Below are 72089 nucleotides of genomic sequence, written 5' to 3'. Positions count from 1 at the left end.
GGGGGTGGGAGGGCTGCGCTCCCAAGCCCCTGGTGCCTCCCTCTCCCTCCGTAACACCTCTCCCTCTCGTTGAGCTTGGCGAAGCCCTGCCGAGATCCCCGCTGCTTCCACCACCACGCCGTCGTGCTGCTGGATCTCCATCAACCTCTCCTTCCCCCTTGCTGGATCAAGAAGGAGGAGACATCTCTCCCAACCGTACGTGTGTTGAACGCGGAGGTGTCGTCCATTTGGCGCTAGGATCATCGATGATTTGGATTATGACGAGTACGACTCCATCAACCCCGTTCTCTTGAACGCTTCCGCTCGCGATCTACAAGGGTATGTAGATGCACTCCTCTCTCTCGTTGCTAGATGACTCCATAGATTGATCTTGGTGATGCGTAGAATTTTTTTATTTTCTGTAATGTTCCCCAATAGGAGTTGTGAAATTGTCCCTAAGCAATTGACCACTTTACTAGACCGATAGCAAGTTTTATGTGGGAGAGGCATAAGATAACATACTTTATCTTCTTGGATCATATGCACTTATGATTGGAACTCTAACAAGCATCCGCAACTACTAAAGATCATTAAGGTAAAACTCAACCATAGCATTAAAGTATCAAGTCCTCTTTATTCCCATACGCCATGTCCCACTTATCCGTGTTTGTGTTTCAGTCACTCACGCAACACAGACAATAAGCGAACCATGAACATATTGCAAACCCTACAGCGGGGATCCCTCACGCTTGCGCGACATGGAGAGCACCATAGGACAGCAACATAACCACAAGCAAATTAAACCAATCATAGCAATTCACCAATTATCAAAAGGACAACGAAAATCTACTCAGACATCATAGGATGGGAACACATCATTGGATAATAATATGAAGCTTAAAGCACCATGTTCAAGTAGAGGGTACAGCGGGTTGCGGGAGAGTGTACCGCTGAATATAGATGGGGGAAGGTGATGGAGATGTTGGTGAAGATGGCAGAGGTGTTGGTGTAGATCACGGTGATCATGATGGCCCCGGCGGCGTTCCAGCGCCACCGGAAGCGAGGGGGAGATAGCCCCCTTCATCTTCTTCTTCCTTGACCTTCTCCCTAGATGGGAGAAGGGTTCCCCCTCTGGTCCATGGTCTCCATGGTGTGGGAGGGGTGAGAGCCCCTCCGAGATTGGATCTGTCTCTCTGTCTCTCTCTGTTTCTGTGTTCCCTGATTCTGCCCTTTGACCGTTTCTTATATATCCGGAGATCCGTAACTCCGATTGGATTGAAACCTTCGCCACGATTTTTTCCGAAAATTAGCTTTCTTGCGGCAAAAGAAGAGCAGCAACCGCCTTATGGGGTGCCCATGAGGGTTAGGGGTGTGCCCAGCCCCCTGGGGCGCGCCCCCTGCCTCGTGGCCCCCTCGGGCACCGTCTCGCGTTGATTCTTCTTCCGAAATATCATAAATATTCCAAAAAATATTCTCCGTCCATTTTTATCCTGTTTGGACTCCGTTTGATATGGGTTTTCTGTGAAACATAAAACATGCAACAAACAAGAACTGGCACTGGGCACTCGATCAATATGTTAGTCCCAAAAATAGTATAAAAAGTTGCCATAAGTACATGACAGTTGAATAATATTGGCATGGAACAATAAAAAATTATAGATACGACTGAGACGTATCAGCCATATTCACCATAACATTTAGGTCTCACATTTACTCATATCAATGGCATAATCAACTAGCAAGTAATAATAATAAATCTCAGATGACAACACTTTCTCAAAACAATCATGATATGATATAACAAGATGGTATCTCGCTAGCCCTTTCTGAGACCGCAAAACATAAATGCAGAGCACCCCTGAAGATCAAGGACTGACTAGAAATTGTAATTCATGACAAAAGAGATCCAGTCACAGTCATACTAAATATCAATTAAAAACAACGCATACAAATGATAGTGGTGCTCTCTAACTAGTGCTTTTTATAAGAGGATGATGACTCAACATAAAAGTAAATAGATAGGCCCTTCACAGAGGGAAGCAGGGATTTGCAAAGGTGCTAGAGCTCGAGTTTTTGAAACAGAGATAAATAATATTTTGACTGGTATGCTTTCATTGTTAACATAACAAATAATAGATCTCGGTATCTTCCATGCTACATACATGATAGGCGGTTCCCAAACAGAATGGTAAAGTTTATACTCCCCCACCACCAACAAGCACATTCCACGGCTGGTCCGAAACAACGGGTGTCGGTGTCAAAACCGGCAAATCTCGGGTAGGGGGGCCCAAGTTGTGCGTCTAAGGATCAATGGTAATAGTAGACAATGGGACACAATGTTTACCCAGGTTTGGGCCCTCTTAAAGGAGGTAAAACCCTACATCCTGCTTGATTGTATTTGATGAGTATAGGGGTTACAAGAGTTGATCTACCTCGAGATCGTAATGGCTAACCCTACCTGTCTAGCCTATGAATATTATGATAATGATAATGATCACCTCTACGGACTAACCCCTCCGGTTGATATACACACCGAAGGGGCGGGTTACACCAAGGCGGTTTACAGGAGAAGGAAAGAGCATATACACCAATCTTGCTACCCGTGCACACAGGAGTCCTACCCGGACACGAGGGATGGTTTTCAACTTTATCTTCACAGCCCACCAGTGCAGCCCATATTGGATAGGCCGGACACCTGAGGACCCTTGAATCCAGGATTCCCTCAATAGCCGCCGAACTTGTCTTCAATGATGATGTAGTATCCGGCTTCATGTCTTCGGCTTTGCAAGGCAGGTTCTTCAACATACTTCAGATCAACGGTAGTCCGGCTTTGGCCTCCACGTTCCTCCTTTATGATCTCTTCCTATCGTTGCCTCGATTTCGACGCATTTAGGTGAATGGGAATGGTCTATTATTTTATTACCAATAAGCTCCCTGTCTTGCACGAGCGGCATCTATATAAAGAGGTCAAATCCCCAAACGCCATCCCACATCGCGCAAAGAGCATTGGAGCAAGAACCACAAAAAAATTCCACAACATGACGAGCGCCCCTGGTTCTTCCTCGCGCCACCATGGCCCTCAAAAGGGTGATTGGCGAAGCTGTTTTGTATCTCATCTCCAACTAAGTCGACTTCAAACTCAGGGATATCTCCCTACCATAGATCTAGTCTCTGTACGAGAGGGTTTGGCTTCAATGCGTAATGACGTGCTAGCAGAGAATTTCCCCAACCCTAGCGGGGAGGAGAGGGTGTGCTTTGTCTCGTATCTCCTAAGGGCCTTAGGATTCCCGATTCATCCCTTTCTTAGGGGTCTATTGGAATTCTATGGGATCCAGCTGCACAATCTCATGCCAGGTTCAATCCTGCATATGGTTTTGTTGCTCTCTGCGAGCTGTTCTTAGGCTGCGAGGCTCATTTAGAACTATGGAGAAAGTTCTTTTGCCTCGTACCCCGCCACCAAGGCGGTTCTATATTTGATGTGGGCGGTGCCGAAGTGTGGCGCATAGCCGGATCAGGCTACCCCATCAGAACTCCTAAGAAGGGGTCCGAAGATGGTCTTTAGAATGGTTCTATATTGAAGATGTTCCCCTTCTAGACCCAGTTCAGCGCGGGCTTCCCGAATTCTCCAGAGCTCCCCCGCAGAAGCTACTAAACTAGCATCCCCGGAGCCCCAAGGAAGAAGACAATGCGGAGTTAATGAGGTTTGTCAACAACATTAGAGTACTTGCCCACTCTGGACTATCAATAGTTTAACTCATGGCTATCACGATAAAGCGATGTACCCAACCCCTTAAGTCCAGAGTGACCCTTTATGGTGTTACAACGGGGAAGACGACTCATCTCGTTATAAGCGCGAGGGTCGGATACCTCAGCTGCTCTGGCCGCTATTCTGGCAGACCTTTACAAGGGGGAGGAAGAAGAATTTCCCTGCTTAAATTGTCGGGAAGGCTTTTCCATGTATAACCCTATTCACTAGGTAAGTTTATTGTTTTATCATCATTGTTCTACCTCGTTATCGAGGGGTGCTAACCATTTTGACTGTCTTTTTAAAGCGGTAATGGAGGAAGGTAGTCGAAAACATTCACTGCCCCTCCCCTCAGCCAGAGGATCATGCTCGTAATGAATACCCCAGCTTCTGCGAGGATCCGGATATATTTGTGGAGTTTGATGATGGAATCTATTATCAAGCGAGTTTTGACGGCTTAGAAGTGGCCATTACGGCCGACTACGCTGGCCTTTACCCTTTCATTAAGGAAAGTGTTCACAAATCATCTTCAAAAATAGGATCCCTTGTTTGCACCTCACCCATTACACTTAACCACGTTTCATAGGATCGGCGCTCAGGTAGCCGAACCCAGTCGAGGGCTACCCCAAGGAAGGCAGCATCTTCGCGGGGTGAGCGTTCAAAATGAAAGGAGACCGGGAGCGCCGTTGATCCTCCTCCATCGTCAAAGAGGTATTTCTCTTAATATATGCCTAGGCATAAGATTAAATTGTCACATTTCTCCCCCTTCCATTATCCCAGGAGGAGTACACGACGAACCGTATCCAAGATCCCAGCTAGCTGAGCAGCAGCCAATCCGGCGCCGTACTCGTCGACCAGGACGAGGTCCCAAATGGAAGCGGTGCCGACTCATCCACCTCATGAAGATTCAGATGACGTATCCGTCACTAATTACTAAGTGGAAAGCGTGATGAATCATTGACGCCTGAAAGAGATCCTGCGTGATCCATCCTTCACTGAGCAGGAATCTTCCGCTCTTAGCACCGCAGACGCATATATCTGGGCCGCCCGGGATGGACTCACTAGAGTTGCTCACCTGTTTTCGAAAGATATGCAGCTGATAGTTTGTGCAAATTTAATAGATATGTGCCAGTAGCCCCCGAGACTTGAAGCGGTATAGACTAACCGGTTTAAGGATCGTTATGACCGGAGGTTCTCAAGGAAAAGAACGACACGCTGTCCCAGGAGCTTGAAGCAAGCCGAACACAGCTTATAATGTCACCACCTCAGAACTAGAGGAAATGAAGAAAAACCCAAGGACCACTGGCAAACGGAAAAAAATGGAGGAGGAAATGAACAAGCAAACTTAAGAGATAAGGATCTTAAAGGCTCAATTATCGGCCGCGCAAGAAGAGAACAAAAGGTTGAAAGGCGGCATATTCGATATGTCCTTTGATCTATCCAGGGGACTCATATGTTCTAATACTACGGCATCTTATAATGTTGTCCTTGCAGGTCTGTTAACCGGGCGTCCCGAAGAAGAAGTGTCCGGATTCCAAGGTGGCGTTCTAAAAGAACTGTCTAGAGTGCACGAACGGGCCCGGAAAGCTATGAAGTGCATGATCAAAGCCTCATGGCCATATGATGCCCCTCCCGATTGTATGGAGGGGTTGGCAAACCTGTTCAAAGGTGCCTGACGCCATTTCGAGCTATGGAAGTCGTCGGCATGCTGGGAAGGTGCACGAGAGGCATGGGCGATGGTGAAGACGCGCTACACCAGACTCAATCCGAATCGTATGGCCCGAGTTGGACCTCAAGGACCAGACAAAAAAGAAATTCTTGTAAGCTTGGTATATGACCAGGTATTGATAGCTACGAAATATTCGCAAGAAGACTGTAGGTTAGATAGTCTTATAGATGGCATAGAGAAATAGTAGGCGTTCGATTCTATGTAACAATGTACTTTATCATCGAACTTTATCTCCGGTCGAACTTGTCAAAATTGTCATCGCAGGCCTTCGGCTTCAACCACTGAACCAAGAAGTTGGAGTGTTTCCGGATACTATGTTAAATGAGAAACATTCAGTATGTCCAGAAACTAGGAAATCCAGTCATATTGCTCAAACAGACAAAATTTATTCGGGGAGTTATGTTTTATTACTGTTTAACGTAAGAAACATCTTCCAGGGAAAATAGTTCTGTTAGGGGTTCCTTTCCTTGGGTCGACATGCTGAACTATGCATGCCTAGGCTTGTATCCGAATTACGGGCAACCTATCCCGTAATTTTTTGTAAAACAGTCCATCATTGCTTGCTGACCAATTATTCCCTTAAGAACGCTAGCTTTCGGCTTCACCCGTCAGAGGTACAGATCTGGATAAGCCGGTTGTAACAATCGTAGAGGTACTCCCTTTACACCCTAGCCGAACAATTGGGAACATAGGGTATAAGCACAGGAGCGAGGCAACCCAGCTTGGCAAAAAAACTTATTGTCATAGAGGTGCATATAATGGTAAAAGATGTATAAAACAAATGACACAATGTAAGCTATAAGCTTTTAATAATAAGCTTCGTTAAAGAAGCCCCCAGTTATAGTGGGGTGTATACATTTAAAGATGTGTACCCCTCACAATTTGGCAGATCCGAACATACCGTGGGAAAAAAGGGAAAAACAAGAAGGAGAGAAGGAGAAACCTAATCAAAGTAAAAAAATAAAGAGACCAAACTATGCGTAAAATCTTCGGAACCGAGCAGCGTTCCATGGGTTTGGCTCAAGGTGATTATCCAATGCATTACGAAGGCGATAGGTTCCTCCTGTAAGGACTTCATCTATGATGAAGGCCCCCCTCCCATTTTGGTTTGAGCTTATCCTTTTTCTTCTCCGGGAGGCGCAAAACAAGGTCACCGACATTATATGTCTTAGCCCGCACTTCTTTGCTTTGGTATCACCTGGCCTGTTGTTGATAAAATGCGGAACATGCCTTTGCAACATCACACTCCTCTTTGAGTCCGTCTAGGTCATCTTGCCGATCGAGCTCGGCTTCTCGCTCTTCATACATGCGCACTCGAGGTGAGTCATGAATAATGTCGCTCGGCTTCTCGAGGCGTCGTACAACATAAAGAAAGGTGTGTATCCGGTCATTCGATTGGGCGTGGTCCGCAGCCCCCAAAGTACGGAATCAAGTTCTTCAATCCAGTGCTTATCTGATTCTCGTAAGTTGTGCACCAGTCTGAGCTTAATGCCACTCATTATCAGGCCATTGGCCCGTTCAACTTGACTGTTTGTTTGAGGGTGGTATGCGGATGCATAGTTGAGTTTAATGCCCAACTTAGAACACCAGTTTTTTTATCTCATCAGCTGTGAAATTGGAGCCATTATCCGTGATGATACTGCGGGACACCATAGCGGTGTACCACACCGGATATAAAGTCAATCACTGGACCTGCTTCAGCTGTTTTTACTGGTTTGGCCTATATCCATTTATTGAATTTATCTACTATCACCAGCAAATATTTCTTTTTGCGGCTTCCCCCTTTAAGGGGTCTGACCATGTCAAGCCCCTAGACAGCGAAGGGCCAGGTGATGGGGATTGTTCTTAATGCGGTGGGAGGAATATGACTTTGGTTGGCAAAAAGCTCAGCCCACACAGCGTTGGACAAGGGCTTGTGCGTCTGCTTGGGCCGTTGGCCAGAAAAATCCTGCCCTGAAAGCTTTTCTTACAAGGGCGCGAGCTGCGGCATGATGACCGCCCGAACCAACATGTATTTCTGCCAAGAGCCGCCATCCCTCTTCTTCGGAGATGCACCTTTGGAGGACTCCGGTAGTTCTCTTCTTGTACAGTTCACCCTCATGCACTTTGTAGGCTTTAGAGCGCCGAACTATGCGACGGGCTTCATTTTGATCGTCGGGAAGCTCCTGCCTATTAAGGTAGGCTAGGAAAGGTTTGGTCCATGGAGCAATAACAACCATGATCTCATGAGCAGAGGGTGTTATTTCGGCATCCGAACCCCCCATGGTATCTGCATTGTGTTCGGCTGCTTGGGGTGTGACCAGGCCCATACTAGCTTCTCTGCTCTCGCCCTGCCACACTACGGATGGCTTAAAGAGCCTTTCCATAAAGGTGTTAGGTGGGACGGGGTCGCGCTTGGCACCCAATGCGAGCGAGGATGTCGGCTTCCTGGTTACTATCTCGAGCGACATGATGGAATTCCATTCCCTCGAACCAAGCTGATATTTTTAATACGACATTTTGATATGCTGCCATTTTTGGATCTTTTCCATCAAACTCTCCATTGACCTGGGATATTGCGAGGTTAGAATCTCCGTGCACCTCGAGGTGTTGTACACCCATGGAGACAGCCATGCGAAAACCGTGTAGAAGCGCCTCATATTCGGCTGCATTATTGGAGTCCGTATACATGATTTGTAACAAAAAACGGATTGTGTCCCCGGTGGGGGATGTCAATATGATGCCAGCCCCCAGTCCGGCTAGCATTTTAGAGCCGTCAAAGTACATAATCCAGTTGGAGTATGAACTATACTCTTTAGGGAGTTCGACTTCCGTCCATTCGGTGACGAAGTCGGCCAGCACCTGAGATTTAATAGCCCGACATGGCTTGTATATTATTTCAAACGGTAGGAGTTTGATGGCCCATTTGGCTATGCGTCCCGTGGCGTCCTGTTGTTGATAATGTCATTAAATGGTACTTCAGATGCCACTATAATCGAACACTCTTGAAAATAGTGTTGTAGTTTGCGGGATGCCATAAAGACTGTATATGCTATCTTTTGGTAGTGAGGGTATCGAGATTTGCATGGTGTGAGGACCTCTGATATGTAATAAACTGGCTTTTGGATGGGAAATTTGTGTCCCTCTTCCCCTCGCTTGACGACTAGTACATCACTTACTACATGGCGAGTTGCGGAGATATAGAGCAACATAGGCTCGCCAACACCTGGGGCAGCTAGGATTGGGTTGCCTGCTAGTAAGGCCTTGATTTCTTCCAATCCGGCTATGGCAGCGTCTGTCCATTCAAAGCTATCAGTGCGTCTAAGTAGCATGTAAAGTGGAAATTCTTTCTCTCCTAATCTGGAGCTAAAGCGGCTCAAATCCGCCACGCACCCTGCTAGTTTCTGGACCTGCTTTAGGTCTGTTGGTAAAGCCAATTGTGACAAGGCTCGAATCTTATCAAGGTTTGCTTCAATTCCTCTACGAAAACAATGAACCCTAGCAGCTTTCCGGCTGGAACTCCGAAGACACATTTTCTGGATTGAGCCGTATTTCGTATGTTCGGAGGTTGTCGAAGGTGAGGCAAATGTCGTCCACCAGTGTATCGACGTGTTTGGTTTTGATGACCACATTGTCCACATATGCTTCAACTGTTTTGCCGATTTGTTTTTCCAGGCGTGTTTGAATCATACATTGGTAAGTGGCACCAGCATTTTTAAGCCCAAAGGGCATAGTGTTGAAGCAAAAAGGGCATACGGGGTGATGAACACTATTGCGGCCTGGTCGGATTCCTTCATTTTAATCTGATGTTATCCGGAATAAGCGTCGAGGAAACACAATGAGTCGTGTCCTGCGGTTGCATCGATGATCTAGTCAATGCGGGGCAACGGGAAAGGATCTTTAGGGCATGATTTATTAAGGTCTTTGAAATCGACACAAAGGCGCCAAGATTTGTCCTTCTTTGGCACCATAATCAAGTTGGCTAGCCAATCCGGGTGTTTGATTTCCCTGATGAACCCGTCTTCTAGCAGTTTGGCTAGCTCTTCCCCGATGGCTTGACGCTTGGGTTCGGAAAATCGTCGTAGTGTCTGCTTAATGGGTTTAAACCCCTTAATGCTGTTTAGGCTGTGTTCGGCCAGCCTGCATGGGATCCCGGGCATTTCCGATCGGTGCCAGGTGAAGATATCCCATTTTTCGCGTAAAAATGTGCATAAGGCGGTGTCTACTACTGGATCCAGCTGCGCTCCGATGGACGCTGTTTTATTGGGGTCCGTCATGTGCACTTGAAATTTAACTATTCCATCTGCTAGGTTGAAACAGGTCGAGTTAGGTCTCTTATCGAGAATCACATCGTCTCAGTCCACCATTGATCGTAGGGTGGTTAGTTCTTTGGCCGCTAGGGCTTCAAATAGTGCCTCGAGGGCCAAGGATGCGGTTTTGTTTTCGGCACGGAGTGCTTTATACGGGTCACTCGAGATTGTGATGATTCCATTGGGTCCTGGAATTTTGAGCTTCATATACCCGTAATGGGGTATAGCCTAGAAGCTTGAGAAGGCATCTTGTCCAAGGATGGCGTGATATCTGCTATTGAAGGGGATCACATGGAAGAGCAACTCTTCGGACCTGTAATTTGCGGGCGTGCTGAATACCACATCCAATTTAATTCTCCTAGAGCATCATGCTTCTCGACTGGGGATGATTCCACGAAAGGTGATCCTGCTTTGCTCGATGTGTGTTATGTCAATCTGCATTTTGTCGAGCATGTCCTCATAGATGAGGTTAAGCCCACTGCCGCCATCCATGAGCACTTTGGTAAGTCTAAAGTCGTCCACAATGAGGTTTAGTACTAGGGCGATGGGTGCTCGGACTGACTGGGCCTTTCATTTGCCTTCGACAGTGAAGGTTATTTCCGCATCATTCCATGCGCTCAGTGCGGTTACTTGGTGGACTTCGGCGAGGTCATGAAGTGCCCTTTTATGGTGATTATTTGAAGAAAAGGTCTCGAAGACCATGAGGACATCAAAATCGTCCCTCTCCGGAGAGTATTTCTCTGGAGTGATGGTGGCGAGGATGGACTCCCCACTTTTTGCTACCTGCCTGAGTACCCAGCATGCGCGAAGACTATGGGTTGAGTCTATACTTGGAGTCGCATGTATGACACAGAGCTTGTCAAGGGGTTCGTCAAGAACGGACCTGTATCCCATCAAGGGTTAGTTTTTTCTGCCAATGGACTAATAATCAGATGTCTCTCTAGGGTCTATCCGTTTAGCCCGGGCTACGCACTGCTTAAAGACAACAGGCTCCACTTGAGTTTTCTGGGCCTTCCATGTGCTTTCCATTGCGCAGTACTTTTGTACCACCTGTGATAGTTCCGTGAAGCTCTGTATCTGACGATGGTCGAGGGCATTCCGGATTCCCTCATTGGTACAATTGCAATGGAAGACTGAGACTACATCATCGTCGTAGCAAGCTTTGATCTTGTTTTTAACAAGTAGGAATCTGGCCCAAAAGTGATGGACCATTTCCTGAGGTTGCTGTTGTACATACATCAGGTCATATATGCCTGGAGGGCCTGAATTTCTTGGAGAGTATTGATTGTGGTGGGTGGGTGGGCTAAAATTTGAATCCCAACCCACACATGTGTCCGGAGCTTGCAAAATCTCCGAGGTGGCCAGTTTGGGTCCGGAGAGATCCAAGTGCTCCCTCGATCCTACGTTCGATCCAGAGTTCGGGGGACGCGTCCCATCCAAAGGGAGGGTACCCGGCTCGAGTGGTTCGGAGACCCAAACATATCTGGTTCTTAATGTGGGGAGAGAGGTGTCATCGGCTCATTCCTTGACGACCACTACCAGGTGGGTGATCGTCGGGTGATTAATTTCCCTCTGGTCGGGTTTAAGCCCGATCCAACCATAATATGTTGAAACCCCAAGGGCGGCGATGTGATCTAGCAGCTCACTTAAGGACGAGATGTTTGCCTGATCCATCTTTTCGGAGTATCCAAGACCGATGCGGGGAAGGTGTTTGGCGATTATAGGGGGCGTTGTTGGCTTAGTGGTCTTACGGGCACCCATGATGAAACCACCGAGCTTTTGGATCTGCCCCGGAGTTAGGCTCCTTCCACAGGTTATGTTGTCCTTGATGACAAGGCGTGTCATAGATCACTTTTTCGGGACTACACAACAAAGCTCTCAATGAAAGCACCAATGTCGGTAACTGGCAGATCTCGGGTAGGGGGGGCCAAGTTGTGCGTCTAAGGATCAATGGTAATAGTGGACAATGGGACACAATGTTTACCCAGGTTTGGGCCCTCTTAAAGGAGGTAAAACCCTATGTCCTGCTTGATTGTATTCGATGAGTATAGGGGTTACAAGAGTTGATCAACCTTGAGATCGTAATGGCTAACCCTAGCTCTCTAGCCTATGAATATTATGATAATGATGATGATCGCCTCTATGGACTAACCCCTGTTTATACACACACCGGAGGGGCCTAGGGTTACACCAAGGCGGTTTACAGGAGAAGGAAAAAGCATATACGGACACCAATCTTGCTACCCATGCACAAAGGAATCCTACCCAGACACGGGGGATGGTTTTCTACTTTATCTTCACAACCCACCATTCCGGCCCATATTGGATAGGCCGGACACCTGAGGACCCACGAATCCAGGACTCCCTCAACGGGTACCGTCCAACTAAAAACATCCTGGGGGAGTTTTGTTTGCAATTATTTTGATTTGGTTTAAGCATGGGACTAGGCATCCCGATTACCTGCCATTTTCTCGTGAATGATGAGCAGAGTCCACTCATCATGAGAATAACCCACCAAGCATGGAAGATATAGACATCCCTAGTTGCTACATGAGCGATTCGAGCATACAAAATAGAATTCCATTTAATGGTTTAGAGTTTGACACATGCAAATTTACTTGGAACGGCAGGTAAATACCGCATATAGGTAGGTATGGTGGACTCATATGGAACAACTTTGGTGTTTGTGGAATTGGATGCACAAGCAGTATTCCCTCTTAGTACAAGTGAAGGCTAGGAAGCGACTAGGAAGCGACAAACTGGAGAGCGACAATAGTCATAAACATGCATTAAGATTAACCAACACTGAGTGCAAGCATGAGTAGGATATAAATCACCATGAACATAAATATCGTAGAGGCTATGTTGATTTTGTTTCAACTACATGCATGAACATGTGCCAAGTCAAGTCACTTGAATCATTCAAAGGAGGATACCATCCTATCATATTACATCACAACCATTTTGATAGCATGCTTGCACGCAAGGTAAACCATTATAAACTCCTAGCTAATTAAGCATGGCATGAGTAACTATAATCTCTAATTGTATTGGAAACATGTTTCTTTCAGAATAGGCTGAATGAATGATGAACTAATCATATTTACAAAAACAAGATAGGTCGAGTTCATACCAGCTTTTCCTCATCTCAATCATTTCATCATATATCGTCATTATTAGCTTTCACTTGCACGACAAAATGGTGTAAATAATAATAATAGTGCACTTGCATGGGACTAAGCTGGAATCTGCAAACATTTATTCAAAGGAGAAGACATGGTAATATGGGCTCTTTGTTAGATCAACAATAATGCATATGAGAGCCACTCATCATTTTCATCGTGGTCTTCTCCTCTCGACCCCCAAAGGAAAGAAAAGAATTTCAAAGAAACACACTGAATGTTTTTGGAGTTTTTGTTTTTCTGAAGGAAGCAAAACAAGAACGAGAAAAACTATTTACACGGGAAAGCTCCCAAAAAGCAAAACAAAAACGAGAAATCTTTTTGGGTTTTTCCTTTTAATACTAATACTAAGTAAACATGGAAAGTAAACTAGATAGAAGCTATGACTAAATTTTTTGGTTTTTCTCAAAGTTTTTCAAACACACAAGAAGAAAGCAGGAAAAAGAGAATTAACTAGCATGGATAATACAATGAAAAACTATGAACACCGAAAACTAGAATGAGCGCGTAAACATGAATTTAATGTCGGTGAGAAATACGTACTCCCCCAAGCTTAGGCTTTTGGCCTAAGTTGGTCTAGGGCCACCACTGGCCCAGATGATATCCGAAATCATAGTTGGGGTCGTACTGTGTTGCGGCAGCTACCGCCTAGCGAGCTGCCTCCTGGTGGCAAGCGGCTTCCGTTGTTCTCTCATACTCATTTGCCTCCTCTCTAGTTATAAAATATTCCCCATTTACCTGAAAGTTAAAGAAGGAAGGAGCAGGAAGGGTAATATGGACAACACGCCGTATGTCAAAGATTAGTCGGTACTTGAGGGAATGTTCGTTCCTCTCAAGAAGCTGGTAGCATACCATAGCATTATAATCTAGGAAAGCAGAGGGCAACTCAATGTCATTTCCCCTTATGGGTACACCAAGATAATTAGCTAAACGAGTTGCATAAATCCCACCAAATAAATCTCCATCTTTAGCATTAAGATGTAACCTCCTCGTAGTAATGGCCCCCAAGTTATATTGCTTATCACCCAACACCGCACAATTGAGGACACAAAGATCTAGGACACAAAGGTGGCTATGATCATGCTTACCGTTAATGCATCTACCTATAAAGAACGCAAAATAATGTATGACAGGAAAGTGAATGCTCCCTATGGTAGCTTGTGTGATATTTCTAGTTTCTCCCACAGTGATACTAGCAAGGAAATCATTGTATTCAGATTTGTGAGGCTCACTATGAATGCCCCACTATGGGATTTTGTAAGAAGTATTAAAATCTTCAAGGTATATGGTATATGATTCATCGTAAAGATCAAATAAAATAGTATGGGTATTGCGCTTAGATGAAAATTCAAACCTCCACACAAAGGAATCAGTGAGATAATAGTATTGTTGGCACTTATCTGATACGAAGTCCTCAAGATCAACATCACGTACATATGCATCAAATTCATCCTTTAAGCCTGCATGAACCATATATTCATCCGACGGCCATTCACAAGGCCACACTTGAGCTTCCCTTGGTGGTTCAAGGTCCGTCTCACGTATCGCGCCACCTTGGTACATTTTCCTAGACATTTTTCTTCCTTTGAAAATTTTCTGAAATTTTTAGTGACTCAAAATAAAAGTGAACCAAACTCAACAAAATTGAACGCAAATACTCCTACAAGTATCTAGAGACTATATCATGCATCAAAACTACTTTGGACCATATAAATTTGACATGCAAGCTCAAGAACAGGGTCACCATAGCAGCAAAAATTTGCAATAAATAAAGCAGTAGAAGAAAAACTAATTGGACCATTGGAGGAGTCACATACCGAAGAACAATCCCCCAAAGCAGTTTTGTGAATGCAGCTTTCAGCAAGTAGATCAAAAATGGCAGCAAAATGAGAAAGAACACGGGTTCGAGCTACGGGATGATTTTTTCTTGAGGAAGACGAAGTGGATGGGTGCTGGAATAAGTGGAGCAGACCCACGTGGGGCCCACAAGACAGGGGGCGCGCCCTTCGTCCTTGTGGCTCACTACTACATCCCCCTGGTGTGTTCTTAGTGCTAGAAATTCTCAAATATTCTATAAAAAATCATATTAAATTTTTAGGGCATTTGGAGAACTTTTATTTTCGGGGTATTGTTTATTGCATGGATAATTCAGAAAACAGAAAGAAAATACTATTTTTTGCTTTATTTAATCCAAATAACAAAAAGTAAAAGGTGGGTACAAAAAGTTGTGCTTTCTAAATTCATCCATATCATGCTCATTAAAAGGAATCCATTAACAAGGTTGATCAAGTCTTATTAACAAACTTCTTCCGAATGACATGAAACCGGAGAATTTTCGAATAACACTAGGTTACCTCAACAGGGACATGCATGTCCCCTACAATAAGAATATCATATTTCTTTTTGACAGTAGGAAGAGGGAATTCAAAACCTCCAATAGTAATAGTTGAAAATTTTCCAATAGAATTGATACTATGAACTTTAGGTTGTTTCTTCGGAAAGTGTACCATATGCTCAGTACCATTAACATGAAAAGTGACATTGCCTTTGTTGCAACCAATAACAGCCCCTAGAGTATTCAAAAAGGGTCTACCCAGGATGATCGACATACTGTCATCCTCGGGAATATCAAGAATAACAAAGTCCGTCAAGATAGTTACGTTTGCAACCACAACAGGCACATCCTCACAAATACTGATGGGGTATAGCAGTTTATTTATCATGCATTTGCAAAGAGATTTCAGTAGGTGTCAGCTTATTCAATTCAAGTCTATGATATAAAGAGAAAGGCATAACACTAACACCGGCTCCAAGATCATTGTCGGTGTCAAAACCGGCAGATCTCGGGTAGGGGGGGCCCAAGTTGTGCGTCTAAGGATCAATGGTAATAGTGAACAAGTGGACACAATGTTTACCCAGGTTCGACCCTCTTAAAGGAGGTAAAACCCTACGTCCTGCTTGATTGTATTCGATGAGTATAGGGGTTACAAGAGTTGATCAACCTCGAGATCGTAATGGCTAACCCTAGCTGTCTAGCCTATGAATATTATGATAATGATGATGATCACCTCTACGGAGTAACCCCTCCGATTTATATACACACCAGAGGGGCCTAGGGTTACACCAAGGCGGTTTACAGGAGAAGGAAAGAGCATAGTCGTACACCAATCTCGCTACCCACGCACACAGGAGTCCTACCCGGACACGGGGGATGGTTTTCTACTTTATCTTCACAGCCCACCAGTCCGACCCATATTGGTAGGCCAGACACCTGAGGACCCCCGAATCCAGGACTCCCTCAATGGGTACCGTCCAACTAACAAAAACCTATAATTTTTGTTTGCAATTATTTTGATTTGATTTGAGCATGGGAGTGGGCATCCTGATTACCAGCCATTTTCTCGTGAATGATGAGCAGAGTCCACTCATCATGAGAATAACCCACCTAGCATGGAAGATATAGACAACCCTAGTTGCTACATGAGCGATTCGGGCATACAAAATAGAATTCCATTTGAAGATTTAGAGTTTGGCACATGCAAATTTACTTGGAACGGCAGGTAAATACCGCATATAGGTAGGTATGGTGGACTCATATGGAACAACTTTGGGGTTTATGGAAGTGGATGCACAAGCAGTATTCCCGCTTAGTACAAGTGAAGGCTAGAAAGAGACTGGGAAGCGACCAATTAGAGAGCGACTACAGTCATAAACATGCATTAAGATTAACCAACACTAAGTGTAAGCATGAGTAGGATATAAATCAGCATGAACATAAATATCATAGAGGCTATGTTGATTTTGTTTCAACTACATGAGTGAACATGTGCCAAGTCAAGACACTCGAATCATTCAAAGGAGGATACCATCCTATTATACTACATCACAACCATTTTGATAGCATGTTGCCACACAAGGTAAACCATTATAAACTCCTACCTAATTAAGCATGGCATGAGTAACTATAATCTCTAATTGTCATTGCAAACATGTTTCTTTCATAATAGGCTGAATCGGGAAAGATGAACTAATCATATTTACAAAAACAAGATAGGTTAAGTTTATACCAGCTTTTCCTCATCTCAATCATTTCATCATATATCGCCATTATTGCCTTTCACTTGCACGACTGAACGGTGTGAATAGTAATAATAGTGCACTACGTTGGACTAAGCCGGAATCTGCAAACATTTATTCAAAGGAGAAGACATGGTAATATGGGCTCTTTGTTAGATCAACAATAATGCATATGAGAGCCAGTCATCATTTTCATCCTGGTCTTCTCCTCTTGAACCCCAAACAAAAGAAAAGAATTTCAAAGAAACATACTGAAATGTTTTTGGAGTATTTGTTTTTCTGAAGGAAGCAAAACAAGAATGAGAAAAACTATTTACACGGGAAAGCTCTCAACAAGCAAAAGAAGAACGAGAAATCTTTTTGGGTTTTCTTTTTAATACTAATACTAAGTAAACATGGAAAGTAAACTAGCTAGAAGCTACGAGTAAATTTTTTGGCTTTTCTCAAAGTTCTTCAAATACACAAGAAGGAAGCAAGAAGAGGAAAATTAACTAGCATCAATAATACAATGAAAAAGTATGAACACCGACAACTAGAATGAGCGTGTAAACACGAATGTAATGTCGGTGAGAAATACGTACTCCCCCAAGCTTAGGATTTTGGCCTAAGTTGGTCTAGGGCCACCACTGGCCCGGATGATATCTGAAATCATAGTTGGGGTCGTACTGTGCAGCGGCAGCTACCGCCTGGCGAGCTGCTTCCTGGTGGCAAGCGGCCTCCGCTGTTCTCTCATACTCATTTGCCTCCTCTCTAGTTAGAAAATATCCCCCATTTACCTGAAAGGGTAATATGGACAGCACGCCGTATATCAAAGATTAGTCGGTACTAGAGGGACTGTTTGTTCCTCACAAGAAGCTGGTAGCGTACCATAGCATTATAATCTAGGAAAGTAGGGGGCAACTCAATGTCATTTCCCCTTATGGGTACACCAAGATAATTAGCTAAACGAGTTGCATAAATCCCACCAAATAAATCTCCATCTTTAGCATTAAGATGTAACCTCCTCGCAGTAATGGCCCCCAAGTTATATCGCTTATCACCCAACACCGCACTCTTGAGGACACTAAGATCTAGGACGCAAAGGTGGCTATGCTCATGCTTACCATTAATGCATCTACCTATAAAGAACGCAAAATAATGTATGACAGGAAAGTGAATGCTCCCTATGGTAGCTTGTGTGATACTTCTAGTTTCTCCCACAGTGATGCTAGCAAGGAAATCATTGTATTCAGATTTGTGAGGCTCACTATGAATGCCCCACTATGGGATTTTGTAAGAAGTATTAAAATCTTCAAGGTCCATGGTATATGATTCATCGTAAAGATCAAATAAAACAGTATGGGTATTGCGCTTAGATGAAAATTCAAACCTCCACACAAAGGAATCAGTGAGATAATAGTATTGTTGGCACTTATCTGATACGAAGTCCTCAAGATCAACATTACGTATGTATGCATCAAATTCATCCTTTAAGGCTGCATGAACCATAAATTCATACGACAGCCATTCACAAGGCCGCACTTAAGCTTCCCTTGGTGGTTCAAGGTTCGGCTCACGTATCGCGCCACCTTGGTACATTTTCCTAGACATTTTTCTTCCTTTGAAAATTTTCTGAAATTTTTAGTGACTCAAAATAAAAGTGAACAACACTCAACATAATTGAAGGCAAATACTCCTACAAGTATCTAGAGACTATGTCATGCATCAAAACTACTTTGGACCATATAAATTTGACATGCAAGCTCAAGAACAGGGTCACCATAGCAGCAAAAATTTGCAATAAATAAAGCACTAGAACAAAAACTAATTGGACCATTGGAGGAGTCACATACCAAAGAACAATCCCCCAAAGCAATTTTGTGAATGGAGCTTTCAGCAAGGAGATCGAAAATGGCAGCAAATGAGAAAGAACAGGGTTCGAGCTACGAGATGATTTTTTCTCGAGGAAGACGAAGTGGATGGGTTCTGGAATAAGTGGAGGGGACCCACGTACGTGGGGCCCATAAGATAGGGGGCGCGCACATCCCCCTGATCTGTTCTTAGTGCCAGAAATTCTCAAATATTCTATAAAAAATCATACTAAATTTTCAGGGCATTTGGAGAAATTTTTTGGGGGTATTTTTTTATTGCATGGATAATTCAAAAAACAGAAAGAAAATACCATTTTTCCTTTATTTAATCCAAATAACAAAAAGTAAAAGGTGGGTACAAAAAGTTGTGCCTCCTAAATTCATCCATCTCATGCTCATTAAAAGGAATCCATCAACAAGGTTGATCAAGTCTTATTAACAAACTTCTTCTGAATGACATGAAACCGGAGAATTTTTGAATAACACTAGGTTACCTCAATGGGGACATGCATGTCCCCAACAATAAGAATATCATATTTCTTTTTGACAGTAGGAAGAGGGAATTCAAAACCTCCAATAGTAATAGTTGAAAATTTTCCAATAGAATTGATACTATGAACTTGAGGTTGTTTCTTTGGAAAGTGTAGCATATGCTCAGTACCATTAACATGAAAAGTGACATTGCCTTTGTTGCAACCAATAATAGCCCCTGGAGTATTCAAAAAGGGTCTACCCAGGATGATCGACATACTATCATCCTCGGGAATATCAAGAATAACAAAGTCCGTCAAGATAGTTACGTTTGCAACCACAACACGCACATCCTCGCAAATACCGATGGGGTATAGAAGTTGATTTATCATCCATTTCCAAAGAGATTTTAGTAGGTGTCAGCTTATTCAATTCAAGTCTATGATATAAAGAGAAAGGCATAACACTAACACCGGCTCCAAGATCATTGTCAATGTCAAAACCGGTAGATCTCGGGTAGGGGGGCCCAAGTTGTGCGTCTAAGGATCAATGGTAACAGTGGACAATGGGATACAATGTTTACCCAGATTCGGCCCTCTTAAAGGAGGTAAAACCCTATGTCCTGCTTGATTGTATTCGATGAGTATAGGGGTTACAAGAGTTGATCAACCTCGAGATCGTAATGGCTAACCCTAGCTGTCTAGCCTATGAATATTATGATAATGATGATGATCGCCTCTACAGAGTAACCCCTCCGGTTTATATACACACCGGAGGGGCCTAGGGTTACACCAAGGCTGTTTACAGGAGAAGGAAAGAACATATACGGACACCAATCTTGCTACCCACGCACACAGGAGTCCTACCCGGACACGAGGGATGGTTTTCTACTTTATCTTCACAGCCCACCAGTCCGGCCCATATTGGTAGGCCGGACACCTAAGGACCCCTGAATCCAAGACTCCCTCAATGGGTACCGTCCAACTAACAAGACGTGTGCTGACATTGCCTATTGCGGCGCACCAAACGCCACGTACGTGGCCGAAAAAGCGTTCCCACGTTACGCCGTCTGGGAATAGTGCCGTACTTTGAAATTATAGAAACATTAATAAATTTTGAGCCTGCATTCTGTCACCTTCCAAATTGCAAACCTGTTCACACCGATCAAAACCTAAACGGTTTCCCACTTAGGAACTTATTAATACTTGGTTATAAATACTACTACTCCAAGATGACTGCACATTCCTCCTCAACTCCTCATCCACAAAAAACAAACTAGTCATTCATCATCGTTCCCTTCCGTCTGCCATGGCCAGCGTGAGTTCTGGGTCGAGAGATCACCACCAGGGAGAGATGAGCATGGAAGCGGAAGCACGAGAGATGTCCCGCCTCGCCGCGAAAGCAGCCGACATGTCTGCTACCTCTTGAGCTTGCGTTGGCTTTCCCTTGAAGAGGAGAGGCTGACGCTGCAAAGTAGCGTAATTATTTCCCTCAGTTTTGAGAACCAAGGTATCAATCCAGTAGGAGACGATGCACAAGTCACCGAATACCTGCACAAACAATCAAGAACCTTGCAACCAACATGATAAAGGGGTTGTCAATCCTCTTCACGGTCACACGCAAAAGTGAGATCTGATAAACATAATAAAGTAAATATTTTTGGTATTTTTGTTGTATAGATTGGAAAGTAAAGATTGCAAAATCGTAAACAAGATTTAAAGAGATGCAATATAATGGAAAAGAGAGCCGGGGGGCCATAGGTTTTACTAGTGGCTTCTCTCGAGATAGCATATATTACGGTGGGTGAACAAATTACTGTCGAGCAATTGATAGAAAAGCGCATAATTATGAAGACATCTAACGCAATGATAATGAACATAGGCATCTCGTCCGTGTCAAGTAGACCGAAACGATTCTGCATCTACTACTATTACTCCACACATCGACCGCTATCCAGCAGGCATCTAGAGTATTAAGTTCCTAAGAACGGAGTAACGCATTAATCAAGATGACATGATGTATAGGGATAAACTCAAGAAATATGATATAAACCCCATCCTTTTATCCTAGATGGCAACAATACAATATGTGCCTTGCTGCCCCTACTGTCACTGAGAAAGGACACCGCAAGATTGAACCCAAAGCTAAGCACTTCTCCCATGGCAAGAAAGATAAATCTAGTAGGCCAAACTAAACCAATAATTCGAAGAGACTTGCAAAGATATAAAATCATGCATATAAGAATTCAGAGAAGAACCAAATAATATTCATAGATAATCTTGTTCATAAATCCACAATTCGTCCAATCTCGGCAAACACACAGCAAAAGAATATTACATCGAATAGATCTCCAAGAACATCGAGGAGAACTTTGTATTGAGAATCAAGGAGAGAGAGAAGAAGCCATCTAGCTAATAACTATGGACCCGAAGGTCTGTGGCAAACTACTCACGCTTCATCGGAGAGGCAATGGTGTTGATGTAGAAGCCCTCCATGATCGATTCCCCCTCCGGCAGATTGCAGGAAAAGGCCCCAAGATGGGATCTCACGGGTATAGAAGGTTGCATCGGTGGAAAGTGTTTCGTGGCTCCCCTGATGTTTCTAGGGTATAAGAGTATATATAGGCAAAAGAAGTATGTCGGTGGAGCTACGAGGGGCCTACAAGGGTGGGGCTGCACCTACCCCCCTGGGCGCGCCCTCCTGCCTCGTGGACGCCTCGTGGCATTCCTGACATCAAATCCAAGTCTTCTGGTTTGCTTTCGGTCAAATAAATATCATCACAAAGGTTTCATTCCATTTGGACTCCGTTTGGTATTCCTTTTCTGCAAAACTCTAAAATAGGCAAAAAACAGAAACTGGCATTGGGCCTCCGATTAATAGGTTAGTCCCAAAAATAATATAAAAGAGCATATTAAAGCCCATTAAACATCCAAAACAGATAATATAATAGCATGGAACAATAAAAAATTATAGATACGTTGGAGACGTATCAAGCATCCCCAAGCCTAATTCCTGCTCTTCCTCAAGTAGGTAAATGATAAAAACAGAATTTTTGATGTGGAATGCTACCTAACATATTTATCAATGTAATTTCTTTATTGTGGCATGAATGTTCAGATCCGAAAGATTGAAGAAAAAAGTTTAATATTAACATAAAAATAATAATACTTCAAGCATACTAACAAAGCAATCATGTCTTCTCGAAATAACATGGCCAAAGAAAGCTATCCCTACAAAATCATATAGTCTGGTTATGCTCTATCTTCATCACACAAAGTATTTAATCATGCACAACCCCGTTGACAAGCCAAACAATTGTTTCATACTTTTGATGTTCTCAAACTTTTTCAATCTTCACGCAATACATGAGCGTGAGCCATGGACATAGTACTATAGGTGGAATAGAATGGTGGTTGTGGAGAAGACAAAAAAGGAGAAGATAGTCTCACATCAACTAGGCTTATCAACGGGCTATCGAGATGCCCATCAATAGATATCAATGTGAGTGAGTAGGGATTATCATGCAACCAACAAAAAAATAGCGCGCTACAAAATATAGCGTGGTCCTTCTTCAAATGCTACACATGTTATAACGCGCAAACAACATGCTATATTTCAAAATAGCATTTGCAAAAGAAATGCCAAATATATCCAGAAATAAAGTATTTCAGTACCTTATGGCACCATCATAGAGAGACATAATCTAGCTATAGATAGGGAGCATAAAATAAACTGAATTTCAAACTTTAGTCAATCTATTTAACATATAAACTCTGAACATTGAGCACCAAGCCTACATCTACCATTTACAAACCACAAAGTGAACTTGTGTTGGCCTACATCTACTTTGAACATTGACAACCTAAGTTAACATATAAAGAGCACCGAGCCTACCTGTATTGACCCAATTTTTCTAAACTTTTTCATCATTTGAATGCTATAACACTACACGCTACAATTTTATAGCGGCATGTAGCGCACTAATTACGTGAATAGAGCTATAGCGGCTGAATTTGCTAAAATATAGCGTTTCTATTCCAAATACGCTATAACGACTCTATAGCACAGTTAATGCACTAGATCTATAAGTGTATGAAAGCTCAACAAAAGAAACTAAGTGGGTGTGCATCCAACTTTCTTGCTCACGAAGACCTAGGGCACTTTTGAGGAAGCCCATCATTGGAACATACAAGCCAAGTTCTATAATGAAAAATTCCCACTAGTATATGAAGGTGACAACATAGGAGACTCTCTATCATGAAGATCATGGTGCTACTTTGAAGCACAAGTGTGGTAAAAGGATAATAGCATTGCCCCTTCTCTCTTTTTCTCTCATTTTTTATTTGGGCCTTTTCTCTTTTTTATGGCCTCTTTTTTTAGTCTGGAGTCTCATCCCGACTTGTGGGGAATCATAGTCTCCATCATCCTTTCCTCACTAGGGCAATGCTCTAATAATGAAGATCATCACACTTTTATTTACTTACAACTCAAAAATTACAACTCAATACTTAGAAAAAAATATGACTCTATGTGAATGCCTCCAGCAGTGTACCGGGATGTGCAATGATTCAAGAGTGACATATGTGAAAAAATTATGAACGGTGGCTTTGCCACAAATACGATGTCAACTAAATGATCATGCAATGCCATATGACAATGATGGAGCGTGTCATAATAAATGGAATAGTGGAAAGTTGCATGGCAATATATCTCGGAATGGCTATGGAAATGCCATAATAGGTAGGTATGGTGGTTGTTTTGAGGAAGGTATATGGTAGGTGTATGGTACCGGCGAAAGTTGCGCGGTACTAGAGAGGCTAGCAATGGTGGAAGGATGAGAGTGCGTCCAATCCATGGACTCAACATTAGTCATAAAAAACTCACATACTTATTGCAAAAATCTATTAGTTATCGAAACGAAGTACTATGACAAGCTCCTAGGGGGATAGATTGGTAGCAAAAGACCATCGCTCGCCCCCAACCGCCACTCATAAGGAAGACAATCAATAAATAAATCATGCTCCAACTTCATCACATAACGGTTCACCATACGTGCATGCTACGAGAATCACAAACTTTAACACAAGTATATCTCAAATTCACAACTACTCTACTAGCATGACTCTAATATCACCATCTTCATATCTCAAAACAATCATAAAGAATCAAACTTCTCATAGTATTCAATGCACTTTATATGAAAGTTTTTGTTATACCCATCTTGGATGCCCATCATATTAGGACTAATTTTATAACCAAAGCAAATTACCATGCTGTTCTAAAAGACTCTCAAAATAATATAAGAGAAGCATGGAAGATGAATAATTTCTATAAAATAAAACCACCACCGTGCTCTAAAAAGATATAAGTGAAGCACTAGAGCAATATTGTCTACCTTAAAAGATATAAGTGAAGCACTAGAGCAATATTGTCTAGCTCAAAAGATATAAGTGAAGCACATAGAGTATTCTAATAAATTCCAATTCATGTGTGTCTCTCGCAAAATGTGTGTACATCAAGGATGATTGTGGTAAACTAAAAATCAAAGACTCAAATCATACAAAACGCTCCAAGCAAAACACATATCATGTGGTGAATAAAAATATAGCCTCAAGTAAAGTTACCGATAGATGAAGACAAAAGAGGGGATGCCTTCCGGGGCATCTCCGAGCTTAGGCTTTTGGTTTTCCTTGAATTTTACCTTGGGGTGCCTTGTGCATCCCCAATCTTAGTCTCTTTCCACAACTTATTCCAAAATCCATCAAATCTTTACCCAAAAACTTGAAAACTTCACAACACAAAACTTCAACAGAAAATCTCATGAGCTCTGTTAGTATAAGAAAATAAACCACCACTTTAAGGTACTGTAATGAAATCATTCTTTATTAATTTTGGTGTTAAACCTATTGTATTCCAACTTCTCTATGGTTTATACCCCCTGATAGTACTCATAGATTCATCAAAATAAGCAAACAACACACGAAAAAGATAATTTGTCAAAAACAGAACAGTCTGTAGTAATATGTAACTTTCGAATACTTCTGTAACTCTAAAAATTCTGAAATAAATTGGTGGACTTGACGAATTTTTCTATTAATTATGTTAAAAAAGAATCAACATAAAATCACTCTTCTGTAAAAATGACAGCTATTCTCGTGAGCACAAAAGTTTCTGTTTTTTACAGCAAGATTGCAAAGACCTCACCTAAGTCTTCCCAAAGGTTCTACTTGGCACAAACACTAATTAAAACATAAAACCAAATCTAAACAGAATCGATATGAATTATTTATTACCAAACAGGAGCAAAAAGCAAAGAACAAAAAAAAATTGGGTTGCCTCCCAACAAGCGCTATCGTTTAACGCCCCTAGCTGGGCATAAAAACACGAGTATATCTAGGTATTGCCATCTTTGGTATGCAATCCATAAGTGGCTCTCATAATAGATTCATAAGGCAGTTTAATTTTCTTCCTAGAAAAGTGTTTCATGCCCTTCCTTAACGGAAATTGGAATCTAATATTTCCTTCTTTCATATCAATAATTGCATCAATCGTTCTAAGGAAAAGTCTACCAAGAATAATAGGACATGTAGGATTGCAATCTATATCAAGAACAATGAAATCAATAGACACATAATTCCTATTTGCAACAATAATAACATCATTAATCCTTCCCATAGGTTTCTTAATGGTGGAATCCGCCAGATGCAAATTTAAAGGACAATCATCAAATTCACGGAAACCTAGCACATCACATAAAGTTTTTGGAATCGTGGAAACACTAGCACCCAAATCACACAAAGCATAACACTCATAATATTTAATATTAATTTTAATAGTAGGTTCCCACTCATCATAAACTTTTCTAGGGATAGAAACTTCTAGTTCAAGCTTTTCTTCATAAGATTGCATTAAAGCATCAACGATATGTTTAGTAAAAGCTTTATTTTGATTATAAGCATCAGGAGAATTTAGCACAGATTGCAACAAGGAAATACAATCTATTAAATAAAAATTATCATATTTAAATCCATTGAAATCCAAAATAGTGGGTTCATTGCTATTTAAAGTTTTGACCTCTTCAATCCCACTTTTATCAATTTTTGCATCTAGATCTAAAAACTCCGAATCATTGGGAGGCCTTTTAACTAAAGTTGACTCATCTCCAGCCTCATCTTTATCAAGATTCATATTGGAAAACAAAGATTTCATAGGAGTCACATTAATCACTTTTAGATCTTCATCATTATTATCATATAAACTAGAAGCACATGCTTTCACAAAGCAATTGCACGCATCCTAGCGGTTCTTTCTTTGCACTCAACAATGGAAATTATCATGGCTTTGAGAGACTCATTGATATCATGCTTAGGTGGAATAGATCTATGTTTCAAAGAATCAACATCAAGAGAAATTATATCGACGTTCCTCACCAACTCATCAATCTTAAGCAATTTTTCTTCAATCAAAGCATTGAAATTATTTTGCAAACTCATAAATTCTTTAACACTATTCCCAAAATCAGAGGGCATTTTATTAAAATTTCCATAAGAGTTGTTGTAGGAATTACCATAATTATTAGAGGAATTACTAGGAAACGACCTAGAATTAAAATTGCCTCTGTATGTGTTGTTACCAAAATTGTTCCTACCAACAAAATTTACATCCATAAATTCATTATTATTCTCAATCAAAGTGGACAAAGGCATATCATTTGGATCAGAAGAAACACTTTTATTAGCAAATAATTTCATAAGTTCACCCATCTTTCCACTCAAAACATTAATCTCTTCAATCGCATGAACTTTTTTACTAGTGGATCTTTCGGTGTGCCATTGAGTATAATTAACCATAATATTCTCTAGGAGTTTAGTAGCTTCTCCTAAAGTGGTTTCCATAAAAGTGCCTTCCGCAGCTGAATCTAAAAGATTTCTAGAAGCAAAATTCAATCCAGCATAAATTTTTTGTATAATCATCCAGAAATTCAAACCATGTGCAGGGCAATTGCGTATCATTAATTTCATCCTCTCCCAAGCTTGTGCAACATGTTCATGATCAAGTTGCTTAAAATTCATAATATCGTTCCTAAAGGAGATGATCTTAGTGGGAGAAAAATACTTAGAGATAAAAGCATCTTTGCACTTATTCCATGAATCAATACTATTTTTAGGCAAAGAAGAGAACCAAGTTTTAGCACAATCTCTAAGCAAAAATGGAAATAGCTTCAATTTAACAATATCATTATCCACATCTTTCTTCTTTTGCATATCACACAAATCAATGAAGTTGTTTAGATGGGTTGCAGCATCTTCACTAGGAAGGCCAGAAAATTGATCTTTCATAACAAGATTCAACAAAGCGGTATTAATTTCACAAGATTCAGCATCAATAGTAAAAGCTAAAATCATTGTTGTTGGTATTGGAGAAGTCACACAATTTGGTATTATCTTGAGCCATCATGACAAGCAATCAATCCAACACACAAGCACACAAGAAGCAAGCAAAAAGAGATGAACAGAAGAGGGGCGAAGAAAAGGCAAAGGTTTTCAAAAATCGTTTTAGAAGTGGGGGAGAGGAAAACAAGAGGCGAATGGCAAATAATGTAATGCAAGGGAGAAGAGTTTATGATATGTACTTGGAATGGCTTGACTTGGCATAGATCTCCCCGACAACAGCGCCAAAAATCCTTCTTGCTACCTCTTGAGCTTGCTTTGATTTTCCCTTGAAGAGGAAAGGGTGATGCAACAAAGTAGCGTAAGTATTTCCCTCAGTTTTGACAACCAAGGTATCAATCCAGTAGGAGACGACGCACAAGTCACCAAATACCTGCACAAACAATCAAGAACCTTGCAACCAACGCGATAAAGGGGTTGTCAATCCCTTCACGGTCACTCCCAAAAGGGAGATCTGATAGAGATCATAAAGTAAATATTTTTGGTATTTTTGTTGTATAGATTGGAAAGTAAAGGTTGCAAAATAGTAAACGAGATTTAAAGAGATGCAATAGAATGGAAAAGAGACCCGGGGGCCATAGGTTTCACTAGTGGCTTCTCTCGAGATAGCATATATTACGGTGGGTGAACAAATCACTATCGAGCAATTGATAAAAAAACGCATAATTATTAAGACATCTAAGGCAATGATCATGAACAAAAGCATCACGTCCGTGTCAAGTAGACCAAAACGATTCTGCATCTACTACTATTACTCCACACATCGACCACTATCCACCATGCATCTAGAATATTAACTTCATAAGAACGGAGTAACGCATTAAGCAAGATGACATGATGTAGGATAAACTCAAGCAATATTATATAAACCCCATCTTTTTATCCTCGATGGCAACAATACAATACGTGCCTTGCTGCCCCTACTATCACTGGGAAATAACACGGAATATTGAATCCAAAGCTAAGCACTTCTCCCATGGCAAGAAAGATCAATCTAGTAGGCCAAACTAAACCGATAATTCGAAGAGACTTGCAAAGATATCAAATCATGCATATAAGAATTCAGAGAAGAACCAAATAATATTCATAGATAATCTTGTTCATAAATCCACAATTCATCGGATCTCGGCAAACACACCGCAAAATAATATTACATCGAATAGATCTCCAAGAACATCGAGGAGAACATTGTATTGAGAATCAAAGAGAGAGAAGAAGCCATCTAGCTAATAACTATGGGCCCAAAGGTCTGTGGTAAACTACCCACGCTTCATCGGAGAGGCAATGGTGTTGATGTATAAGCCCTCTATGATCGATTCCCCCTCTGGCAGATCGCCGAAAAAGGCCCCAAGATGGGATCTCACGGATACAGAAGGTTGCGGCGATGGAAAAGTTGTTTTGTGGCTCCTGATACGTCTCCAACGTATCTATAATTTTTTATTATTCCATGCTATTATATTACCCCTTTTGGATGTTTATGGGCTTTATTTTACACATTTATATCATTTTTGGGACTAACCTACTAACCGGAGGCCCAGCCCGTATTGCTGTTTTTTTGCCTATTTCAGTATTTCGAAGAAAAGGAACATCAAAAGCAGTCCAAAGGGAATGAAACCTTCGGGAGCGTGATTTTTGGAACGAACGTGATCCAGAGGACTTGGAGTGTAAGACAAGAAGCAGCCGAGGCGGCCACGAGGGTGGAGGGTGCGCCCACCCCTACAGGGCGCGCCCCCTATCTCGTGGGCCCCTCGGGCGGCCACCGACCTACTTCTTCCACCTATATATACCCACGTACCCCAAAAACATCCAGGGAGCTAACGAAAAACAATTTCCATCGCCATAACCTTCTGTATCCGCGAGTTCCCATCTTGGAGCCTTCGCCAGCGCTCCGCCGGAGGGGGAATCGACCATGGAGGGCTTCTACATCAACACCATAGCCCCTCTGATGAGTTGTGAGTAGTTTACCATAGACCTTCGGGTCCATAGTTATTAGCTAGATGGCTTCTTCTCTCTTTTTGCATCTCAATACCATGTTCTCCCCCTCTCTTGTGGAGATCTATTTGATGTAACTCTTTTTGCGGTGTGTTTGTCGAGATCCGATGAATTGTGGGTTTATGATCAAGTTTATCTATGAGAAATATTTGAATCTCCTCTGAATTCTTTTATGTATGATTGAGTTATCTTTGCAAGTCTCTTTGAATTATCAGTTTGGTTTGGCCTACTAGATTGATCTTTCTTGCAATGGGAGAAGTGCTTAGCTTTGGGTTCAATCTTGCGGTGTCCTTACCCAGTGACAATAGGGGTTGCAAGGCACGTATTGTATTGTTGCCATTGAGGATAAAAAGGTGGGGTTTATATCATATTGCATGAGTTTATCCCTCTACATCATGTCATCTTTCTTAATGCATTACTCTGTTCTTATGAACTTAATACTCTAGATGCATGCTGGATAGCGGTCGATGTGTGGAGTAATAGTAGTAGATGCAGGCAGGAGTCGGTCTACTTGTCACGGACGTGATGCCTATATACATGATCATGCCTAGTTAATCTCATAATTATTCGCTTTTCTATCAATTGCTCGACAATAATTTGTTCACCCACCGTAATACTTATGCTATTTTGAGAGAAGCCACTAGTGAAACCCATGGCCCCCGGGTCTATCATTTATCATATAAGCTTTCAATCTACTTTTATTTGCATCTTTACTTTTCCAATCTATATTATAAAATACCAAAAATATATTTATCTTATCATACTATCTCTATCAGATCTCACTTTCGCAACTGGCCGTGAAGGGATTGACAACCCCTTTATTGTGTTGGTTGCGAGTTCTTTGTTTGTTTGTGTAGGTGCATGGGACTTTTGAGGAGCCTCCTACTGGATTGATACCTTGGTTCTCAAAAACTGAGGGAAATACTTACGCTACTATTGCTGCATCACCCTTTCCTCTTCAAGGAAAACCAACACAAGCTCAAGATGTAGCAAGAAGGATTTCTGGCACCGTTGCCGGGGAGGTCTTCGCTCAAGTCAAGACATACCAAGTACCCATCACAAACTCATCTCCCTCGCATTTACATTATTTGCCATTTGCCTCTCGTTTTCCTCTCCCCCACTTCACCCTTGCCGCTTTATTTGCCCTCTCTTTCCCAATCTTCTCCTCTCTCTTTTGCTTGTCATTTTTCTGTTTGCTTGTGTGCGGATTACTTGTTGCCATGGCGCAAGATAATACCAAATTGTGTGATTGCTCCAATACCAATAATAATGATTTCCTTAGTACTCCGATTGCTCCTCTTAATGATGTTGAGTCTTGTGAAATCAATACTGCTTTGCTGAATCTTGTTATGAAAGATCAATTCACCGGCCTTCCTAGTGAAGATGCCGCTACTCATCTAAACAACTTTGTTGATTTGTGTGATATGCAAAAGAAGAAATATACGAATAATGATATTGTTAAATTGAAGTTATTTCCATTTTCCCTTAGAGATCGTGCTAAAGTTTGGTTTTCGTATTTGCCTAAAAACAGTATTGACTCTTGGAACAAGTGCAAAGATGCTTTTATCTCTAAATATTTTCCTCCCGCTAAGATCATCACTCTTAGGAACGATATTATGAAATTTAAACAGCTTGATCATGAGCATGTTGCCCAATCTTGGGAAAGTATGAAATTGATGATTCACAATTGCCCTACTCATGGTTTGAATTTATGGATGATCATACAAAAATTTTGTGCCGGTTTGAACTTTGCTTCTAGAAATCTCTTAGATTCGGCCGCGGGAGGCACATTTATGGAAATCACTTTAGGAGATGCTACAAAACTTCTTGATAATATTATGGCTAATTATTCTCAATGGCACACCAAAAGATCTTCTAGTTAAAAAGTGCATTCTATTGAAGAAATCAATGTTTTGAGTGGAAAGATGGATGAACTTATGAAATTACTTGCACCTTGCGAATTCCACCATTAAAAAGCCAATGGGAAGGATCAATGATGTTCTCATTGTTACAAATATAAATTTGGTGCCCGTAGATTTTATCCTTCTTGATATAGATTGCAATCTTTCTTTGCCCTATTATTCTTGTTGACCTTTCCTTAGAACGATTGGCGCGATTATTGATATGAAGGAAGGGAATATTAGATTCCAATTTCCATTAAGGAAAGGCATGGAGAACTTTCCAAGAAAGAAAGTTAAATTACCTGATGAATCTATCATGCGAGCTACTTATGAATTGAGTGCCAAATATGACACTACTTAGATCTATCTTCGCTTTTATGCCAAGCTAGGGGCGTTAAACGATAACGCTAGTTGGGAGGCAACCCAATTTTATTTGTGTTTTTTGTTTTTGTTTCTGTTTAGTAATAAATTTTGCATCTACCTTCTGTTCAGATGTGTTTTTATGTTTTAATTAGTGTTTGTGCCAAGTAGAACCTATAGGATAACCTATGGTGAAAGTTAATTTGATTGTGCTGAAAAACAGAAACTTTGCACGCACGAAATTAGTTTTGTTAAATCACAGAAACGTGCCTTTGCGTTGATTCTTTTTGCTGTAGGTCAATACACAAATTGTACAGGACTTCCTATTTTGGTAGGAGTTTTAGAGTTCCAGAAGTTTGCATTAGTTACAGATTGCTACAGACTGTTCTGTTTTTGACATATTCTGTTTTTCGTGTGTTGTTTGCTTGTTTTGATGAATCTATGGCTAGTATTAAGTGGTATGAACCATAGAGAACTTGAAATACAGTAGGTTTCACACCAATATAAATAAAGAATGAGTTCATTACAGTACCTTATGTGGTGGTTTTGCTTTCTTTCACTAACGGAGCTTATGAGATTTCCTGTTGAGTTTTGCGTTGTGAAGTTTTCAAGTTTTGGGTAAAGATTTGATGGACTATGGAAGAAGGAGTGGCAAAAGCCTAATCTTGGGGATGCCCATGGCACCCCAAGATATTCAAGAATAGCCAAAAGCCTAAGCTTGGGGATGCCCCCGGAAGGCATCCCCTCTTTCGGCTTTGTTTATTGGTAACTTTACTTGGAGCTATATTTTTATTCACCACATGATATGTGTTTTGCTTGGAGCATCGTGTATGATATTAGTATTTGATTTTTAGTTTTCCAAAACCATCCTTGCTGTACACACCTTTTTGGAGAAGCCCACTTGATTGAAATTTATTAGAATATGTTATATGCTTCACTTATATCTTTTGAGCTTGATAGTTTTCGCTCTAGTGCTTCACTTATATCTTTTAGAGCACGGCGGTGGCTTAATTTTGTAGAAATTGCTAGTCTCTCATGCTTCACTTATATTATTTTGAGAGTCTTTTAGAACAACATGGTATTTTGCTATGGTTATAAAATTGGTCCTACAATGGTAGGCATCCAAGTTGGGTATAATAAAAACTATCATAGAAAGTGAATTGGATGCTATGATCAATTTGATACTTGATAATTGTTTTGAGATATGGAGGTAGTGATATTAAAGTCATGCTAGTTGGGTGATTATGAATTTAAATAATTCTTGTGTTGAAGTTTGTGATTCCCGTACCATGCACGTATGGTGAACCGCTTTGTGATGAAGTTGGAGCACAACTTTATTTATTGATTGTCTTCCTTATGAGTGGCGGTCGGGGACGAGCGATGGTCTTTTCCTACCAATCTATCCCCCTAGGAGCATGCGCGTAATACTTTGTTTTTGATGACTTGTAGATTTTTGCAATAAGTATATGAGTTCTTTTTACTAATGTTGAGTGATGGATTATACGCACTCTCACCCTCCCACCATTGCTAGCCTCTCTTGTCCCGCGCAACTTTCGTCGGTACCATACACCCACCATATACCTTCCTCAAAACAGCCACCATACCTACCTATTATGCATTTCCATAGCCATTCCGAGATATATTTCCATGCAACTTTCCACCGTTCCGTTTATATGACACGCATTATCATTGTCATATTGCTCTTTGCATGATCATGTAGTTGACATCGTATTTGTGGCAAGGCCACCTTCATAATTTTCATACATTTCACTCTTGATTCATTGCATATCCCGGTACACCGCCGGAGGCATTTATGTAGAGTCATATCTTATTCTAAGTATTGAGTTGTAATCTTGAGTTGTAAGTAAATAAAAGTGTGATGATCTTCATTATTAGAGCATTGTCCCAGTGAGGAAAGGATGATGGAGACTATGATTCCCCCATTAATCACCTGTTATTCCATTGGGCCGTTTCCAGTCCATCTTATCTTTCGGCCTTCTCAGAGCCCATTTATTCTTGGGCTCATTTCCAGCATTCGTTTACTTACGGCCCATTACTGTCATTTTCTGCTTGTGGGCTAAATTCAGCCTGAGGTTACAGTCGGCCCGTTTGTGGCCCGTTAATATGTTGGGCCATTTTCATAGCATCATCAAATATGGCCGATTAACGACGTCCCGTTATGGTTGGCTCATGAACACATGATTCCAACTCTAGCCCGTTTATGGCCATAATGCGGTCTATTATTGGCCCATGTTTGGCCAACCGATCATACGGCCCGTAGAGGGCCCATTGATGATACGACCCATAGAAGGCCCATTGTGTCTACGACCCGTATAAGGCCCATTGTTTCTACGACCCGTAGAAGGCCCATTGTTTCTACGGCCCGTAAGCGGGAAATGGTAACTACAGTAAATATGTAACCCATGGTTATTGTGGCCTAGTTTTAAAAAATAGGTTATTGCGGCCACTAGCAAACCGCGAAAAAAGAACTGCACTCACTACAAGCAAAGAAATAAACAAGACAATAAGGAAATAAATAAGCAAGCAACTTACGCTAGGCTATCACGGCTACTACACATATTACATCCGCTGGGCATCAAAGTTCGCCACCAGTACAAATATAGGGAACACAGCAGCATATAAACGCTGCAGCAAAACAAGTCCAGAACTGAAACCACTTTAGAAGAGCTCAAGAAACAATATCCTGGGTACCCATAATGCTGGCAAGATTCTTAGCAAGCTTATTAACTTTCTCTTGTTTGGCGCTTAAGTCCTCCAATGATTGCTGTTGCACCAGAAAGTTTGCATCTGAATTCTGCAGGGACTTCCTCAGTCCTTCGGCTTCCTGTCGCATAACATCTGATCGATGTCTTTCAACTTGAAGTTGAGACTCAAGAAGCGGAACTGATTCAGGCAACGAGTTCAAAGAGCTGGTGCCAGCAGTAGTAGCCAGTAACTCGAACACTACATCAAGACATGACTTCGGGGTAGTCTCAGTGTCTTCAATATAGTTTTTATCAGCTTTCTTGGAGACCAACAGGGATGTCTCACTATCTTGAACCTTATCTGTGTTACTTCCTTTACCATTGCATAACGGGGTACTCTTCTCCAATATTTTATCCGCATTCTAAAAGAGAAACAAACAAACACATCACAGGTTTACAATGTAGTACACTACAAAAAAATACACTTCCATGATGATACGTGTTTGTCACAGTAGGTTGCATTTTTTGTCATGCATGTACATCCATGACAAATTTATGACAGAATCAAGATAGTCATACCTGTGCTATCATAGAAGTGTTCCATGACATTACCAAAATTATCATCACGGAAGTGTCCACTTCCATGACGATAAATCGCGCGTCACAGAAGTGCTTTCGTCAAGGGTGACCGACACGTGGCATCCACCGTAACGGAACGCCGTTAAGCTATCGGGTCGGGTTTTGGATCCGATAACCCGTTAACAGCCCCGACCAATGGGGATTTTCCACGTGTAAAATCATCATTGGCTGGAGGAAACACGTGTTGGCTCACCGTTGGGACATATGTCATCCACTCATTGGACAGAAGGCGTCTATGATACGTCGACATGTGGCACGGGCCAACAGAGGCCCATTCCTATGAAAAGCCCGGCCCGTTTGACTTGGTCAAAAGGTGGCGGGCCGCGTAAAGCTTGTTAACGGCCTGTTCGCATATAGCCCATTTACAGCCCGCAAACCCAAGGCCTGTTACGCCCTATCCGAATTAGGCCCAGTAGCATTATCTGGGCCACCCAATATGATTCCAGCCCGTTTTCACTTCTGGCCCATGTATGGCCCATGACGTCTTTCGGCCCATATGAGGCCCTATGTAACTCTTGGCCTATTAACGGCCCGTGGTGAAACTGGCCCGTAATGAACAGTGTGTCACTTTATACCCATTAAGGGCCCGTTATTCCGTTGGGCCGTTTCTAGCCCATGTTATCTTCCGGCCTTCTCAGAGCCCATTTATTCTTGGGCTCATTTCGAGCATTCGTTTACTTACGGCCTGTTACTGTCATTTTCTACTTATGGGCCAAATTCAGCTCGTGGTTATAGTCGGCCCGGTTTGTGGTCCGTTAACACGTTGGGCCGTTTTCATAGCATCATGAAATACGGCCTATTAATGATGGCCCGTTATGGTCGGCCCATGAACAAATGATTCCAACTCTAGCCCGTTTACGGCCATAATGCGACCTGTTATTGGCCCATGTTTGGCCAATCGATCATACTGCCCGTATAAGGCCCATTGATGATACGACCTGTAGAAGGCCCATTGTTTCTGCAGCCCGTAGAAGGCCCATTGTTTCTACGGCCCGTAGAAGGCCCACTGTTTATACGGCCCGTAGAAGGCCCACTATTTCTACGGCCCATAGGTCCAGTGTCACTACAGTAAATATTAGCCCATGGTTATTGTGGCCTAGTTTTAAAAAATAGGTTATTCCAACCACTAGCAAACCGTAGAAAAAGAATTGCACTGACTACAAACAAACAAATAAACAAGACAACAAGGAAATAAACAAGCAAGCAACTTACACTAGGCTATCACGGCTATTACACATATTACATCCACTCGGCATCAAAGTTCGCCACCAGTGCAAATATAGGGAACACAGCAGCATATAAACGCCGCAGCAAAACAAGTCCAGAACTGAAACCACTTCAGAAGAGCTCAAGAAACAATATCCTGGGTACCCATAATGCTGGCAAGATGCTTAGCAAGCTTATTAACTTTCTCTTGTTTGGCGCTTAAGTCCTCCAGCGCTTGCTGTTGCACCAGAAAGTATGCATCTGAATTCTGCAGGGACTTCCTCAGTCCTTCGGCTTCCTGTCGCATAACATCTGATCGATGTCTTTCAACTTGAAGTTGAGACTCAAGAAGCCGAACTGATTCAGGCAATGAGTTCGAAGAGCTGGTGCCAGCAGTGGTAGCCAGTAACTCGAACACTACATCAAGACAGGACTTTGAGGTTGTCTCAGTGTCCTCACTATAGTTTTTATCAGCTTTCTTGGAGACCAACAGGGATGTCTCACTATCTTGAACCTTATCTGCATTACCTCCTTTACCATTTCATAACAGGGTACTCTTCTCCAATATTTTATCCGTGTTCTAAAAGAGAAACAAACAAACACATCTTAGGTTTACAATGTAGTATATGAAAATCATTTTGGTAAACCAGTTCAGTAGTAAGGTGGACAGGATAACAACATGAAACAAACATATATCTATGTAGTATGGTCACTGTATGGTCTATATCATTCTAGTTTATGTTGCCAAATCAAGATAGATACAGTTCAAATCATATCTATTTAAGACAAAGCAGCATAGACAGAATATAAGTGTGGGAAACTACACAGCAATAACAACACTTGTAATGTGCATGGCATGAGAACATAACTATTTATTCAATTGAAACTGAAATCAACATAGAGCAAGTTACAACAGCAAACAGCCAAACACGTTGAAGAAATAGGTTTAAAACATACCTGTTGCGCCATTGGAGTTTCAATTGCATCCTTCAAATTTGAAATTGGTTGGTATCAGTAAATACAGTGATGAAAGAACAAAGTAGTATGAACCATAGCTACGGAACCTGACCTGAGAACAGTTCTTCTTCTTCTTTAAGCGTTGACTTCGGGTTCGGAGTGGTGGTCCTCGTGATTTGGGCACTGCAGTTGCCTTACTAACTGCTCGTGTTTGGGTGCTCTGTGGTGGAGACGGTGTTGTGTCAACGGGAACTGGGTGTCTATCTGCTGGGGTTGGGGTTAGAAGGGGTGTAGCTCATTCTCTGTCCAACTAGGTAGGGGTACAATCTGCATGAGTGTGGGTTATGTGTGGTGGGGCTTATTCTTGGGCAAGTACAACCGTGGTTCTATCTGCATCGACAGGTAGCACGATCTTTTCTGAAGATCGTGTTTTTACTCCCACAGATACTGCCATCACTCCCTCCAATTGAAATGGATGATAAAAAAGAAAAGTAATTGAATGTATAGATATTGTAAGATAGACAGGTGCAATGGATAGTAGGGCAGAAAACAGGGCATGAAATAATTCACATTTATGTTGTCTAAGCAAACAGAATAGCAGGACATAATTTCACATATATGATGGCTAATTAAACAGGATAGCATTACACAATTTCACATGTATGATGGATAACTAAACAAGATAGAATGACATACTTCAAAATATGATGACTATGTAAACAGGATGACATGATATAACTATACGATGTGTCTATTAAAGTGGTTGGCATGCCATAAATCACAAACATGCCATCGATGGAAACATGATGGCATGATATAATTCACAGATAGAATGACATAATTTAAAATATGATGACTATGTAAACAGGATGAGATGATATAACTATAATATGTCTTTAGAAAATGGGTTGGTATGCCATAATTCAGATACATGTTGTCTATGTAAACATCATGGCATGACATATTTCAAATATATGATTTATATACTAAGTGAGCAGAGGGCAATTGCATATATGATGTGTCAACTAAGGAGATGGCATTCAATATTGTGTATATGATGTAAAAACTAAGCATTGCAATACAACATATGCATTATATGAGTAATATAACCCTGCCAAGTTTGAGCATACACCTCAGGGGGATAATAGGACTGGTCATCTGCCTCTGAATCCTCCTCTGAAGAGCTATCTGTAACCAGCAAGATATCTGCTTCAGCAGGTAGCATTGTCTGCTCTGAAGACCTTGTTTTCACTACAGATTTCTCCATCACCAATTCAAATGGCTGATGCACAGGAAGAGCAGTTGAATATACAAACATTGTCGACAAAAGCAATGAGAAATACAAAAAAAGGACGGCATGATATAATTCACATATATGACGCTTGCCTAAACAGCATGGCATTGCATAATTCACATACATAATGCCTTGCAACAAGATAACATTGCATAATTCACATATATAATGTCTTCAACAAGATGGCATTGCGTAATTCACGTATATGGTAATTAGACACTAAACAGGTGGCATTCACACAAAGCATGTCTAAACTAAGCAAATGACATAGCAATGCAAGATACCATACGCATGATATGAGTAACATAACCCTGCCAAGTTAGGGTATGCACCTCAGAGGGGTAATATGACTGGTCAACTGTCTCTGAATCCTCCTTTGAGGAGCTATCGGTAACCAGCAAGACATGCGCTTCGTCAAATAGCATTGTCTGCTCTAAAGACCTTGTTTCCACTCCAGATTTTTCCATGACCGTGCCGAATGGCTGATGCACACGAAGAGTAATTGAATGTACTAAAATTGTTGACAAATTTAACACATAATAAAAAATGATGGCATAATATAATTCACATATAAGATGACTGGCTAACCAGGGTGGCATTGCGAAATTCACATATATGATGCCTGGCTAGACAAGATGGCATTGCATGATTCACATATATGATAAAGAAACTAAACAGATGACATTGACACAAAGCATGTCTAAACTAAGCAGATGACATCCTTAATGTATACAGTAATAAGCAATGCAAGGTACCATATGCATGATATTACCAACATCAGCATGCCAAGTTAGAGCGAAGACCTCATGGGGTAAATATGAGTGGTCTTCTCCTTCTGAATCCCCCTCAGAACAGTTATCTTCCTCTTGATTACGATCCGAAATGGGTGGAGGGGGGGGTACCTTTGCGCCCACCATGGAACAACGTCTGCATGAAATTTTATTGCCACGCAAGGCTCGTCTCTTTTACTCTACATGATCAGTTCCATTGTGTACAATAACTGGCATGCATAGGAATAAAACTGTGGATGGTAGCAAACTGGTATGCACAAATCCAGAGTGATCGTAGCAAACTGTGGATAGACCCAAAACCAATGATAGCAGGCAGATAATAGCTTTAGTTAAAAAATACAGATTATGGCTCCTTTAATGTTTGTTTGCACCCAACATGAAACTCATAGTAGACACCGGAGATTAACCAGATAGTAGACAGATAGTACTGATTGCTGCCCCAATATGTACCCCACAACCATTTAAAAACTCAAGTTTCAGCATTACTTTGGACCTGACTCGGAGTCTAATAGGTGAACACGACGATAATGTAGAATGTCATCATATTAAGCGACGCATAACATAAGCAGACATGGAAGAGTGCGACCTCCCTTGCGGACCCGTGTAGTCCTCAAGGTCATCTGCTCAGTTGATGATGGTAATGCAGTTGTCGTGGCTGCCAGCGGCGGGGAAGAATATCTGAGGCGGCGAAAGACAGTCTGGAGAGCGGATCCCTGCTGTGGTGAACCCTTCCGTCGTTGGAGCAGCTGAGCTGGGGTGGAACATAGCACCGCAGGAGCAGGACAAACCACACACGGTTTTCTTTTACACATATCTGTAACAGAAGTAATTGAGTAAGGGCTTGTTTGAATTTGAGGATTCTAACAATGCAGGGATAGGAAATAGATAGGAATAGGATAGGAATGCACGTGCAAAACAGAGAATTTAAAAACACAGGATTTCTGCCAATCTGGGTGTTTGATTCACAACAATTGGAAGATCACATGATGCAAAAAAGCATGGTGAGATTAAGTCAAACCACAAGAAAATGTACGGTTATAATGCTATTATGCTACCATCTCTTAGTCTTGTGCTTGATGAATAGGAATATGAAAAGGAGGAGAAGTGGAAATTAGAATTCCTACGGTTTTTCTTTCAAGGAGACAGTAAAGGAACAAATCCTATAGTGGAAATTAGAATTCCTACAATTAGAATTCATGAAAAGTAGTACCATAGGAAAATTTCCAATTCCTATGTTTTTCATTTACTTTTCCTTTCAAGCACTGGTGATTCTAGTAGGCAGGCTTGAGCAAGGAAAATCCTACACTAAAAAAATGTTTTTGTGCTACTTCTATTACTTTGGACCCAAGCCACTGCAATACTAGCTCAACTCCCAGGCCCATCGACAAATGCACAGCTCAAACGCGCAGAGATAAATAATGATGGCGTTCAAGAGAGTCCATCACGGATAGCTAAGTTGCCTGGTACCTCACTTCTTGTCATATAGTAGGATAAAATAATCGTATTTCCCGTTACTATGAGTGCTCAGTGGACAATATATATAACATGTAGAGTAAAAAGAGATGCAACAAGTGTACAACCTCTTTGGCGAAGCCATGTCGATCTCAGCGTGATTGGGTTGGCCGGTGAGGATGCTCCGGCTGACTTTGCTGTCGGAGGAGGGGAAGAAGATCTTAGGCGTCTGGAGATTGAACCCGAGGTACTGCTCCGCTGTGATGGAGGGTTTCGTCGTTGGAGCAGCTCCGGTGAGTTGTACGACGCTGAGGCTGAAGCAGGACAAGAGAGACAACGAACAACGTTAACCTGAGTGGAATTCTAATAGCATCTCCAATACATGACGTAAAATACATAACCACAAAGTGCTAGATGTAAAATACATCAGCCGCTCATCTGTGAACTTAACTGTCGAAACTGAACTTAACTGTCGAAACTGAACCTAACTGTCGAAACTGAATTTTGCTGTCGAAACTGAATTTTGCTGTCGAAACTGAACGCACTAGCAAGGTGAGGCTACACGTCGGTCGACTGACTTTTTCATCTCTAGTCAGTCGATTTTGCAGCCGTTGGATACGAAATCAAGGGCCTGCGGTTCATCTTCAACCTCCACCCCCCTGAGCCGCCAGCTACCACCGGTCAAACAGCAGCCCCCCGCCGCCCGCAGCCGGCGGTGCGCCGCCCCTCCCGCCCTGAAAACACTCCCCACCGCCGGTCCGCCGCCGCCCCGGCCATCCCTGTAGGCCCCCCCGTGCCGAGCATTTTCTCCGGTGATCCCCACGCCACCGCCCCGCCAACGCCCCGCCACCACCGGTGACCACCGCCCCCATCCTGAACCCCAAGATAGATAGTGGGGTACCTCTCCGGCGAGCCCCCCTCCCCGCTACGGCTGGTTCTTCCTTCACCCAGGCGAGCCCACCCCTTGAAAATCGACTGACCCAAAAGTCGATTCGATCGACTGAAGTGTAGCCAAATCGGAGCAGCATTGCAAGCAAGTGCAAGAGCGAGAGCAGCAACGCGAGCAAGAGCAATAGCAAGAGAAGACCAGGCAGGGGATCGAGAGCAAGAGCAGAGCAGCAGCGCGAGTGAGAGCTAAAGCAGCAGCAACTCCTACTGATGTGGACGTCGCCGCCGAGGGAGCGACGTCGTGGAGGAAGTGGCCAGCGACGCCGCTGTCGGTGTCAAAACCGGCGGATCTTGGGTAGGGGGTCCCGATCTGTGCGTCAAGGCTGATGGTAACAAGAAGTAAGGGACACAGATGTTTTCCCAGGTTCGGGCCCTCTCGATGGAGGTAAAACTCTACTTCCTACCTGATTAATATTGATGATATGGGTAGTACAAGAGTAGATCTACCACGAGATCATAGAGGCTAAACCCTAAGAGCTAGCCTATGATGGTATGAATGTAATTGTGATCGGCCTTCTAAGGACCAACCTCTCCGGTTTATATAGACACCAGAGAGGGCTATGGTTTACATGGAGTCGGTTTACAAGGAAGGAAATATAATATCCAGATCGCCAAGCTTGCCTTCCACGCCAAGGAAAGTCCCATCCGGACACGGGTCGAAGTCTTGAGTCCTTGTATCTTCACGCTTCAATAGTCCGGATGTTGTACACAGTCCGGCTGTTCGGATACCCCCTAATCCAGGACTCCCGCAGTAGCCCCTAAACCAGGCTTCAATGACGATGAGTCCGTCGTGCAGTATTGTCTTCGGCATTGCAAGGCGGGTTCCTCCTCCGAATACTCCAACATGGTTATCGAACACGCAGACCCTGTCAGGATCCGCAGGATGATCTTTGTATGGTATAGATTTGATTTGCTGGCAATCTTCGTGCATCTTGCCCTCGGATCGCGGCTTGGTCCAATGTGAACCGACGTCTCCTATCCCACAATGACTCTCACTACGAGGCAATTTTATTGGCACGTCCCATCGAGGCAGAGATCGTGTTCCTTTCATTACGAGATTTTCCATCAATATGAGCGTGCGCGATCCCACGACGGCCGTTGGTATTACCCCGTGTGCTTTTAGATAAACCTCAAACGGTCACACTGGGGACTCTTGATATTCACCCTCTTTATAAAGGGGTTGAGACCTACGCCTCTTTCTTCACCTCCATCGCGCCTTCTTGCACCTCGAGTTCTAACACCCAAAACCCAAGCTCCACCCCTCCGGAATCCGCCAGTATGTCCGGATCTAATCCTCAAGGCTAGTGGGTCGCCTCCTCGATCGAGGAGAAGGACATTGTGAAGCTTAGGGAGGTTGGATACCTAACTGCAGATATCCGGCACAGGCTTCCTGCTCCGGGGCAAGTTATCCCCACGCCGGAGCCCAACGAGTGTGTCGTTTTTGTCCCACACTTCCTCTGTGGTTTGGGTTTCACCCTCCATCCTTTCGTGAGGGGGCTCATGTTCTATTATGGGCTGGATTTTCATGATCTGGCTCCGGATGCTGTCCTCCATATCTCGTCGTTCATTATCATGTGCGAGGCTTTTCTTCACATCGCCCCGCACTTTGGCTTATGGCTCAAGACCTTCAGTGTGAAGCCAAAGATGATCGGGGGGCGACATGTGGAGTGCGGAGGTTCTGTGATAAACAGGGACGCCGATGCCCCATGGCCGGAGGGTTCTTTCCCAGAAGTATCTCACATATGGCAGCGGAGGTGGTTTTATGCTACGGCCCCGAGGGGCAGAAACTGGGTAGCCGCCCCTAAGTTCCGCTCGGGCCCTCCGTCGCAGTTGGTGTCCTGGACCGACATAGGATGTAATTGGGGTCCCGAGGGTGATGTACCAATACTGCAGAACCGCATCCGGGATCTTCTCGAGGGGGATATCAACCTCGTTAGCATAATGCGAGTGATGTTAATCCGGCGGATGTTGCCGTGCCAACGCCGGGCTCTATGGATGTGGGAGTTCAAGCCGGAGGGTCCGTGGACTGTGAAGCACTTCTTCAGCTTAAAGCTCGAAGAGATGTGCAAACTATTCTTCGGACGGAAAGTAACGTGTCCGTATACCATCGAGGATGCGGGCCTAAGCTACAATCACCTAGATACTCAAGTAAGTAGCCTTGATGCCGGACACCCTGTTTTGTGTTTGTCATACTTGTTTATTCTGAACATCATCCGCGTCCAGGAATGGCTCAGCAAGGCAGAGAGAATCAAGTGTCCGGCCCCACTTCCCGAAGGCTCGTCCGCCCCTACCGTGGCCAAGATGCTCGACCGGGTACTCAGCAGAATGCCCTCGGGGAAAGACAAGGGGAAGGATGAAAAATCCGAACCCCACACACTACGCATCCGAACCGGGGATAATCGGAGAGGAGAGGTCGAGGCCGCCTCCCCACGCGGGAAGAAGAGGGCCGCCTCCGAAGATTTGGAGGCAGAGATGCCCAAACTGGGGAAAAGGGGATCCCCAGGGGCCCTTGCCCTGACAAGCACCCTCACCGCATCATGCCCTCCAACGGGCCAACCCTCCAACGAGTCGTAAGTCAGTCATTAACTTGAAGGTACTGTATTTCTCCTGGATCAGTGACCAGGACTCACCTTTTTGCAGTCCGGCTGGCAGCTCTTCCCAACAGGGATCGTCTTCGGGCGACCTTCCTACGGAGATGATGGAGAGCGAGACCCCACCCGTCTCTCCGGTTCTTGACGCGAGCGACACCGAGGTGTCGTCACGGAGGAGCCCGGATCCGCCGAGGACGGAAGACAATGCATCAGCCGCCCTGAGTCCGGACGTACTGACGGGATTACTGGAGCGAGTTGCGCTCTCGGATGAGCACCGCTCATTAATGAGCGCGGTGCTCAAGAAGGTTTCATCCGCTACAAGCGGTTTGAATGAAGCATTCACAAGCCTGCTCAGAGGCTTTGAGGTATGTAATGGAGAACTCACTATTTCTTTGGTTGTAGGGCACGCGCTAGGTGTGCTCCATATAGATAGTAGCCCCTGAGACTCTGGTTGCCCGCCCTAGGCAGCAAACGGGGGATCATAAACCAATGATAGTGCTGTAAATGTGTGCAGGTACCTGTGGGTCCGGCCGCCAGCCCGTCCGTTGAAGTTGCCGAACTATCAAGGCAAATTGGGTCGATTGATGCCGATATTGCTCTGATGAATGAGTGGCTGGATACCTCTCAAGGTATGTGCCCTGCCTCCCATTTAAAATAAAACAGAAGCTAGCCAACTCCCTCCCAGAATTATCCCTCGATCGGTTCCTTCGATGGCTGTTAGATCATGGTCAACTCGGTCCTCTGGTTTGTTTTGTCCGTTCGATCTTCACCTGGCACTAATTTCTTTTTTACCCCACGGTGCTTTTCTTTGCCCAATGACCGGTGGGTTCGTCTCGCAAGTGCATTGGCTGGGTGAGGTCCGCCCATGTGCGATTGGGATTTTTCCAGTCCGCTCCTCGCGCGCGACGTGCGTCGTGGGACCGACCATCCCCGAGCCCGCGCCCCTCCTTCCTCCTCTCTCCCTCGTCAGCCGCCACAGCAAGAACCATAGCCCCCTTCCCCATTGCCGCCGCCCCTCCCGCATTTGTTCTCTCCTTCCTCTCTCCGTTGTCAGCCGCCGCTACAACTCCTCCCTTCCCCATCTTTGTCCGTGCAGCCGACCAAATTAGCTCCGCCCGGAGATCGCTGCCCCCCCAGTTCATCATCCCTCCCTTGCTGCTCTGCTTTCACCAGGGACGGACGAATCCATGCACCCCCTCGCCTAGAACCGCCAGGTGAAGAAGATGGACGAGCGCGAGGGTCGGAGGCGGCCACCAAGGGACGGATCTGGCACGGGATTACGGGTTTCAAGACCCTCGTGGTTGACCTCCTCTTCGCTTCTTCCTCGTGCTGCTCCATCCCCTTGGTTCTTCCCCTCTATAATGTGATGCAGGTGCTCCTCGCCTCCCCATCTCATTTTCTCTCCACTCTCTCTCTTTCCACATATACTCCTGGTTTTATATCTTTCTCGGCCATGGTACTGCAAGTTATGTTTTCTCATTATCAGTTGGTTCAGTTTACTGTTTTTACAGCTGCAGATTACTTGTGATTTTCTGCATAATCAACTTGTCAAGTAGTGGTGTCAATGGAAGCCGTGACAGTCATTCTGGTGACATATGCACATCAGGTCCTAGAATTAAGTTGTCCTACTAGGAAATTTTAGTTTGCTTATTGGCTAAGTAAATCGGTTTCTGTTCGTCGGGTCCATCTGATCACTTTCTCGTGCATACAGGTCAGCACCGCTGTTGTCACTGGGCAGAATAGATGACTGGCCATGGGCAGGCTCGGAGCCCTCTGCGAATAGGTAACTGAATTTTCTGACCAAGGACCTCTCTAAACCTGTAAAACGGCCTGTAGGCCAGAGCACACAGGTTTACAGTTAGTGCTTGCAACACTCAGCTATGGCTCTTACAGTTAGTGCTTGCAACACTCAGCTATGGCTTTGGCCCAGTTGGATCCAACATGCAGAGGCAGACAACCAGCAAGCAGCCCCTCTGTTCTACAGGCCAGTGTTTTTGTTAGTTTGGAGTCAAATAAAAAGATGTATAAATCTAGGAATTTCAATAGGTGTGAGGTGGACAAAAGATCTGGGGTATATCACTACAGCAATAGAACTAGAGGGAAGGAGGGAGATGGTACTGATTTTAACATAGCAGGATAGTATATACTAGCATAGTGTAACAGAGCATGGTTTATGAACAACTATTAAGATAGCAGGAATAAGATTCCTTGGTAATTATCACATCGCTATTAGCCTCACTAGACAGATATACTGAGAATGCTTACAGTTGGGAAATTAGACTACAAATCTTATTTCTAATCAACAGATGATATAGTACTATTATTTGTCAAATGCGACAACATCAAAAACACAACAGAAAGCACTATCTGGTGAAAGTTTGGGCGGTAAGCAAGCAAATGGACAGAAATGTAACAGCATGAACACTTAAATTAACATCTATTTGTCAGATAAGCAGATGCAAACTGCATACAAGCATAATTCAAGTGCAATTTAACATGTGCGTAACAGAGTTACATTTCCTTTAAACATAATACACTTATTGTGTTGCTTACCTACTTGCAAAGAGAGTTCATATCAGAGGAAATGTTCATTGTTTCTACTCTGTTTATGTTTCAGGTTTGCATGTTCAGTCAATGGGAAATTGGTAGCAACTTTCCTGCACTTTTTGGATGCATAGCTTTGATAGTTTTGCTTGCGGTGCCTAAATTACAGCCTGCCAATGGCATGGAGTTTAGGTGTCTAGCCCATGCATTGGGAAGAGTTTGGGTGGGTCGCGGTTGATATCGGACCTGTAAATGAAGAAATTTTCATCGCAGTGGGCATAATTAATGGTGTGGTGGGGCTTAGTTGCACGCTCGTTGGTCTGCCCAAGGCGAAGGAGTTCACCGTGGTGGACACGCCACTCCTGGAGCGGCTCTTCTTGCTCCTGCCGCCTAATGGTGTGGTGGGGCTTAGGATCGCTTGTGCTCCCAACCTGTGGGTGCTCGCCTACCTAGACACAAAGAGCTCGCATGCTACAGATTGGTGTCATCATCATTGGGGCACATCTCTCCGGTCTACATCTCTCTTGCAACTTGAAATTATTCCATCGACATTGATCCAACCATCATGTTGTTCTTTGTGATTAGAAAACTATCAATGACTTGTGATAATAATGTTGCTTTAGCTGTAGCTCATTGCAGTCTCTAAAAATTATTCCAGTAATCCCTCTTCTTCTCTTCTCTTCTAGTAACTATCAATGACTGGTGGTGAGTTCAGCGGCTGCCGCCTCCTCTTCTCTTTGAATCCAGTAAACCCTCTCGTGAGTGCATCAGGGGATGTCGTGCCCTCGACTACGCTGAAGCACCAGGTCCACTTGAGCTCCTCCTTAAATAGATGTGTTCGTGTCATTTAGCCCCAAAATTCAGTTCAGTTTGGATCTACATCTTTTGGCGACCCCTTTTCTTGGTACCGATTGACCTTTTTGTGTTAATATTTTTATTTGTCTGCATTTTTTTTCTTTAGTCCTTCCTCTTAGTGTATAATCCTGATTGTGCAGGTTTCTTTCCTGGCAGCGAATTTATGATTCAGACCATTCCATAACAAAATGCATATATGGCCTCACGGTAGGAGTTTAGCTTCAGACTGTCATCAAGTTTGTGTCAAATTTATTGTTCCATTTTTGGAACAGTGTACTTTCATGAGTATTTTTCTAACGAGTACATATAATACTTTCGCAGATCATTTCACAAAATGGAAGTATAGAGGAATTAATATATAGAAGTTATGACCATCGTGTAGAGTGATCTCTGAAGATGGATTGCAGATAAGTAGATTAACAATTTAGTAATGACCCTATTTCTGTTGATACTTTTTATTTTACTAAATCTTTCGTATTAACCATAAGCATAAAGGATATCATGTTGGGTTGCATTACCATGTAAGGAATGGATATCCTAAACCTGAGAAAGTACCAATGCAGATGATAGTTTCTTAGGAATATCATCGTGTTGTTACAGCAAAGATGGCTAGCTGTAGCACCTTCTATAGTTTAGTTTACTATTAGGGATATCATTCAATCTCTAAACTATGTATTACCATTATAAATTTGGCTAAGGAATCTGTCTCATTTTAATATTGCAATGAAGTGGTTGGGATGGAGAGGGTTTTTTACTTGACTATTTTCTGACTATATACCTTTCTGTTTTGTGCAAGTACGAAGTATTAGTAATTTCAGTCTGTCCAATTTTTGCAGGGATAATTGTGTGAGTCTGGTCCAAACTTTAAGACAATCACTTAATACATTTATGGGATCACCAACTTTTGGCGTTTATTGAGACTAGCTAGGTGGGACCATGAATTCCTAGAAGATTGTGGTAATTATCCTACTTTGTTTGCAAGATTGGTTTCTAAAAATATCATGGTAGTTGTAATTTCAGATTGCTGCTGATTTGACTGAATATGTTTTGATGGTTTTTAAAGCTTTCATTCTTTACTGTGTGTAAAAGTAACTAATTCATTCCTAATTGAATCTTTCAATGGTTGATGGGAACACTACATATCTTGCTTCTCTGCTTTTTAATGTTTCGTATGTTTTCATGTACAAACCGAGGCGTGCGGGCACCATGTGTTTCTATTGCAGAGGCTGATCACCGTGTGTATGGTTTGCTGGTTGCGCCAGTAGAGTTTCTCAGAATGGTGTTTGTCCAGTCTTTGTTAATTATGTGATCATCACAGAACTAAAAGACAGTGTTTGGTACTGAACTGCAGTTCGCTTTGTTAATTTCTGCGTCACCATTTCATATTTACATTTGAATTGTACTTACTTAGTTTGTAATGCCTTATAGTTTCAATGCTTTATTTGCTTGTGGAACTACGGCTTTGTTACATTTTGATGATTGTATATTTTTCTATATGAAATTTGTAGAACAAAAGTAAAAAATGGAAGGCCCAGCTTACTTTGGTATTAAGGTAATTAACTCTAGGTTCCATTGCAAGAGCTCAAGCATGTTCTTACATGATTACTCCAACTTAGGAGTACTACGAAACATTGGTTCATTTTTCTGATAGATTCAGTTATGGCAATACTGAATCATTTTTGGTGTGATTAGAGACAAGGAGCTGCAGCGTCATGGATTGGAGCGAAGGAGAGATCCTGACGGCTGAAGATGGTGTGCACGGGAGGAGCTCGAAGCGGCACTCTCATGGAGGGATGGCTGATGTCAAGGCAAGTTTCTCTCAATCCTTCTCCCCCCTTCACTCTCGATGTCTATCAGAATAGATTCACCTTTGTTCTGATTTTTCTTTATATGTCCCAGGTGCTAAAATCTTATGTGTCAAGGGCATTGTGATGGCGCGATCCATGTCTCCCGCGAGCGCTCAGCATCCCGAAGCCCCAAAGAGGAGGGCTTTAAGGTCCTTTTGATTGAATGACTTGATTTGTTTCTCCTATGTTGTGCTAGAGGCTAACTGAGACTATGGCTCTGCTATGTATTAGGCTGGACAACAAGCTTCCCTGGATGAAAGCATTTCCCTTCTAAAACAGAGTGCTGTTGACATGAATGCACAAGTTAGTCTTGATACTAAGATTGTCATGGAATTGCTTGATCTATGCTAGGTCAATATGTCAGCCAACCACTTAAAAATAATCAATTGCATTTCTTCCTCTGAACTGTGAAACCTGAGGAATGATGACGCATCAGCAATTTAGCAATAGAGGATGTCAGTGAACACGAGTACTCAGTCAAGAGCAATGAAGCCTAGATACTTTAGAGTGTAATTTTATATAAGAATAACTAAATGACACTTAAGTCGTTGAGCAATTGTTGTTGAGGTATTGTCTCACCCTTTATCTGCTCTGTTTTAAACTGTGGAATGCTATGGGCTGGAGCTACAGGGGAAGAGGGAGGTAAGCATGGATGCAATGAATATTGTTCGGATAAAATATTGTCTTCAGCCATCTGTCTTGCTCTGGTTTTCCTGTAGTGTGGAGTTTCAACTCTCGATCTGGTCTACGTGTTATCGATTCAGTTGCCTCACCATCGTAGGAAATTATTGTGTGCTTTAGATTGGGATGCTGAACCAGATGAAAAATGTCACTGCAGCTTTGAGTGCAGTCATAGGTTTGAATTGTAAACTGTAGCTGCTTAAAACTTTGGTATAAAATAAAGCCCTTATTGGTAGATGAGGCACGTTATTAGCAATGTTTCACATTTTCTTACTTGCAATACTATGCTTGCCTATTCAGGTCTTCCAAGACCTAAATCATCAGAAATCCAACACATACAACACCTTTTTTTAAACTTCGGTTACCCTGATATAAGACTCCGTTCAATTTTCTTATACGGAGGGGTTAGAAATAGTTACCTTGCTTGCTTGCTCAAAACTAAATCTACTGACAAATGGAATTTTTTCAAACCACACATGGTGTTTAGTGGGTCTCATGATGGATTGGGTTGTGGCAGTAGTTCTTAGGTGCAGTATCTATCTTGATAAAGCGATCGATCAGGGCGCATTGGAGGCAGAAGAAGAGAAAATGTTTGGGGCATCTGTGGTGTTGAACATTCAGTGTTTATGTGCATTGTACATGCACGGCCAGTTCAGTAACTAGATGGCCTTTTCTACTGTACTGGTGCTGCTACTTTTCACATGCTAGCTTATTTGAAAAGCGCCAACAGTGTGTGCCACTTGTAAACAGTCCATGTTGAAAGAATAGAAGCACAAGTGTGGAGATAATATAATTGGTCAGTCAGGAAATTCAGTCTCAATGAGCTCAACTAATGACATGTGTGAGTTGAGCTTGAGGTATTTTCAAAGTAACAGCAGTATTTTACTTTCCTTTTCATGTCAGTGGTCGATGGTACTTACATGTTGTATCAGGTTATCAAAGAACTGCAATCATATACATTTTATAAACAAATAAAACACTTTTATGAAGCATGTAGTAGACAAATAGTCCTACTGATAAATGGATTTTTATGTCAGAGCACAAATGGTGTTTAGTGGGTCTCTGTGTCATTTTGCGCAATGGGAGATTACTCAAAAATACACATTTTCAACATAGCATGATCTTCAATGAGATTCTATACTACCAAATTAAAATCTATAGGTACATCTCATTGTAGTCAACAAACCTTCATTATTTCTTTATTAAAAAGGATTGATTTTATTTGCAAAAAGAAGGGTTAAATTTGTTACCATATGTGCTTGTCCACAACTAAAGTAACTTTTTTTTTTCAATGTGAATATGAATTCAATGGTTCTGTCCGTCATTTGGCGCAACAGAAGTAACTACAAGGATTTATTTGCATATGTATACATCCATAAATGTTTTAGGAGAGAATTACAATACATGATAAAAAAGATATGAGAAAAGTACATATCGCCACATAAAGAGGAGAAATGCAAGATCCGGGTAAATGAGAACTAAATCCATGCATGCAGAGAAACCCAAAATCGAAGAAAAGAAGAAATTTCACCAGTTGAGTACGCCTCTCTCGGAATGCTTATCTCGCCCAACTGAGGAACCGAGGAGGAAAAGGGGATAAACAAGCTTGATGGATTCAGTCCGTGTCGCTTCATATTCTACTACTGACAGGCCACACAGCTTTGTTCGTGGACTGGGCTAGGTAGCATATGGGCATTTCAAATACCTATGCCTCCATATGCACAACACAAAGAGGGTTTTTATCATGCACATGAAAAATAAAAGTTTGATACAAACACCACTAAAAAAATACATCCTTAACTGGCTCTATATTGTATACAAATATGTTTGTTTTAATCAAATTTCTCATCATGATAATCATATTTTCAGCTAATAAAAAGCTTCCTTAGTTGGTCTATACATGTCATACACTTTTTTTTCAAACTCGGATTACACAACATGCTAAACATATATTCAATATAGCATGGTTTAACACATGTAAACATGTTTAAAAGATAGCATGATTTAGTTGAAGGTTCTTGTAGCATGAAACTATTTTCATCGACAACATGTCTTCAGCAGGTCTCTGCGCCATTTGGCGCAATGGGTCAACTAGTTGTATAGAAAAAATGAAGGTCACATGTATTAATATAATTTGTTCGGACTGCAGATAGTGCTGCTGTCGTGGAGGCCCTAAGGGCTGAACTTGCTCTAGCCAAGGAACAAGCTCGGGTGAGCAATGCGGCTGCCCTAAAGGCGGGCGAGGAGTTGAGAGCCGAACAGGCTGCTCATCGCCGAAGCGTGGAAAAGATAGCCGAAATGGCTATCGAGTTAAAACATGCCACTGACCGGTATGAGCTCCTGAAGAAGGAGCATGAAGATAAGTCGGCTGACCTGAGCAAGGCGCTGAACGCCACCAAGGAAATACGGACCGAGCTCAGGGGTGCGCGGGAGGAGCTTCAACAGGCCGGAAGAATCACGGATGGAGGCTCCTATTTGTTGCGGACGAAATTCTTCGATCAGAAGTACGCTCCCCTTGATGGACGCTGGAGCTCGTCGGACGCCTACGCGGACCTGGCAAAGAATACGGCTGATGCTTTGGAGTTCTTCAAAGATCAGGGTGAAAAGGAGGTGGAGAAGCTTTTTTGGTCGCAGTTCCATGCTCCCACTCGCCCGCTGCCGTTGAGTGATAAGATGGCTGCCGTGGCGGAGCTTCACAGGCTGTCCGGGCTTGCGATGCGGTCTATAATAGATCATCTTTGGCCGAAGGAGCCGAAGTCGGACAACTACTTTGGTGTAGTGCAACAATTCCTTAGGGCCGTGCCCCGGATCGATGCCATGAGGAGGTCAGCATGCATAGAGGGTGCGCGGATGGCCCTTGCACGCGTTAAAGCGTATTGGACGGACATGGATGCCACTATGGTAGCGTCTTGGGATACGGTAGGGGCCAATATCCGGCCGGGCACTACTTGGCGCAGGTCACGGAGGGTGCCCGCCTGATAGAGGCGTAGTGCTCGAAGAATCTCCTCTTCGAGTGATGATTCAAATCATTGTAAACATATTTTAATTAGAAGGTTATATTTATACTTTGTGTCTGAAAATATGACCGTGTCCCCTGTGCGGCCGTTAATATATATATATATATATATATGTATATATGTATATGTATATATATATATATATATATGTGTGTGTGTGTGTGTGTGTGTGTGTGTGTGTGTGTAATCCGAAAGATAGCAGTCGTTGGCTTCAGCCACCATGCCTACGATGCGGGGGTGTTCGCGAAAAAATGTGCATGACCACTCTTTATCCAACGTCTTGGTCCGGCAAGGAGGTGATCGCACGTCGAACTAGGCAACCGGACTATATAGCTGTAGCACTTTCGCTTAGCCGCAGGATTCTAATATTGGGGCTACTATGTAGCCCCTGGTACCGTCGCATGCATCTGAATACGGGCGTGTATGTACCTGGCCGGAAAATGGCCCTTCGTTAATGCGGAGGAATCCTAGAGATTCCGGTGAGTCGTCGAGTGGTTGATCAGTCTCTCGCTGTATCATGACGGTCAGTTTTTGGATTTCTCTACTGAGGCGCTCATCCGGAATAACCAGGGCACAATCGCAGTAGTTCTCCTTTGGCCACCTTAGCCGATTATAACGGAACATAAGGCGGCAAACACAGGAGACGGACAATCCCAACATTTGACCAAAGACATGATTCGGAGCTGATGCATATAAGGCCAAACTCATGACGCCGAACACTCTCGAAGGTATTCGGACTTTTTAACAGATGATGAGCTCAAGAATGCCCATTCATTATAAACCCTGTATGTACAGGTGCGTGCATTAATTTGTCGTGGTGTAATGCCAAAAATGACAGTATCCTCTATGGGTATGGAACCCATGGGATAATGAAACAACAAGAGGCAATAGAAAAGGTTTACACAGGGGCTTAATCTAAAAAGAAACCTGTTGGACGGGGCCCTGCTGCACGTCTGCGCCTTTGTCTCCGTTGTGCCGCATCCTGGAAGGGTATCGCGCGAACGTTGTCTGTGGAAAGAGGGGATCTCATAGAAGAGTGCAACGTAAGTGTGCGATGGATAGTAGAAAATGTAAAATGCTGGCCTGCCAATAAGGTTGAGCCGAGAATGTGGGGCTTTATTATTAGCCCCTGGTGTCCACTATAGGATTACATAGACGATGCCCTGGTTTAATGTGGGCTACCAGACTCGTCTAACCGTATCCGTGGTCTTAACGACCTGGTATAATTTTGTTAGAGGCCGCTTATAGTCCGGCCGCTAGGGCCGTCGCGTATTCCTCTGCGCGCGAAAAGCGCTCCGTTGTTCCGCTGACGGTGATGACGCCGCGTGGACCGGGCATCTTGAGTGTAAGGTAGCCATAGTGCGGTAATGCGTTGAAGCGGGCGAAGGCCGTTCTTCCAAGCAATGCTTGATAGCTGCTTTGGAAGGGTGCAATGACAAAGACTAGTTCTTCGCTTCTGGAGTTACCTGGAGAGCCGAATGTTACCTCCAGTATGACGAAGCCCTTGCTGTAGGCTTCAACGCCTGGTATCACCCCTTCAAAGGTGGTGTGAATCTTGCTGATTCTGGATGAGTCTATCCCCATCCTGCGGACAGTGTCCTCAGGTATTAAGTTTAGATTGTTGCCGCCATCCATGAGGACGTGAGTGAGGTGGTATCCGTTGATTATTGAGTCAAGCACCAAGGCATTTGATCCTTCGCGCCGAATACTAGTTCGGCCGTCCAAGTGATCGAAGGTGATCGAACAAGACATCCAGTAATTAGGTGTGGGTACGATGGGCTCTATATCGCGGGCGTCCTTGTGGGCGCATTCGTGCCTTCCCAAGGATGTGCGAGTTGCGTGGATCATGTTCACTGTTTTAACCTCTGGCGGGAATGTTTTCTGTCCCCTAGTGTTCGGTTGGCGAGGTTCATCCTCGTCTTCACTTGGTGTTTCCCTTCCCTTGTGTTCGGTGTTTAATTTGCCGTCCTGCTTGAAGACCCATCACTCTCTGTGCGTGTGGTTCGCAGGTTTGTCGGGGGTGCCATGAATTTGGCATAGTCTGTCCAGAACTCTGTTTAAACCGGACGGTCCCTCTTTACTGCCTTTAGGTTGCTTATTTTGTTGGTTAGGTCGTGAGCCTTGGAATCTGGCATTAACCTTGTGTTGTCTGGGCTCTCTTCCTTGTTTTGGCGTTTGTTTTTATTACGCCATGGCTTCCCGTTGCCATCCCTTACTTCGGATGTGCTGGGGTCGCTAGTGCCTTTACGGGAAAGCCAGCTATCTTCTCCCGCACAAAAGTGGGTCATGAGGCTTGTTAGGGCTGCCATTATCCTTGGCTTTTCTTGGCCGAGGTGTCTGGCAAGCCACTCGTCCCGGATGCTGTGCTTGAATGTCGCTAAGGCTTCGGCATCCGGGCAGTCAATGATTTGGTTCTTCTTAGTGAGGAATCTGTTCCAAAGCTTGCCGGCGGACTCTCCGGGTTGTTGGATTATGTGACTTAAATCGTCAACGCCCGGAGGCAGTACATAAGTCCCTTGAAAAAATTGGCCCTGAAAGTGTCCTCTAGTTCCTCCCAGCTCCCGATTGAATTTTCGGGGAGGCTTTTCAACCAATGCCGGGCTGGTCCCTTCAGTTTGAGGGGAAGGTATTTGATGGCATGGAGATCATCTCCACGGGCCATGTGTATGTGGAGGATAAAGTCCTCGATCCAGACCCCTGGGTCTGCCATTCCATCGTATGCCTCTATGTTTACAGGTTTAAAGCCCTGTGGGAATTCATGGTCCAGTACTTCATCAGTAAAGCACAGGGGGTGAGCAGCCCCTCTGTATCTGGACGCGCTGTGGCATGCCGTCGACTGTTGTTGTGTTCGGTGTTTGTTCTTAACTGGTGCTTGGTTGTCATAATTGTTTTGACGACCGTAGTCCCTTGCCGGGGTGTGTCCTTTAGATCCGTAAATGGACCTAGCTGCGCTAGCTTTCTTCTCCAGGTGCTCACGTAGATCGTGGGTGTCTTTGGTGGCTGATTTGTTGCGGTTATGAAGTGGTACTCCTGGTCTCCTGGTCGTGTTGTTCTTCGGTGGAACGGCCTCATCGTCGAATTCTGGCAGTAGCTTGCATTTTGGGTAGTTCTTTGTATGGCGATCATCGCTGTATCTTTCTTCAGTGTCTAGTACTTTGTTCCATCTGTGATTGAGCGTTTCCTGTGCGGCTTTAAGTCGTTGCTTCTGCTTCTTCAGACTTCTTGCCGTGGACATAAGCTTTCTATGGAGGTTCTCTCGATCCACACGTTCTTCCGGGACAATGAATGCGTCGTCGTCAAGACTGTCTTCTTGTCCTGGGCCGGATTGGTGATCTCGTCCATCTGGATCGTTTTCTTCGGGCGTATGACCCGGACTATGTTCGACGTGACCTGGTTCATCCTGCTCCATTGCTGGTTCTGTTTGGTCATTATTGCCATCGGGGTTGACCAGAGTATCCATTCTTCTGGCGCTCTTGCTGATATTGTCACTATTGCCAGATTTGGAACGGCGTCTGCGCCGTCGCTTCAGTTTTTGCCCAGGGGTGTTATCTTCCGAATTGTCACTGTCGCCTTCCTTGGGCGTATCCACCATATATATGTCGTGTGGCGAGGCGTGAATCCGGCACCTCATAGATTCCGAGTCTTCTCCTGCATCATCGTCCATACCGTCGATGCCGCCGGAGTCGAAGTCCAGCACGTCGGTTAAATCATCAACCGTGGCTATGAAGTGGGTGGTGGGTGGGCAACGAATATCTTCGTCGCCTGCTTCCCACTAGAGCCGGACATAATTCGTCCCGGGATTCTCTGTCAAAGACAGAGTTTTGAATGAGTTTAGCATGTCGCCGAAGGGCGAGTGCTGAAAGATGACCGCCGCGGTGAACTCCATCACTGGGGCCCAACCGGGATCGGCGGGCCCGGGGATGCATGGACTGGAGCCTACAACCGGACACGAGTCCAGGGGCCCAGGGTCACCGGCTTCCTCAAAAGTGAGGTCTGTGTTCGGCTCCATCGCCGATGAGGGTAATGCCTGTGGGTCGGGGTCCAATCCTCCGTCCTTAGGCAACGCCACCTGTCCCGGATTTAGGTCTGGGGTTTCTGCCGGGATGATATCCCAAACAACGTCTGACAGCTGGTCTAAGCCGTGCTCATCATGACCTTTCAGCGGTTCTGGCACTGGCCCGAATCCGTCGAAGATCAAGTCTCCTCGGGTATCCGCCGTGTAGTTCATGCTTCCGAACCTTATTTGATGGCCGGGCGAATTGGCCCGTAGCGCGAAGCCGCCGAGCACGAAGATCTGTTCGGGGAGGAAAGTCTCACCCTGGACAACGTCGTTAATGACGATTGAAGGAGCCATCGAGCCTGACGGCGACGTCACAGAGGAACTCTCAATGAAAGCACCAATGTTGGTGTCAAAACCGGCGGATCTCGTGTAGGGGGTCCCGATCTGTGCGTCAAGGCTGATGGTAACAAGAAGTAAGGGACACGGATGTTTACCCAGGTTCGGTCCCTCTCGATGGAGGTAAAACCCTACTTCCTGCTTGATTAATATTGATGATATGGGTAGTCCAAGAGTAGATCTACCACGAGATCGTAGAGGCTAAAACCTAAGAGCTAGCCTATGATGGTATGAATGTAATTGTGATCGGCCTTCTAAGGACCAACCTCTCCGGTTTATATAGACATCGGAGAGGGCTAGAGTTTACATGGAGTCGGTTTACAAGGAAGGAAATATAATATCTGGATCGCCAAGCTTGCCTGCCACGCCAAGGAAAGTCCCATCCGGACACGGGCCGAAGTCTTGAGTCTTGTATCTTCACACTTCAATAGTCCGGGCGTTGTACATAGTCCGGTTGTCCGGATACCCCCTAATCCAGGACTCCCTCAGCCGCCATGGATGGAGCCGCGCCGTGTCGGCTCGGGACCGAGCGCTGGCAGCACCGTGAGATCGAATCAAGAAGAAAATGCGGCGATTAGTGTACAACCTCTTTGGTGGCGCCGATTAGGCCGCAGCTTCATCCGAGGAAACGGTGATGATGATACACTTCCGGTGGTGCAGTGAAGACGGCGGTGTGGGAATGGAGGTGGTGTGAAAGACGAGGGGAACGTTGGGGCAACTCCTTGGAGGTGGAGGACGGGGTTTCTGAACCTGCGGGACGATGAGATCGACGATGGATCCTCATCCGGTACGGTGGATGAGGGACGTCGAGGTGTTGCTGTGGACGACGTCATCGGGGAAGAGGCTCCGGCTGGGTGGCGGACGGAGTAGGGTGTGGGGTTTCGTCGCGGGTTTTTGCGGCCTCGGTGTACGAATGGGTGGGCGGATGGGATGGCATTGGGGAACCATGGCTTAGAGACGCGATTGTCCGAAATGTGGGGTAAGTTATGAAAGTACCCCCCACCGATTTGAGGCGGTTCTTTCGGTTCAGGGGTACCACGGGCATTTCGCGTGTCGGGATTTCACAGGAGGTGGGAGTTTTCGCACGTGTTGTAATTTCGGAATAGCTAGGCGCGGGTTGAGATGGAGGGAGTTGTTGGAGCACAACGAGACAAAGGTATATCTTAAATATTTCGGACTAACAAGGCGCGGGTTGAAGAGGCGGGAGTTTCGCAGCACGATAGACAGAGTCGCTAGCTTCAATTTTCGGCATAACAAGGCGTGGCTTGAAATTTCGAAAGAACAAGCTTAACGTGTACCCAAAAAAAGACAAATTGCAACTCAACACGCACAACACACACACAAACACCATTTAGACTAGAGTAAGGTACATGTGCATTGCACGCATGAGATTTGGCAACCAAATTATGAATAAATACCATATTATAGCATGCAAGCTTTGAGTCATATATGCATGATGTAGATGTTCGTTTAATTCTTATAGTTCATTTCATTCAAAATCATCTAGTTTTTATAAGAAAGCTAATCTATTTTAAGATTCATGGAATTGTGCGTTGTAAGACATAAAGTAAAAACAAATAATGGCAAATCATGTAGAAAAACATTTGGGCAATCTGATACAGAATATTCTAGAACAAATAAGAAGTGCTTGTGTTTTGATGTTTGTGCATTATGCTTAAGTTCAACCATGTAGTCTTCTAGATTATACATGTGGCGAAATCTGGTGGAATCTAGATGATATACAACGGCCAATAGTGCTCAAATTTGCCATCTTCGGACCATCGGATTTGCCTCATCCAACGACCATCTTTCAAAGTTAGTTACCCGCACACAATATAAAAAAATTTTAATATATATATATATATATAGGGGCATAGATATAGATGTCTGCCATCGGTATCTCGAATTCAAATCAGTCTGACCTTGTTCAATGTGTATACATTACAACATGCTCGTTTCCAAACCACACCACGCAGATCTCCGTTATATTCATGCATGCATGGGTTTCAAACATCAGGATCTCTTATTCAAATATTTGAATTCAACTTTACATTGATTATGACCTCACCTATTCTTTTACACCCACAAAATAGTCTTTTCTTTATAATTGTACCACTAACTTTCTCTCGTGCATGCATGCACACACACTACCAGTCGGCATTATCTATCGCACGCATGCAATCTTTTTCTTCAGGTCGGTCTCCCATGAAGGCACACACCCACACACATCCCCCTCTCCATCATACCGGGCATTCTTTATCTCTCACGCGTGCATGCGCAACGATCGATGTTCCTCTATGTATGTGTGTATATAGCTAGGTCTTTCATAGTTTTCCGCACAAACCAATCAATCGATATATCCAGTGAGGTCTCACCCTCTTTCCCACATCCACATCGATCAATCTATACCTCTCTATATAGGATTAACATAAATAGCTAATACACCCACATAAATTATATATCCAACATCCCCCTCTCATCATCCATGCCTTCCGCTTCATCTCTCAGACGCGTGCACAATGGCGAAGACAGGGGCAGTAAGGGCCCTGCCCCCCCTAACATCACTATATATCGAGGCTAATATGAATGTGATCATTAGACAATTGCTTCTAAAAAGGTTTAATTTCATGAATTGACCCTCCTCGTAAAGGATTAGCAATTCTTGGCCCCCTAGCTCATTTATTTTTCATGGCTCCGCCACTGCGTGCAACAGCGCACGTGTTCGCCCCCTCTCTCTAAATATCGATCTCGCACTTGTGCATTCCTTCATAGTCTCCCTCCACTCGGCCCCTCGCACCATGTTCTAGCCCCCCACTGGATTTTTCCACATGTACAATCTAGCAGACTCCATGGTTGAACTTAAGCATAATGCACAAACCTCAAAACAACAGTGGTTCTCTTTTGTTCTAGAATCTTCCGTATCATAACTGCCCAAACTTTTTTCTAGTTGAATTGCCATTATTTGTTTTTACTTTATGCTTTACAACGCACAATTCCATGAATCATAAAGGGACAATTGCATTTTTGCCCCTAGTTGGTTCCTACCCACGGGTTTTGCCCTTACTTTTCGAGCTTGCTCAGTTTTGCCCTTACTTTTTCCGTCGAGGTCCCTCGAATGCCCTTTGACTGTTTGACCAAAACTTTGAAAATTCATAACTAATTCATATGAACTCAGAAAAATGCAAATAAGATATTAAAATGTCCAGATAAACATTACCTTTATGTGCATATCATTTGCATTCAGGAGAAAAGCACCCTTTAAACTACCTGAGGTAATTAATGCTATTAACATTATTAAAATTAAAAAGGTATAAACAATATTTTTTTCATGAATAAAAATTACATGCAAATGTAGGTGATGTTTTCTGAACATCCTAATATCTTATATGCATTTTTCAAAGTTCGTATCAATTTGTTATGAAGTTTCCAAATAATGATCAAACTCGTTAGAACATTCATAACAAGATGATACGAACTCGGAAAAATGCAAATAAGATATCTCGATGTTCAGAAAACATCACCTACATTTGCATGTAATTTTTATTCATGAAAAAAATATGGTTTATACCTTTTTATTTTTAATAATGTTAATAGCATTAATTACCTCAGGTAGTTTAAAGGGTGTTTTTCTCCTGAATGCAAATGATATGCACATAAAGGTAGTGTTTATCTGAACATTTTGATATCTTATTTGCATTTTTATGAGTTCATATGAATTAGTTATGAATTTTCAAAGTTTTGGTCAAACGGTCAAAGGGCATTCAAGGGACCACGACGGAAAAAGTAAGGGCAAAACTGAGCAAGCTCGAAAAGTAAGGGCAAAACCCGTGGGTAGGAACCAACTAGGGGTAAAACTTTAATTGTCCCAATCATAAAATAGATTAAGGGCTTCTTTGATTCAAAGGATTCTCAAAAGAATTTTAGAGGATTCTAATCATTAGGAATTTTTTCTATCTTGGTTGTTTGATTCGTAGGATTGTAAACCATAGGAATTTTTTCATATGATTCATTTGCACTAGATGTCATAGGAAACATCCCACCCACTCAAACCTCTTTGAAAGAATTCTGCGTTTTTTCTATGCACAATCAAACACTCGTACAATCCTGTAGGATTGAAGACGACATTCCACTATAATCCCATATTTTTCCTATTCACGCGTTCTTAGCTTTTTTATAAAAGCTAATTGATTTTGAATGAGATGAACTATAAGAATTAAATGAAGGGCTACATCACGCATATATGACTCAGAGCTTACATGCTATAGTGTGGTATTTATTCATAATTTGGTTGCAAAATCTGATGCGTGCAATGCACGTGTACATTACTAGTACTTCGAGTATGTGCAAAACACGTAAATTAGAATACCAATGGCACACTACACAGTGTCTCTCTTACAGTTCATGAAGCCACGTGGCACATGTGAAGGCGTTGTCGCGACCTCCTTGCGTGGATTGATCACAGTGACGTGCTGCTGGTTCTAGAAGAATGTACTCGTCCTCCCTGAGCCATACTGGTGGTACACGCACGAAGCGACGATGTGCACGCACGGCACACACGCACACGCGGGTACACGGGCGTACGCAATTTTGTACCAAGATCCACCCCATGTGATAATTTAACGCGTGTAAAGTTGTTCACTTCATTGATGGTCAATTAATACAGCGCATGCAAATTGAGTGGACGTGAGGGCGGAAGAAAGACATTATTACTCCATTGCGCGCATGCGAGTAGTTAAATCATGGGTTGCTAGTACTACTTCCATTGGTCTCCTTCGTATTTTGTGCCAATTTTTTATAGTAACATAATATTTACGCATTTAAGCAATGTAGTACTTGAAATTTATGTTCCGCTAAACTCATCGGGAGCCGTTTCGGGCCTCGAAACCAAAACCATCAATTAATCTTTACCTTGTTCCCATCACATTTGAAAGCCTGCTCACACCTACTAGTACGTACCAAACCTGAACGTGTTCCCACTATGCAGGTATTAGTACTACTAGTGCTAGTACTTAGGTTATAAAAAGGGGAACTACCTAACCGAAAATTACTCTAACTTTCCTTCTCATAAGTGCTTCTTCTTCGTCCGTCGTTGCCATGGCCGGTGAGCAGAGCTCTAGGTCGAGGACTACTCGTAACAAGGGAGCGGCAACCAAGGCTACGGAAAAAAAGAGAGGGCTCGCCGCCACGCAGAGACCTCGAAAGATCTCTCACGGGTAGGCGATGGCTCCCAGGAGTGCCCTAGCCGAGGAGGCGAACATGCCGAGCCGGCGGTGCTGGAGTCGTTATCCCTCGACGGCGTGCCTGATCATCTCAATAAGCACCTCAATAAGCAGAAGGAGTTCATCCAAGGCTTGACGGAGTTGCTGAAGGAGAGCCTCGACGACATGCCCGCTGAGCTCAATCAACAGGGGGAGTTGACCGCCGGCTTGGTGATGGTGCTGAAGAAGAGCATTGCCTTGGAGAAGAAGGCGACCGGCAAAATCCTGCAACTTCAGGAGGACAAGGCGAAGCTCTGCCACGAGATCGACTTGTTGAAGGAGAAGAACGCCGGCTGGAACAAGCTGCATGAGAATAGTAGTTCCTCGATGAAGATGCTGCAGGCGCTCGTCATGGAACAGAAGGAGGAGTTGGTGAAGCTTCACATCAAGCACCCGACTGCTGTCAAGGTACATAATGCGGCCATGGAACAGATGATGAAGGCTCGCGTTGAGAAATCTTGCGTCATGGACAGAATGAAGAAGATGGCGGAGGAGACGCGCAAGGAGATGGAGGTCGTGGAGGCGATGAAGAAGCACTTACGACTCCGCGGCGAATTAGATCATTTGGGGTGATAATCTTCCTTCTTCTTTTGCTGTTGTATTTCATCTTTTGCTTCGGGTGTTTCGCCGCACGTGTCACGTTCTCTGCGAGGCATGAATAGAACAATGGTCTTTGTTTTTTGAGGGAATGAATAGAACAATGCTAACAATGAGATGACTAGCAAATTAGATCATTTTTTATCGCCATATGGCACTGGGCTGCCGTGTTTTGTGCTCCTCCGTCGCAGTACTACTCCAGTAGAAAACTTGAGTATACCGCACGGTTCTTTGCTCCTCCTCGATCAGGTCATCGGCGCATTTATACGAGCAGTCAAATCACAAGGCCCCGCCTTCTAGCAGTAATGAGCCGTCTAATCACAAAGGCCCTTGCCTCTCGTGAAACCGACCAAGCTAGACTGCCCCGCCCTCTAGCCTTTTAAAAAATGTATAGTTTTGTACATCAGTAGTATCGGGATTGCGCCATGGAGCAAAACTTGAAATTAAAAAAAAGGTGGTACATATAGAGAGCGCTCGTCGCCAAATTATGCATATAGTACTATTAAAAAGGCTAGTCACAATAATGGTGTCCAGCACAACCCACCCCTCAAATAAACCTAAGCACCCTGGAATTCTTTGACAAAACTAAGCAACCTAAAATTCTTTGACAACTAAACTACTGGCTATATGATGTTGGCCATATATATTGTACGTATATAATGTGAAGAAACGAGTGGTAGTACTATACCAACTAAAAGATGAAATGTAAGAAATACTAGTATGTACTTACTGAAGAGTTAAAGTAACAAGAAGAAACATAACATAGTTCTGCTGGGGGCTCAGCACAACACACCCCTCAAATTAAATTAAGCACACCTGAAATTAAACTTTGCAACTATTCCGGTAGACACTGCATTAGAACCACCATGAGCAATGACACTGCCACCTTACTCGGAGTCCTCGTCCACGTCCTCGACTTCGTCCTTGTCCCTCTTCCTCTTGGCCGATACTTCTTTGCTTGAACCACCAACTTGGCTATTGCTCTTCATCCAACCCTTGTAGATACTGAAACAAAGGTAGCCATCCATTGCAGCGTAGTGGATGTGGTCTATATCTAGTACATTCCGCTGCCATGCATGATGATGAAACGTGTATGGAGGTTTCTCTAGTTTACCGTACGAAGGATGAACCATGGCTCCTGCCAGGGTCAGCATTGAAGGCTGACAAGAGGACACCAGCCGATTCTTTTGGAGGTCGAAGGTGTTGCCTACAATGAGGCCTATCCGACGCAGGACTTCTTTGTCGTTACCAAAGTCTACAGTAACAAATTTGACTAGTGTTGACACACGAACACGTCACGTGTACCCTCGATGCCGGGGGTGATGCACCGCAGCTCACGTCGAAGGAGACCCGACCGACAGCGTGATACGCAAGACAGTCGACGGGCGCTTTTGAAGACCCGAAAACCCCACACGCCCGGGAGGGACCCCGTCAGGGAGTGCGGCGGCTATGGGCTGCCCTAGGTCGATTCGCTCGCCCCTAGAGCCTTGAGATTCGCAGCTCTCAAACACGAAGACACTACTAGAAAAACCCCTACTAATGGCGCACCTAGTATGGCCATTAATGGCGCATCTGTGGTGCGCCATTAATAGCACGCCATTAGTAATTTTTACTAATGGCGCACTACCTGGTGCGCCATTAGTATTTGGTATACTAATGGGGCACCGCGGGTGCGCCATTAGTATAGGCCAGGGTGCGCCATTAGTATGCCTCCCAGGGGCCATGTATATCCAGGTGCTTTTGCATACTAATGGCGCACCACCACTGGATGCGCCATTAGTAACCGCGGCATACTAATGGCGCACTACCCAGTGATGCGCCATTAGTATGAATATTAGTTTTTTTTGTTTTTTATTTTCTGTTTTTTGCACAGGTTACAAAATGTATAATTTGACAAAATATAGACAGCACACATCAACAACAGATTCATCGAATACAATAGAAGATTAGTCTTTGAATACAATTCATCATATTAGTCTCCGAATACAATTCATCATATTAGTCTCTGAATTGAAAAGACCGAACAAAGATAGAACATTATATTACAAGTCTCGAGACCGCGAGTAGCGAGTTTGTCTTCACATTACAAGTTGATATCGATCATCTAAACTACCATCACATAGAAGAGAGCTGCGGTCATCACGATGAGCATCATCACGATGAAACTCGTCTTCATCCGGTTCCTCCAACGCTCCCTCCCCTCTCTCGCTAGATAGCGGGCGTATCTAGATTCGGCCTCGGCCCTAGTGGTGTACCCTTTGTAACTGTTACCGTTGAATCGGTGAACCTGTCTCCGACACTCCTCCCAGTCATCATAGACTCCGGGAACCTTACCCTTGTACACGACATACGTCGGCATCGCTATGCACTAGCCAAACGAAACATTAGTACCAATTCACAGACAATACATAAGCAATATATAAGTATGCAACAGAACGATCGGAAGAGAAAAGCAAGACATTAATAGCATCGATTACATCTAAGTTGAACGACTCTCGAAACCAAAGAGACATACTACAAGTTCATTAAAGTTTAATTACAACATGAGCCAATCGATGTTTCAGAACTAGACACAGCATCACTGCTTTCGACTCGACTCAAGGGACCGGAGCGTGGATGAAGCCGCCGTCTATCGTGGGAGTCATGAAATAACGGTCATTGTCAGCCTGCATTTGTAGCATTGTGTCGATGTCACTGTTGGACAGTTGATTGTTGAGGTAGAGCTGCCCCGAGGTACGAAGGACATCTTGATGGATGATTTCCGCAAACTCCGACTGGATGCGAAAGAATTCTTGTCGGAGGTCCGCGTCCTGGATTGCCGACACGCTCTTTGCCCAATCTTTGAGTTTACTCGGTAGCAGAAGTTGATGATGGTCCCGTACGATCGCCCGCATGTGATGGATGGCGTAGTAGGCACCCTTCTGACTGCCAGGCGGCTGCTTGACGCAGCAGAACGTCGTATTGTGGGAGAATACGTGCTTGCCGTACTTACGAATAGGCCTGGTGAAGGTGCCTCCAGATTTGGCGTAGCCGGGGAGAACATCATCAAGAACCTTCTTGACATTTGTGTAGTCTACGTTCGACTGACGGTCCGGGTCGAAATACGTGGCCATGGAATATTTGGGGCTTAGGAGGATGAGCGTGCAACGTGTGTCACTGCAGAAAACACGGAATGTTAAAAAAACGATCGAAATGTAAGAATTCATATGTTACGGGCCGGTTGAGGGGAGGACTTACTCGGGAAAGTAAGGCACGAGGAAGTTATCCTTATCTTGGTTTGCCAGAATGACGCCTTCGAGGTAAGAACTCGCGACTTGCCGGTCCCCAGCGCTGCCCAAGATCTTGGCACGCATGTAGAAGGGGTCGACTATCACGATGTCCGGGGTCTTGTCGCGAATGATCCGCATCTCCATACTCAGCGAAAATAGCCGAACGAAGGTGTAGTGCAGCGGATGAAGGTTCAACATAGCGTGGATGTCATCAAAATGTAGGACGATCGTACGCCCGATGGAGTTATCCATAAAGCCCTTGCCCTCTGGCACCTTGGCCGCGAAAACCGGGTATGCCACATCCTTCTCTCTGAGACGTCGCTTCTCCAAAGCAAGAACACTGTCATGCAGACTCCGCATAGCACCGGTTGCAGCATTGAGCATATTTGTCGGTAGCATCGCCCTACCCGCCACATGCACCCTCCTCGAGATATCCTGCGGTGAAGGTGGCCCATCCTGAGCACGGATCGTACTCGGTGCCGGCTGGCTCGCACCCTTCTTAGTCTTTCTTTTGCGTGCCTTCTTCTTCTCCTGTAATGGGACCGAGTTCTGCTCATAGACCGCCTTCTTGAGTGTGTTGGGGCTGATAATATTTCGCACCTCGCCTATCTGAGGCTCGGTGAAGTCGGCAGCTGGAGGCGTCTCCTGAGAGCTGAACGCCAGACGGCGCCTGTTGCAACTTGGCTTCTCCACGGTACCAGCTAGATCGCACACGTCTTTTGTTGGGTTTGGTTCTTGAGAAGGAGGCCCCATGAAGTCGCCATCGTACCCATGATCGGCAAAGTACTGATCGACGTTGCCAAATGTATCATCGTCGTCGTCGTCGTCGTTCTGATCCTGTGCCATATGCATGTTTGGATCCAGTGGCATAGGGATGTCCGGCACCGTTACGGCGGTCTTGCCATGGGGCCGACTTGGCGCCGGCACGACTGGCGGTGTTGTCTTTGGGGTGGTGTCCCCCACCCCCAAACGAATCTGGCTCTTCGGCCAAAGCAGCGGCCAGCTCAGGCAGGTGCTGAGAGTCATCATGTCTTCATCGTCGGCCCCGACGGGTCGAATCGGAGGTAACAAGTCGTCGCAGCCTGGCAGCACCCGAACCAGTTGAACCCTAAACAAGTTGGGTGGCATCTGGGTACCGTGGAACAAGGGGTTGCCCGGTTGAACGATTTTGCCCTTGGCGACATCGACCTACTCGTTGTTCACGAAGTGGAGGAGAGTGCACGGAACATCGGCGGCGCCCTGCGAAAACATGTAGGGCGTCAGGGATGCCCAGTCAAAGGCAAGGAGATGAAGTCCTCGCCCGAGAGAGGCTTAATTAGTTACCGTGATGATGGCGTCGAGCTCGGCTAATGTCGACGCACCGCCAACGGCGGGCGTGCAGTTGATGGAGGGGCCGCTTGCTGAAGAGGTGCCGGCCGGCGTACACCCGGGTGCATTAAGCTCCCGTGCCGGCGTCGGAGACACCAATGCCGCCTCCGCCGGAGGCACCAATGGCCCCGCCATCGCATTATGCGAGTTGCTGGCCGTGAAGCTAGGAATCGGGGGCGGCCCCTGTTGGCCGCCCACAATCCACGCACTCAACCCCGAGATCAAGGTAGGCACAAGGGCGGTGATCGTCGCTCCGAGTCGTTGTTCCACTTGCTCTTGGACAATCTCCGGAATCCACGCCACCTGTGCCTTGAGTTCTTGAACCTCTCGCGCCTGGCTTTCCGACCTGGTCTTTTTCTCCTTCCGCACACCAACGGTATAGTATGACCCCCATTTTGTTGACAAGCCTTTGCCGGCCACAAGACCAGCTGACGTCGGCTTACTGAGCTTATCCTTGTTCTTCATTACATTCAACCCCCTATTTAGAGTGGTGTCCCAAGGGTTGCTCTTAGTCGACCCCGCGCTACTGCTTTCAGTCGCCTGCGGAAGGAATGTGAACCATTTAGAAATTCGGCTTCATTAATTAGAATGCAACCATATGGAGCTAATTACGCGGGGGTGTATTCCTTACCAGAACAAGCTCAAGCTGCCTGGTCTTCGGATCCGTGGTAAGCTCCTTTGTTTTCGGGTCCTTCTTGTACCGGGCCCTGACAAAGTTCCTGGTCTGCTTGTCACCGTATTTATCGAAGAGGGGCGGTAGGCCTTGCTCGGCACGGTCCGCCTCCTCCTTGTCCCATATAGGCTCCGCCACTCTATAACCGCCGGGACCGAGTGTGTGTTCCCCTATGTTCAGCTCCCGCATTTGTTTCCCCCACTCACTTGATTGGGAGCTTGCTGTGCTCGAGCAATTGATCTTGAAGTCGTTGTAGTCATCTTCGGTGATCGAAGGATTTTTCTCCTTGATCTTCTGATAACTCTCACCTTTCTCGATCATTCTCTTCACATTGCTTTTCCAAGTAGACAGGGCCTTGCTCATCTTCGTGAGGGCAGCATTGTTCACTTTATTCCCTTTGAGGCTTGTGTTTTCAAATTCAGCGGGGAACTTGTATCGTTCGTGCAGCTTCGTGAAGAGGAGGTTGCACAAATTCCCTCGGTCAGGATGCCTCAGGTTCTCGGTGTTGATCGAGACGGTGCTCCGGACAATGCACCCGAGCTGAAGCGAGTACCCCTTGACTATTCGTTCGGGCGCCGTTGGATTCCCGTTGGAGTCCACTTCAGTAACTTCCTCCTTGAGGGTGCGGAGCACGATCGGGCGCCGGTCCTGCTCTAAATAGAAATAAAGTTTGGTCAAAAAGTTGGTTATTGTCAAGGAACAAGATCATGGTCTCATCATTTAGGGTTTGTCAACACCGAGGCATCCTAAAATCTAAGCTTTTATCATTGAGGGTTTTTCGACGCCAAGGCACCCTAAAAGCCTAACCTTTCATCATTTCGGTTTTTATCGACACCGAGGCACCCTAAAAGCCATGCATTAGTCACAAGTACGCCGGGGCACTTGATCCTACTTAATTAACTACTAAGATACCCCGGCCCATGCATTAGTCACAAGTACCCCATATGTCCTATTTTTAGCAAAGTCATGCTAAAATTCACGGAAAATTTCAGCATGACCTTTGCTGAAAATAGGACATATGGAGTACCCGAATTTGCCGGAACGGAAGTTAATCGACATTCCGGCAAACTCAAGGGCCTCTCGGGGTACCTGCAAAATCATTATCCTAGGTGGACATAGATGCAATGTCACATGTCATATGGATCCCACACCCACAGGAGCTGGTGAAGCTTCATGTGTATTTCACGAAAACCAGCCTGACTAAAGAGCTTTATGTAGAAAACAAATCACTCCACCAGCTCACACAGGATCATCCCTCTAAGCAATTACTCAAATGGGCACTAGCAGCAAAATGAACATTTTACAATCTGAACTTTTTTTTGTCATCTATGTGCTCATTTAACTTTGATCCAAATAGTATCAAAGTTCTTAGAAACAAGCAGCTCTGCTAACAAAGAACAGTAAAAATGGGGCTTGCCTTAAGATGGGAAGTAAAGTTGCAAAAACTATCACAAAGAACAGTAAAAATGGAACATAGCTCAGCATTTGTATTGATAGGAACAAACATAAAATCAAACCATGGGCATCTACTAGGTAGACCAACATAAAATTTTGACTGGAGTTACATAAGGGGAAATTGATGTGATGAATGGCAGTTAGGGAGCTGAGCTGATCATGTCCATGTATTCTAATTCTACAGTAAGATGGCATTGCTGTTGGTACCAATTTATTTGTTCACAAAGATACATTTTTGGTAATGCATAGACAACATCACCTTTTATTTATCATGGTTGGTTCTGTTCCATAATTATATCAGCCCAGAGTGTCTTATTAGATATCAGACTGAATTGTAATGCACCCATTCTAAAACTTTAAGTGAAAATAACCCTTGGTGTTTGATATGCATAACAATGAAAGATGTTGGTTCACATCTTTGACTGGAGTAACAGAGGCATAAAAGTAGAAATTACAGGTCAGAGGATCATGCTGATTAAGGTTCTGTTTTTATACTGCAAGTTCCAGGTAATTAGAGTATGTGGCACTGTCTTGTGTTGACTAACTCATAAATGATATTATCATCTTTACTCACCGTTATGTGTATCATGGCTGAAATTCCACCGTTATAATACATGCCTGCTTGGCTAATTAGCAAGTAAGTAACTCTTACATTATCAAAGCTTGCCAGTTTCTGAAATCAATTACTGACAGGGAATAGCACAGGCACACAGCAAACCTATAACTTAATGATGGTTATTAGGGAAGACAGGAAATGAGGTGGACAGAACCATATGTTTGGGAAATGCAAATAGAAGTAGTGCTATGAGAGTAATTTTTTTTCAATTTTCATTGATGTTTCAAATTAGATCGGTGCACATGTGGCTGCAATTTCTATTGGTCATCCAAGATGGGTGTTCATAGTAAAGTACTATATAGTGGCACTAACATAACCAAGGATTGCTTTAAAAAAACATAACCAAGAATCACCTTCCACGTGGCTTCTTCTCTTTAGCCTGGCTTCCTTCTGCAAAGTGGGCAAATACTTCTGTCTGCTGCAGTAGGTACTTCAGTCGCCCTTTCCCTTCTTGTTCTGTGATCAAAACCACGATGAGAATGCAATACACACCAAAGAATATCATATACAAGAATTGCAGAAATTAAACAAGGTCAGACCCACACTATCTATTCTTTCTTCATGGCAGAATATCATATACAAGCACGAATTTTGTTCACATTTATATAGCAACAAATATTTATACACTCATATAGCAGCACTAAGTATATTGCACTTAGAAGAAGATTTTCTTTTACATCCCACCCAACTTAACAATCTAGTAGAGTTGTGATTTATTAATATTGTCTTTCCTTTGCAGGTTCATGTCAAGTCAATCGAGGATTTCGCGCAGCTGGGTTGTTTCGATGAGAACCAAGACAAGCAGCAGCCCACCAAAGCTTCTTCTACCCAGCAGCAACCCACTAAACCCTTTTCTACCCAGCCGCAACCCGCTAAAGCTTCTTCCACCCAGCTACCGGCCAGAG

At 43.8% G+C, this 72089-nt stretch overlaps 2 long non-coding RNA genes across 18 annotated transcripts; both read left to right on the top strand.

Annotated features, from left to right (window-relative positions):
• The first annotated feature begins 45478 nt into the window (after nucleotides 1-45478).
• LOC123110739 (uncharacterized) lies at nucleotides 45479-49821 on the top strand. Of its 17 annotated transcripts, none has more exons than XR_006453638.1 (9): nucleotides 45479-45980; nucleotides 46120-46214; nucleotides 46320-46391; nucleotides 47226-47663; nucleotides 47839-47958; nucleotides 48148-48214; nucleotides 48329-48964; nucleotides 49516-49559; nucleotides 49700-49821. It is a non-coding gene; the product is annotated as an uncharacterized lncRNA (long non-coding RNA). The 17 variants fall into 17 exon arrangements; XR_006453640.1 differs by having other exon boundaries at nucleotides 47839-48056; XR_006453634.1 differs by having other exon boundaries at nucleotides 47226-47958.
• Nucleotides 49822-49901: 80 nt separating this feature from the next.
• On the top strand, nucleotides 49902-50549 carry LOC123110740 (uncharacterized). Its single transcript, XR_006453653.1, has 2 exons — nucleotides 49902-50003; nucleotides 50086-50549. It is a non-coding gene; the product is annotated as an uncharacterized lncRNA (long non-coding RNA).
• The last annotated feature ends 21540 nt before the right edge of the window (nucleotides 50550-72089 follow it).

This window comes from Triticum aestivum, chromosome 5B (genome assembly GCF_018294505.1).
Source record: "Triticum aestivum cultivar Chinese Spring chromosome 5B, IWGSC CS RefSeq v2.1, whole genome shotgun sequence".
NCBI lineage: Eukaryota > Viridiplantae > Streptophyta > Magnoliopsida > Poales > Poaceae > Triticum > Triticum aestivum.
Note: the sequence above shows the minus strand (reverse complement) of the source record. Positions and strands in the feature narration are given on the sequence as shown.